General features: G+C 43.1%; 1 long non-coding RNA gene across 1 annotated transcript; it reads left to right on the top strand.

The window, feature by feature from the left end:
- The first annotated feature begins 22,205 nt into the window (after positions 1–22,205).
- On the top strand, positions 22,206–67,206 carry LOC134347465 (uncharacterized). Its single transcript, XR_010018163.1, has 3 exons — positions 22,206–22,340; positions 31,578–31,679; positions 64,784–67,206. It is a non-coding gene; the product is annotated as an uncharacterized LOC134347465 (long non-coding RNA).
- Positions 67,207–72,089: the final 4,883 nt, after the last annotated feature.

Raw genomic sequence — 72,089 nt, 5'->3', positions numbered from 1 at the left:
ATTATGTCCAAACATGCTGCCGTCTTCCACCTATATCAATGTCACAGTGGACAACAACCACCCTACATTCTTTTTCCAGATTAATTGTGGGGAGTTGCAAGGCAACAAAGCAAATGTTGACTTGCATGTTTTTGAATCCTGCAACCAAGCATCTGACAGTTACTGGACAGATAAGGCCGTGTTGCACTTTGTCATCTAACAACATTTTACAGTTTATCTAGGGAAAGAACACCACTGTAGTCTTGGCAACGTGGATCCCAGCAGTAGTATCTTCCAAAACTTTTGTGCAATTTGCGATTATGATATACCTTTGTTAAAAAATTCTCTTTTCCAATTGGTAAAGGACAAGAGAAGAAAAGAAATTCTTCCTTGTGTTTTATATTATAATAAATTTTGACTTTGAACAATTGGGTCAAGCTATACTTGTTTTATATACCTCTACATCATACCTTGTGCAGGATATTTTGGTCTTGGAGGCTGCAAAGTCAATTCATCAGTCTGAGAGCCGCAGAGGATTAGATAATGAAGACATATTGACTAAGTAGGCTTGAATTCCCTGGAGTGTAGAAGATTAGCTGCTAGATTAATTGAGCAGTGCAAGAAGTTTAAGAGGCTACTTCCTCTAAAGTATACAGTTGGGGAGGAATACAGTTAATGAACCCTGAAATGAAATTTAGGCCATTCAAAAGCGATGCTTCGAAACTCTTCTCCACATTGAAGGTCAAGGAAGTTTAGTGCTGCTTTCCCTTAAGCTGAGGAGACATGGAACTGTTACTGCATGAGAGGAAGCCTGTCAATCCAGTGGCTCTTTATTGCCTTTTTGAAGAACAATGTCCTGCTTAAAAAAGGATCAAATGCTTTCCTGAATACTATTTTGGAACCGGAGAATCTCCCCAAGGAGATAGGATAATTGCACACGACGTTCCTGCAGAATGGCTAACATGGTGAAGGAAATCAATTGGGCACTTAAAAGGGCTGACAGAAAAATCAGGAAAATTAACAACGAGGAGGATTCGGTCGTTACCGCCTGTCTTCCCTGTATTTCCACAGTTTCTGGAAAGGTCATCAGGATCCTGAAGAAATACCAGATTAATACCATCCACGAACCCGTAAGGAAGCTCAAATCACAGCTTATGTGGGCCAAAGATGACCTGGGACTCAGGTCACCTTGCGTTTACAGTATTCCCTGTGAATGTGGAGCAGCGTATATCAGCCAGATGGGATGCATAATGGAAACTCTCATCAACGAACACAGGAGGTGTTACCCAGAGTAATCAGCGGTAGTAGAACATTGCATTCATAATGGCCGTTGGATTGAGTTCGACAGCACAAAACCACTGTACCACGTCAATGGCTTTTGGGACCACCTTGTAAAGGAAGCCATTGAAATAAAACTAGAGGAAAAGAATTTTAACAAAGATGAAGGTCTCACTTTAAGTAAGAACTGGAATTTGATTGTAAACAAGGTGGAAAGGCGAAAACCTGATTGGATGAGGATTAACCAATCTGGAGGGACGGAATACAAGGGTATAAATACCACTGAACTAGACATACACAGGCATCATCCCTGAAGAAGATGGAAGAGTCTGACATAGAAACATCACTCGTAATCAATATCTGTAGCTGGCTGCAAGCCCGAGAAGAGTTTATTCATCAATCTGCTTCTTTCTCTTTCTCCACATTCTAACTACTCTTTCCCTGTGCAGCTTACTTTGAAATATGAAGATTCTGTTTTAACTTCCTCCTTACAGCAGTAAATTCCAGTGATGTTACTCCCTACATGAAGATTTTCCCTACAGGAAGATATTCTTCATGTATCCCTACTGCCTTTAGCCCAAAATATTGTTTGTTAAGCTACTAATTAAGCATTTCCCTCTTTACCTTATCTAAGCCGGTGATGTTGTTTTACACCTCAATCAAACTTCCTCTCATGTAACACTCACAAAATGCTGAAGGAACTCAACATGTCAGGTAGCATCTATGAAGAGGAATAAACAGTCGATGTTTCAGGCTGAGACCCTTCATCAGGACTGGAAAGGAAGGGGACAGAAGCCATAATAAGAAGGTAGGGGGAGGTGGAGGAGTTTGAGCTCCAGCATTTTGTGCGTGTTACTCTGGATTTCCAGCATCTACAGAATCCCTGGTGTTTGCAACCTTCCTCGCTCCGTGGAGACCAAGTCCAGCTTCTCCGGTCTAACCTCAGAGCTGAAGTCCCTCACCCCTGGGATCAGTGTAATTGATCATCTTGGCACCATTCTGAGCAGTAGCTTGCTTTGACTGCATTTTATACTATGTGCCTCTATTTATGGGTGACTCTATTTATTTCTGGCTTCCATGTGCTTTATTAGCATCTCTCTATATATATATTTATTTCTTTGTTGAGCCCATGCACCACCCAGAAATCCTTCGATTTAACCCGAGCTTAGTCACCAATTAATCTACCGAGTGGTATGCCTTTGGACAGGGGGAGGAACAGGCAGTGGCAGGAATTGAAGCGGGGTCTCTGGTATTGTAACCCGTTGTGCTAACCACTATGCTACCGTTCCGCCCCATATATGCCCTGCTACTTTCTAGGATTTACGCTCATGTCCGCTCTTCATATTTGCTCTATTCAATACGCTCTCCTTACTCTTTCTGCTAAAGTGTATCGCATCATATTTCTCTGTTCTAAATTTAATCCCACTTTTGTTTTCTCATTCTGCAGATACAATGGTGTAGCAGTTAACACTGTCAAAACATAGCTTCAGAGTCCTGAAAATGGAGACAACATGTGTGGAGATTGCATATCCTCTGGGTTTTTAACTGGTTGCTCTGGTTTCCTTCCATATCCCAAAGATGTGTGGTAAATTAATCGGCTGCTGTAAACTACTTATTGTAGATAAAGCATCTGTTAGTCTTGCGAGACCGTGGATCTGCACCTGGAAAGTCTTCGCTCTCCAGGACGCAGGCCTGGGCAAGGTTGTATGGAAGACCAGCAGTTGCCCATGCTGCAAGTCTCCCCTCTCCACGACACCAATGTTGTCCAAGGGAAGGGCATTAGGACCCATATAGCTTGGCACCAGTGTCGTCGCAGAGCAATGTGTGGTTAAGTGCCTTGCTCAAGGACACAACACGTTGCCTCGACTGGGGCTCGAACTCACGACCTTCAGGTTGCTAGTCTAATGCCTTAACCACTTGGCCACATGCCCACACTATTGAAGATAAGGTTCAAACAAATCAAGGGGGCATTGATGACAGTTGCCCTCACCAATTTTTGCCAATGCACCATAGCAAGCATTCTATCTGAATGCATCACAGATTGGTATGGCAGCTGTCTAGACATATTCACAATAAACTGCGGAGAGTTGTGGACTCAACTCAATATATCACAGAAACCAGCCACCCCTCTAGGGACTCTGTTTATACTTCTCACTGTCTCAGTAAAGCAGCCAGCATAATCAAGGTACCTACACACGCCAGATATTTTCTCTTCTCCCCTTTCCTACTGGGCCAAACTGAAAAAAGGCTGAAAGCACCTGCTATCAGTCTCAAGGACAGCTTCTATCCTGCTATTATCAGACACTCCAAGAGACCTATTGCATGATAAGATGGATTCTTGACCTCACAATCTACATTTGTTATTAGTAAGAGTGTCAAAGGTTACAGGGAGAAGGCAGGAGAATGGGGTAGAGAGGGAAGATAAATCAGCCATGACGGAATGGGCCAAATGGTCTCATTCTGTCCTTATGGTCTTATGGTCGAATAAGACATCTTGAAGGAAATAATGAACATTTCTCATATTGTTCTGGAAGTGAAGCAACTGAGTTACAAGGTAATGCTCAATAACCGAAAGTTCTGTAAAAATCTGAAAAAGGTGATGATTGCTTAACACACACAAAATGCCAGAGGAACTCAGCAGGATAAGCAGCATATATGGAAATGAATGTTTCCGGCCAAGATCCTTCCTCAGGACTGGAAAGGAACGGGGCAGACACCAGAATAAGAAGGTGGGAGGGAGGAGAAGGTGGAGAGATGGACTGGCAGAGGAGACTCAAAGGGTCAAATGGCCTAATTCCGCTTCTGTGTCTTATGATCTTATGGTTATGATCTTCATCTTAATAGTTATACCAGCACTACACTTTCTCTGTAGCTTTTATACTTTATACTGCAGTTTTTGTTTTATATTTTTCTAGCTCAATACATTGTGTAGGGGTTTGATGTATATAAACAGTATACAAGACAAGCTCTTCACTGTGTCTTGATACCTGTGACAATAATAACAATTATGTGAGAAAGAATAAGCAAAATCTGAGGCGCAAAGTAACTCTGGAGTCCTTGTGCGGGATTGCCTAATTGTTAAGTTGCAGGTTGAATCAGTGGTAAGGAAGGCAAATGCAATGTTAGGATTAACTTCGAGAGGATGAGAATCATTTCAAGAGGATTTCAAGAGCAAGGATATAATGCTGAGGCTTTATAAAATAGTGGTCGCCTGCTCGTCGGCCTTTGAGACTTTCCCAGTAGGTCCCGAAAAAAAATCAAAAATAAATACACAAATACTGTTGTAATGTGAGCATTATAAAAATAAGTAACACTAATTAGGATAATGGTAATATAGGAATACTTTCGCTACTGAAAGCTGTTTGTAAAGAGAGATTGTTTCCAGGTTGCGGGGTTTTATTTCCGTTCTTTCTGCCCAGTGCGCATGTGTGCAGCTCCCTCGCCATGCACCCCGTTTTCAGCGTAGCCTGTGCTGCATCAAAGTGACCAATTAGATAAGAGTACAGACTGTCACAAACATCAATATACAGCACTCGCTCATGATATCCTGATAGCATGGCAGAGGCTCCACGAAAGGCGAAAACGTACAAATTCCATCCAGAATGGGAAGAGGAATTTCTATTTACCCTGGTGAAAGACAAGTGTGTATGTATGTTGTGCCACCAAACACAAGCACTGACTAAAAGAGGGAATCTGGAGCGGCACCACAACACCAACCACCAGAAATTTAAAGACACCTCCCCCCCAAAGAGCGCAATTCGTGCCAGGAAAGTTGAAGAGTTGAAATCGGGGTTGAAGGCCCAGCAATCGTTTTTCACAAAACATGCTGCTCAAAATAAGGCTGCTATTGAAGCATCATTTCGTGTAAGTCACCGTTTGGCTAAACACAGAAAGCCTTTTACAGATGTCGATTTATTCAAGGAAGCAATGGTCATTACCGCAGAGACTGTTTTTAATGACTTTAAAAACAAGAACGACATCACAACCGCAATACATAATATACTGCTTGGCCCTGCAACAGTGACAAGGAGGGTAGAGTCACTGTCAGAGGACGAGGATATTTTTCACTACAGTTCGATGAATCCCTGGATGTAATGCTAACAGCTCAGCTTGTTATATTTGTCAGAATGGCTTTCCAGGATTTTACAACAAAGGAGGACTTCTTCACACTTTTGCAATTAAAGGAGAGAACGAGAGGTGAGGATATTTACAATGAGTTTAAAAAATATGTCCGTGAAAATGACATCCCCATTCATAAACTGGTGGCAATTACTACTGATGGGGCCACAGCAATGCGCAGTGTGCGTGTTGGTTTTATAGTACTAAAAGTCAGTACCTACTTCGGGTCAACTTATCTATGTGAAATTGCATTTTCACAGATGAAAATTATCAAATCTAAGTACAGGAGCTGTCTTACTGACAGATACCTCACAGACTGTCTCAGACTGGCTGTCTGTAGTTATGAGCCAAATTTCAGGGAACTAGCAATAAGTATTCAGCCCCAGTCATCACACTGAGTGCAACAGTCCATTTTTATTCATTTATTTTTCATGTTGAAATAAAATTAAATAATGAATCTTAGAATTAAAAGTGTGAAGTATTGTAATATTCTGAAAGAAAGACAGCTATGGCCTGCTTGATATGCTAGTTACAGTGTTTTCTTTTTTGAATTAATTTGAAAGTTTGACAAAAGTATTTTGTGTAGCTCAAATACAATTAGCCCAAATAAAAGGCCTCAAATTGGAAGTACAATCTGAGTTGTTTTTTTTCACTAAACGATTTAGTAGGTAGATCTTGTCTTTCACTGAGGTCGAGGTAGGGGATCTTGTCAGACCACACTTGGAGAATTGCGAACAGTTTTGGGTCCCTTAAAATAGAAATGATGTGCTGGCATCAGAGAAGGTCCAGAGGAGATTCTCAAGAATGATTTCAAAAATGAAAGTGTTACTGTATGAGGAGTGTTTGATGCTCACCGAAGTTTAGAAGAATGAGGGGGCATCTAATTGAAATCTATAGAACATTGAAAGACCTAGATAGAGTGGATGTGGAGAGGATGATTCCGATAGTGGATGAGTTGAAGACCAGAGGGCACAGCCTCAGCATACAAGGACAATTCTTAGGAACAGAGATAAGGAGGACTGGTGGTGAATCTGTGGAATTCATTGTCACTGTTGGCTGTGGAGGCCAAGTCAATGAGTATATTTAAAGTGGAGGTTGATGAGTTCATGATTAATAATGGTGTCTAAGGTTACAGAGAGAGGGCAGGAGAATGGAGTTGAGAGGGATAATCTCAGCAGCGATGGAATGATGGAGCAGACTCCATGGGCTGAATGGCCTAATTTTGCACCTGTGTCTTATGGTCTTATGTGGAGGCACCGGAGTCTTAGGTATTATAGCTTAATTAGTTCAGCACAACGTCATGGAGCCAAGGACCTGTTCCAGTGCTGTACTGTTCTGTGTTCTATTTCTCTGGCTCCTGACAAGTATTGAGAAATTTGGGGTGGTGTGGTAGCTCAGCAGTTGGCATAACGCTATGACACTGCCTGCGACCTGGGATTAATTCTCCCATAACTGCATGGGTTTCCTCTGGCTGCACCGCTTTCTTCCTAAAGAGGAGGGGTTTACTAGGTTAATTCTACTTATAAATTGTCCTGGATTGCTGTGCGGCGTGGCTCGGTGGGCCAGAAAGGCCTGTTCCGTACTGGATCTCTAAATTTAAAAAAATTCAAAACTTTGCGATTGGGAATGCAACACTCCAGTAACAAGCAGTCTTTGTATTTCTCCCCTTCCCTGAAGCCTTTATGTCACAGACGCTAAGGCTCTGTCCCAGTGAAGCATACATTGGTACAGAAGGAGCCCCAGTCTGGTCAAGGGTCGTCTCTGTGCCAACTCTGTCTGGCTTACAACTGGTGACATTTCTACTTTTATGGAACTGATGTGCTTTGGACCATTTCATATATGACCTTGAGTCAGGCCTTAGATTTAATATAAATATATTTAAATAAACATCCCACACAAAGCAGCAATATTTGTGCACTTGAAATGGAGTAGGTGAACCCATTGGGAAATCAGCACTTAAATACATTTAAGCATTTTAACAGAAGGGCTTTCTAGAATGTTTGCAGTACACTTGTAATGTATTTTACTACATGTTAGACCATAAGACCTCAGGACATGGGAGTAGATTTCTTTATTGTGTCTCAAACAGTTCAAGCGGGCATCCAGTCAAGTTCCAGTTTCAAATTAAAAACCTCTCGGCAAAAACATTTGTGGCTGTTTTAAGATTTAAAACTCCACAAGTGCAGTACAACCTTACAAGTAGAGCATAAGATGGCTAACAGAATCAGAGGGATCGTGCCAAGTACTGAACAGACACCCAGCAACGATTCAGGATAAAACTGCAGATTATGAAAGCAAAGATGTAAAGCTGAGGCAATTGATCAGACCACACTTTGAGTATTTTGAGCAGTTGTAGGCCCCATTTCTAAGCAAGGACGTGGTATTGGAGAAGAACCAGAGAATTAGCAAGAACTGACTCTGACCAGTTTCTGCCAGCTCACACGTAGGGTCACAAGTACTAACGTCAGACAGTCCGACTCTGCTCAGTGCATTTGCCAATACCATCTTCTGCCCTTTTTGCAAATGATTTTCAAAGGCAATGATTGTAATCTCAAGAGCCCTTTTTAGTAGCTTGAGAATAATTGTTTCCAAAGGACTTTGATCTATTTCAACATTCACCATGTGACAATATGCAACTCAAAGTTACAGGCTTCAGTTAAAGCTCTTGGTCAATAGGCAACACGCTGTCCATTGTTATTCCAAGTCCAGAATGACATGCACTGTTTTAAGACCACCTCTTCCTTCATATCATAATACCTAAGAGCTGGTATGCCTGTAACAGCTAGAGACTCTGCCTAGAACTAATCTATAGTATGTATCTTCTTGTTCACAAGAGATTCTGCCGATATTGGAAATCCTGAGTAACGTACACAAAATGCTGGAGGAACTCAGCAGGTCAGGCAGCATCTATAGAAAGCAATAAAGAGACAACATTTTGGGATGACACCCTTCATCAGGACTCCTCTTCTTTTTAGAACTTTGGAGATCTCACTCTATCTAAGAGATGAAGAAGAAGCTCACTCAGTTATTAACCAAATTCAGACAATAGAACCCTGCCGCATCTGTCAAAGATAGCGCTAAAGCTGCTGAAATTTGCTTGGATCTTCAGAAAGTCCTTCGCCACGGAAATTCGTCTAATTAAAAATAAAATCTTTCATTTCACTTGGTAGTTTTCCACAGTCACTGCATATTTGAGATGTATCTAATATCACAATCTTGAGGGTTTTTTTCCCCAGCTTGTCTCTATTACCACCACAAAATCATGAGTAATGGTTTCTATTTACAGACATCCTTCTGCCAACTTGCGCATTGTCTTTTGGAAAACCTGGAAAATTTATACCAGGACTCAGCGTACAGTGGTCTACTAAACACATTGCTATCATTATACTTGATATCCACACTCATACTCGTCTTTTAGTCGGTATGAGACCTTATGGCCATACAAGCTTCCGGTCAAACTTACTTTTATAGTTACCACATTGAACCTGTAACTGGTTGGTCTTTCCACAGGAAGACAAGTTCCATCATAATGTAAACAGATTTAATTTATTCCACCTTTGTGAGTTTAAAATCTTCACTTGCACTCTTGAATAGATAAAGCATAATCACAACATTCCAAAGATGTGCAGCTTAAGGTTAGTAAGTTGTGGGCGTGATACGTTGGTGCCAGAATCATGGCAACACTTGCGGGCCTGCCTCCGTCACTATCTGTGGGTTGTGTTGGTCATCGATGCAAAATAACGCATTTCATTGTATCAATGTACATGCAACAAATAAAGCTAATCTTTCAGGCTTTATTGGAATAATTTAGGAAGACATAAATAGAAAGGTCAGGTAGGACTGGGGTCGAGAATTAAATTGCAATGACAAGCTCAGGTTCATCTCAGCTGACTGAATCCTAGTGGTCACCCAATCTGCCATTGGACAAGAAGGTGGTCATACTGCGATCACATGACACTTAACTGAATTGTTGGTTGTCCTGGAAAGAGGGCTTGGCCCTTGGATGGCAGGAAAGGAAATGATAAAAGGGCAGGTGTTGCGTGGAGAAAGTTCTGTGAGAAATGGTGGTTGTTCGAGATGGAATCACAGACCAGGGAATCGGCAAGTGAAATGGTTATTTGAAATAGAAGTCTGGACCAGGGAATTTGCAAGGGAGGAATCCCTTTAGAATGCTGTAAGAGGAAGGAAGTAGAAGATGCTTTTGATAGTTGAAACCTTTGAAGGAGGTGCAAAGTACAGAAGATGCTCTGTTGGATGTGGAGTGTGATGGGATAGAAGCAGAGGACAAGGGAAGTTTATCTTATTCTGACTAGGGGAGAGGAGGTGAGAGCAATTATGCAGGAGATAAAGGAGGTGTGATTGAGAACCCTGGCAACAACTGTACCTTGATGTAGAATACATAGGTTGATAGTCCACTCTAGAATGTATGACAGAGGTTGAGTCTATTTTTACTCTAGAAGCTCAGTTCTCAGAATTTAAAATTTCAGAATCAGGTTTGTTATCACTAACATATGTCAAGAAATGTGTTCTTTTGTAGCAGTAGTGCATACAATACGTAAAATATAATAGGATACAATAAAACGTAAATAAATAATGATGCAAAAGATGAAAAGTGAAGTAGTGTTCATGTGTTCATGGACCAATCGGAAATCGGATGGTAGAGATGTTCCTAAAACACCGAGTGTGTGTCTGCAGACTCCTGATGGTAGTAATGAGAACAGAGTCCTTCATGACGAATGCGGTTTTTTGAGACACCACCTTTTGAAGACGTTCTCAATGACTTGTGCCTGTGGTAGAGCTGGTACAAGAAAGAGACTGGTGGGAACATACTCTTGCTCCAAAATCTGCCAGCTTCAGCTGAGTGGTCAGAAAGCAATCCAAAATCGCTGAAGAAGTTGTTAAGAGGTAAGAGTTTCAAGAATGTTTAAAATTCAGACCGAAGGATCAGTGGTTCAACTTCTTGCTGAAGTACGGTACAGGTTCTCATACAACTATCTGTTATATACCTGTAAAGCTCAAGATGAAGGAAAGACTGAGAAGATGCTTGAGACTTGTTCAAACAAATTTGGCTTGTAGAGTTGAAGACATAGCAGATAAATTGGAAGTGCTACTCATGCATTAATCTTTGGAACGTAGAAGGTTGAGGGGGGACTTTTTAGAGGTATTTAAAATTATGAGAGAGATAGATAGAGTTGATGTGGATAGGCTTTTTCCATTGAGAGTGGGGGAGATTCAGACAAGAGGACATGAGTTGAGAGTTAAAGGGCAAAAGTTTAGGGGTAACATGAGGGGGAACTTCTCTACTCAGAGAGTGGTGTGGAACGAGCTTCCAGCAGAAGTGGTTGAGGCAGGTTTCATGTTGTCGTTTAAAGTTAAACTGGACAGCTATATGAACAGGAAAGGAATGGAGGGTTATGGGCTGAGTGCAGGTCGGTGGGACTAGGATAGGGTAAGAGTTTGGCATGAACTAGAAGGGCCGAGATGGCCTGTTTCCGTGCTGTAATTGTTATATGGTTATATGGTTATATGGTTATTATATAAAGATAGTTTCAGGCCACATGTTCTAACCGTGTCCAGCAAGTTCTAAGTTTAAAATTCAATGTTTAAAATAAATTTATTATTAAAGTACATATATATCACCATACATTACCTTGAGATTTATTTCCTTGCAGATATTCACAGGAAAACAAAGAAATACAATAGCATCAATGAAACCCTACACACAAAGACTGACAAGCCACCAATATACGAAAGAAGACAAACTGTGCAAAATAAATAAATAATACTGGGACCAGGTGTTGTAGAGTCCTTGAAAGTGAGTCAGTTGTTAAACCAGTTCAGAGTTGAGGTGAGTGATGTTATCCATGTTGGTTCAGAACCTTGATGGTTGAGAGGTAATAACTGTTCCTGAGTCGGACAGTGTGGGACCTGAGGCTCCTGTACCTCCTTGCTGGAGTGGCAGCAGCAAGATGAGAGCATTGCCCAGATGGTGGGTGTCTTTGATGATGGATGCTGCTTTCTCGTGGGAATGCTCTTTGTCGATGTGCTCAAAGGTGGAGAGGGCTTTGCCTTGGATGTATTCATCACTTTTATTTATTTCAGGAGTTAACCACTGATTATTGGCTTCAGGAGGAGGAAACTGAAGGTCCATAGGCTATTCCTCACCAGGGAAATCAGAGGTGGAGAGGATCAGCAACATGAAATTCCTCACTGTTATCGTTTCCTGTGACAGTATGAAGAGAGCATGGTAGTGCCTCTACCTTCTTGGAAGTTTGGGAAGATTGGACATGACATCTAACACATTGACAAACTTCTACAGGTGTGTGTTGGAGAATTTATTGACTGGTTGCATCACAGCCTGGTTTGGAAGCACCTATGTCCTTGAACAGAAAATCCTACAAAAAGTAGTGGATGCCACCCAGTCCATCACAAATGAAGCCTACCTCACATTGAGCACATCTATATGGAGCACTGTCGCAGAAAAGCAGCACTCACCACTCAGGCCATGCTCTTTTCTCGCTGCTGTCATCAGGAAGAAGGCACAAGAACATCAGAATTCACACCACCAAGTTCAGGAACCTAAATCATCAGGCTCTTGAAGCAGAGGGGGTAACTTCACTCGCCCCATTACTGAAATGTTCCCACAACCCGTGCACTCACTTTCAAGCACTTTTATTATTATTAATATTTTTTCTCAGCTCAAGCTGGTAAAACCTGAGGTACAGGCATAGCCATTGCTTGGAACTTTCTGACTATTCTAGTGGTACTTAGTAATATGGCTTTCTGAAGATTTACATAGATATTGCTGTGCAACTCTAATTGTTTAAGGCTATTGTGTAGTAACTTTCCGATGGCACCAGTTGTAGATATTACTATCGGGACAATGTATACCCTGTTCATTGTCCAAAGTCTTTGAATTTCCTCTTTTAATTCAGCATATTTCTGGTGATTTTCACTTATTGATTTCTGTAAGTTATTATTATTAATATTATTATTATTATTATCATTACTACTGCTGTGCATGCTTGCAAGAAAATGAATCTCAGGGTTGTATATGGTGATATATATGTTCTCAGACGCAGAGCCGGGGTGACTGCCAAGGACACTTGCAGAGTGACTCCTGGACTGGACGAGGGATTCCTGGACTGGATGAAAACACGAAGCCTTGACTTGGACAGGACTGGAACACGGCGCCTGGAACTTGGAACACTGGAACACAGGAACACAAAACACAGAGTCAGGACCCCTCCTAGGGAACAGGACCTAGGGCCGGGACTCTTCTTTGACACGGACACTAAACATGGGGATACAAAGAGATAGTTCCAAACTCAACAATAGATAGTTCCTTATCTTGGTGTGGCAAGGCTCCTGTCTCACTCCGGTGGTTGAACTTGACGGGGATGCAGGCGAGGCTTCAGAAGAAAGAGGAAGGGAACAATCCAGCAGGGAATCCCTTGTTTGCAGAGGTATTTATGTGCCAGCCCAAAACGAGAATCCGGTGCCTCAATTAAGGCACCCAATGGAACAAGGGAAAACAGGAAAACCTGGAATAAGGATCGATGAACCGGATCGTGAACCGGAATGCGGATTTCACGGACCAGACCATGACATAGAATTTGCCATGTGTTCACATCCAGAACAAAGCTATCTAAAAGCCTGTTCAAATTCTACAAACCACTTATGGACTAAATTTATGGATGATCATTTACTCTGCACACTATATCATTATTTGAAATTGCTGTTAAAAAAACGGAAGCTGAATATATCTGCAAGCATGGAAGATGCTGTTTTCCTTCTGAAAAGTCAATGACTTTAAACCAGAGGTTCTCAATCCTTATTTATGCCATGGACCAATACCATTAAGCAAGGGGTCTGTGGACCTCAGCTTGGGAACCCCTGGTTTAAATATAGATTCTTTTCCTCTCTCTATCGGTTCTGTCCATCCTGCTGAGTGTTTCCAGTTTCCATTTTTGCTTCCGTTTTCTACTATAATGGTGTGGGTGTCTATACAATGATCCTATTGGACAACACTGCCACGTGATTGCCTCCTTCTCAAATTAAGCTTCATGAACAGTCAGGTCTGCAACATGTAAACGGTTTCTGTGCTGTCTTGCGAATGAACATGACCTTATTTGGATATATATGTATATTTGCTTTCCTCAGCGCACTCTGAAGACATTAGTCAAGTTAAAGTTGAGGTAAATTTATTATCAAAGTACATTTATGTCATACACTACCATGAGATTCATTTTCATGCAGGCATTTACAGAAAATTTAAGAAACAGAACAGAATTTATGAAAAACCACACACAATGTCCGAAAACCACCATTGTGCGAAAGAAGACAAATAGTGCAAATTATAAAAAAGTAAATAAGAGTTGTAGAGACCTTGAAAGTGAGTCCATAGGCTGTGGAGTCATTTCAGTGTTGAAGTGAGTGAAGTTATCCACGCTGGTTCGGGAGCCTGATGGCTGTAGGATGCTTCAAATACTTTCACCCATATCCATAAAAAGGTAAGGCATAGGAACAGAAACAGGCTATACTGTCCCTTAAACTTGGTTTGCCTTCCACTAAGAATGTGGCTGATCGGATTATGGCATTTCCTATCTGATCTCTTTCATCCTTCATTCACTTGCAATCCATATTTTCAATCACTTGGTCTCACAGGTCTGTAGAAGAGAGCACTCTATGTAATCATGAACCTGTGAGGGAATCAGTACACAGTCGAACACTTTTCTGAGAATGTCACTTTTATTTCTGCAATCTTCACAAGAGGAAATATCCCCTCAAAATCCAACTTATATTAATCAGCTTAGAGTCCTAATTGTTTCAAGAAGATAGAACATAGGACATTACCGCACAGTACGACCACTTTGGCCCACAATGTTGTGCTGACCTTTTAACCTTCTCTTAGATCAATCTATTATCTATGTGCCTATCTAAGAGTCTCCTAAATGCACCTGCCTCAACTACTACCTCCGCATTCCACACACCCATCACTTTCTGTAAAAGACCTACCTGTGATACCTCCCCTATACTTTCCTCCAGTTACCTTAAAATTATGCCCCCTCACACTATCTGGGAAAAATTCTCAGGCTGTCCACTCGATCTATGCTTCTTATCATTTTGTACCCCTCTATCAAGTCAGCTCTCATCCTCCTTTGCTCCAAAGAGAAGAGCCCTAGCTTACTCAGCCTATCCTTGCTTTCCAATCCAGGGAGCAATCTGGTAAATCTGCTCTGCACCCTCTCTAAAACTTCCACATCCTTCCTATAATGACCAGAACTGAACACAATACTCCAAGGTGGTCTAACCAGAGTTTTAAAGAGCTGTAAAATTACCTCATGGCTCTTGAACTCAAAGATTACATGGAGTCAGAGTCCTAGTGATATACAGCAGGGAAACAGCCAGCTTGGCTCCACACCAACCATCAACCACCCATTTTTACTAATCCTACATTAATCCCATTTCATCTACAGTCTAGCGGTCCCCGAGATCCTACCACTCACCTGTACACTAGGGGCAATTTGCATAAGCTACTTAACCTTGAATCCCACACTTCTTTGGGATGTGTGAGGAAACCAGAAAACCTGAAGAAAGGAAACACAAACTCGCTTTGGGTTTGGGGTCTGTTGGTATATGGGCAGAGGGGAAATCCCTCGTAAGTTTATTGATCTTGTTACAAGGGTGAACTGGTGCGTATCTACCTAAAAGTTGAAACTTTGCAATTTCTCAATGTCATTGGACACTGCCAGTTTGATCTGGTCCACACCTCGTTTTTTGGGGGAGGGAGCTACGTTTAATTATCATCTATCTTATTAATAGTGGGATGATTAGGGTTAGGGTGATGTGAGGTAATTTCTCAGAATTTCAGAATGCTCTGTGAGAAATAGTGAAGTAGTGTTTGTAGACTGTTCTGAAATCTGATAGCAGAGAGGAAGAAGTTGTTCCTAAAACACAGACTCTACCTAGGCAGCACCCAAGGTCAGGATTGAGGCTGTGTCTCTGGTACTGTCAGGTAGCTGTGCTATCACATTCTTCTACACTCAAGGCCCAACTAGCTAGACCATTCTCCAACAGATGGTCCCTACATTCAGGGGTTACATTTGGTACCAGTCCAGAGACTTTGAGCAGACCCAGCCTCACTGATGATTATTTTGTCAAGTGGTCTACAATAAAGATGCAACCCCTATTTAAGGTTCCCTGTGCAGATCACCCAGGGAAAAGGGGCCCCAATGTTAATTAATGCAAATGTAAACCTGCTACAGTATTATGTTTTATTTCGTTTTATGCTCAGAAAACTGGTGCATTTAAACCTAACAGTTGTACTTTCTCAGCTTGAAAATATTACCCCGGTCTTCCTCTACAAAGAGGATTCCGTGAAAAGTTACGGGTCTTTATCTTCTGTTTTCTTCCCTCTCCATGCTTTTTATATATAGCTTTCAGCCTGAAATACTATGCTAATACTCCCTGGATTCTTGCCAGGGTTTTGGCAAAAATTCTGGAGAAATGACTGTCACGTGACCAGCAACAATGAATATAGAATTGAGTCAGGTTTTATAAAAACAATCGAACATTTAAAAAACATTGCTCAATATATAAAAAAATAAACAAACGAATATCTTAACCGGAAATAAACTGCTATGCGGCCATTTAACAAACTGCCTCTCGGTACTAGTTCTTAAAGCGGTAAATGCGAAAACAGTTCTTAAAGTGGTAAATTCAAACACAGTTCTTAGAATGGTAAATTCAAAAGTGCAAGAGATTTATACAGTCAATTAGGAGAGACTTTCCAAAGAAAAGAATTCCTTGAAGACATGAGGTCACTGCCAATCCCAGCCGGATCCTGCCTTGTTCGCAGGATTCACGCCGATGGAAATAAAACGGTTTAAAGGCACTGACCTTTCCCTCTGGATACTAGATACTGCACAGCCTTTTCTGCTGCTTTTAGCAGAGGCTATCTCATGTAGATGACTCTTTCTTGAACGAATTTAATAATGGTCGACCCTATCCAAAACTGTCGAACTCCTTCAGCTTCCCGTCTTCACTCCCCAATATTGCTGAAAAGGTACATCAACAAACCTGGCAGCTATTGGTTAAACTGCCAGCCCAACACTTTCGTACCTTACAATAGAACATAAAACTCCGTTTTAAATCAAACCTGCATCATAAGGCAAATGCGCAGCGGAGCGGAATATCTGGCTGACATTCTAACTGGAAAACCTAAAATTAACTGCGTCACCAGGGGTCTACACTTATATACCTGGTGAGAACAGGTCATCACATGACCTCCCATCGGTGGGGAAATTACATCATGTGACCTCTGCAAGACCATTACATCATCCTCACAAGACAGTCACAAGATATCCATGAAGTATGTAACATGACGTAAACATGACCATTACTGTAATTTCTGCAAACATTCACTAAAATTAAGGCAAGATATGAGAAGAAAAACATTTCCATGCCATTGTAATGTACCTTTTTTTTGATGGTACTACTTCTAAGTTGAACATTGTCCAATATTACTAATGAATAAATTATTAATAAAAATGCCTAATGTGTTTCTTAGCTGCTAAGTTTCCATTCCCTCCAGTCCTGTTACAACAGGGGAACATGATTAATCATTTTGGGAATTTTATCTTGTTGATAATAATTTGATTCTCAGTTAGCTACAACATTTGGCAGCGATGGGATTAGTGAGTGATTAGGAATGAAGCTTTCTGTGGAGGCTTCTTATTTTTGGTAGGGTATAATTCATGAGTTTTAGATCAGATTTCTTGTCATAGGCATACCTACCCAGGGTATAGAGGTCATGAAAGTTAGCCTTTTTCAGCAGCAGCACAAGTATAACATAAACAAACTTAAAATAGCATAACTTACACAAAAATGTAGGAAAATAGAAACACAACAAAATTGGCATAAATTGAGGGAAAAATAGTTCAAGGTGGTGTCTAGATTTTTCAAGTTGGTTCAAGAACCTGATTGCAGTGAAAGCTCTTGTTGAACCTTCAGGTGCGAGTCTTCAGGCTCCCGTACCTCCTGCCCGATGGCAGCAAGGAAAAGGTGACATGGTCCAGATGGTGGGGGTTCTTAATGACAGATGTCAGCTTCTTGTAGATGTCCTTAATGCTGTGGAGAACTGTACCCGTGATGGAACAGGCTGAGTCCATGCTCTCTGTGGCCTCTTGTGTCCCTGTGCATAGGACCTTCCATACCAGCCTGTGATGCAACCAGTCAGAATTCCACCGCACACCTGTAAAAGTTTCTTAGAGATTTTAATGACATGTCAAATGTCCTTAACATTTCTAGGTAAGCAGAGATGCTGAATTGCCTTCTTCATGGTTGTACCTACAGTACTGAACACCAGTCTTAAGCATATAGCTAGGGTGCCTAAGACTTTTGCACAGTACTGTATTTGTCAAAGTGGAACGGAGAGCAAATTTGTAAATCTGGCAGGAGCAAGGGATGTTTGGAATGGTGAAGATGAAGTACTGTGCAAGGGATGTGGGACAAGTGGCAGAGGAGTGCCAGGGGTGAGAGATGGCAAAGGTGCAGATACGCCCAGCCCAGAGACACCAGGCAAGATAATTTGATTACAAACGATTGATTTATTGATGATTACAGAATATCTCTCTGGTGCTGTCTGCTCACTCCCTTCTCCCTGCCCCTTTTCCACTCTCAGTCCATAATAGAGACCCACATCAGAATCAGATTTATCATCACTCCCATATGTCATGAATTTTTATTTTTGCAGCAACAAAAAAATAGTACAGTCCTGTGCAAAATGCTGAGGCACCCTAGCTACATGTGTGTGTATATATATATACAGATACCCAAGATTTTTGCCCAGTGCTGTATGTACTGGGACCAGGATAAATCCTCCAAGCTGTTGGCACCCAGGAACATGGAGCTACTAAAAACAAGAGAAAATCTGCAGGTGCTGGAAATTCAAGCAACACTCACAAATTATGGAGGATCCCAGCAAGCCGGGCGGCCTCCATGGAAAAGAGTACAGTCGACGTTTCGGACCGAGACCCTTCAGCAGAACTGCTCACCCTTTTCTCTGCAACACTTCAATGAGGACTAGTGATAGTTTGCCTGGCTTCCCCTTCCTAAAGTCCACAATTAGTTAATCACAGAGTTATAAATCACTGCAGCTCCCCCTCAGAAGTTCCCTCTCATGTTCCATTTCAATAGTTCACCTTTCACCCTTAACCCATTGTCAGAAAAATCACCCCTTGTAACAGGGATCAGTGAGGCACAGAGATGGGCCTGAAGACAGATAAGTCCCCTGGTCCTGATGGAATGCATCCCAGGGTACTGAAAGAAGTGGCAGAAGTTATATTAGAGGCTTTAGTGATAATTTACCAAAATTCTCTGGACTCTGGGCAGGTCCAAGCAGACCGGAGGACAGTGAATCTCACGCTAATGTTCAAAAAAGGATGTAGGCAAAAAGCAGGTAACTATAGGCCTGTTAGTTTAACATCTGTAGTTGGGAAAATGCTTGAAGCTCTCATTAAATAAGAAATAATGAGGCATCTGGAAAGAAATGGATCCATCAGGCAGACGCAGCATGGATTCAGCGAAGGTAGGTCCTGTTTGCCAAACTTACTGGAGTTCTTTGAGGATATAATGAGCTCAGTGGATAGAGGGAAACAGATAAACCTTATTTACTTGGATTTCCAGAAAGCGTTCGATAAGATGCCGCATAAAAGACTTACCCATAAGATAAGGATGCATAGAGTTGGGAGTGATATATTACAAAAGAATGGATCGGTTAACTAATAGAAAGCAGAGAGTTGGGATACATCGGTGTTACTCTGGTTGGCCATCAGTAGTGAGCAGTGTGCCACAGGGGTCGATGCTGGTCTCACAACTGTTCACGGTATACATTAACGACCTGGAAGAGGAGTCCGAGTGTAGTGTATCTAAGTTTGCTGATGCTACTAAATTGAGAGGAAAAGCAAATTGTGCAGAAGATATGGAGAGTCTGCAGAGAGACAGAGATAGGTTAAGTGACTGGATAGATGGAGCACAATGTTGGTAAATGTGAGGTCATCCACTTTGGAAGGAAAAATGGAAGAGCAGATTATCATTTAAATGGTAAAATATTGCAGCATGCTGCTGTGCAGAAGGACCTGGGAGTGCTTGTGCAAGAATCACAAAAAGTTGGTTCGCAGGTGGAACAGGCTATCAAGAAGGCAAATGGAATGTTGGCCTTCATTGCTAGGAGGATTGAATTTAAGAGCAAGGAGGTTATGCTGCAACTGTACAGGGTACTGGTGAGGCCACATCTGGAGTACTGCGTGCAGGTCTGGTCTCGTTACTTGAAGAAGGATATATTGGCTTTGGAGGCGGTGCAGAGAATGTTCACCAGGTTGATTCCAGAGATGAGGAGAGATTGAGCCAGCTGGGACTGTACTTGCTGGAATTCAGAAGAATGAGAGGAGATGTTATGGAAACATATAAAATTATGAAAGGAATAAATAAGATAGAGGCAGAAAAGTTTTTTCCACTGGTAGGTGAGACTAGAACTAGGGGACATAGGCTCAAGATTCAGAGGAGTAGATTTAGGATGGAGATGAAGAGGAATTGCTTTTCCTAGCGAGTGGTTAATCTGAAATTCTCTGCACAATGAAGCAGTAGAGGCTACCTCAGTCAGTATATTTAAGACAAGGTTAGAAAGATTTTTGCATAGTAGGAGAATTAAGGGTTATGGGGGGAAAAGGCAGGTAGGTGAAGTTGAGTCCATGGCCAGATCAGCCATGATCTTACTGAATGACGGAGCAGGCTTGACGGGCTAGATTGCCTACCCCTGCTCCTATTTCTTATGTTCTCATGAGAGAATCTGTATTTACCAACAAGTACCTTTATTGTCTCAACAGAAGAACACGTGAACTTACATGAACAAATATCAGTGTACACACTTACTAAGTTTTCCTGACCTTCTATGAATAGTTAAAGAACAGAAGATATAATACCAGTTAAGAAAAGAGTTTCTGCTGCTGGCCATATGTTCCTCATAGACCCATTTCAAATTTCCAGGTCCATAGGGTCCTCATCAATGATGGTTGTTCTCCTACAGAGTTACACTGTCAGCGCACTTGAAATGTCTGCTTTTATATTCATTCCTTACCAATTCAATTGTCACATTCCTGTGTCATCAGTTGTAGGTTATAACCATATAACAATTACAGCACGGAAACAGGCCATCTCGGCCTCTTACCCTATCCTATTCCAGGTGACCTGCACTCAGCCTGTAACTCTCCATACCTTTCCTGTCCATATATCTATCCAATTTAACTTTAAATGACAACATCGAACCTGCCTCAACCACTTCTGCTGGAAGCTTGTTCCACACAGCTACCACTCTCTGAGTAGAAAATGTGTTATGTTATGTGCCTGATCCTTAACATCTTTTTATTGGCTCTGCTCCAGGCCGGCATCCATATACTACCCTGTTCCCAGCAAGTGACAGTCAGTAATTTATGGCACTTGAATTTACTCTAGCCACACCCCTCTTAATTATGTATACCTGTATCAAATCTCCCCTCATTCTCCTATGCTCCAGGGAATAAAGTTCTAACCTAGTCAACCTTTCCCTATAACTCAAGTCCTCAAGTGGTGGCAACATCCTTGCACAATTTTTCAATCTTATTTATTCCTATCTTGTGGATAGGTGACCAAAACTGCACAAAATACTCCAAATTCAGCCTCGGAAACGTTTATACAACTTGAACATAACATCATTACTCCTGTACTCAATACCTTCATTTATGAAGGCAATATACCAAAATCTCTCTTCAAAACCCTATTTACTCGTGATGCCCCTTTTGAGGAATTATGATTCTGCATTCCCAGATCCTTTTGTTCTACTGCACTCCTGAGAGACCTATCACTCTCCATGGCTTTGCTGATGCTGAGCACAAGGTTTCCGACATCATTCAACCATATGACCATATCACTCCTGGACAACCTCCTCATCACTGTTCATGCATCTAACAACACCTGTATCACCAGTGAGTTTGTAGCAGGCATTGGAGCTATGCTTAGCCACACAGTTGTACATATAGAGAACAGCAGGGAACTAAGAATACAGGTCTGAGGGGTCGGGGGGTGGGGGGGCGGGGTGGAGAGGATGCCTGGGTTGCAGGTCAGTAAAGAGGAGATGAGGTTCTCAAACATTTCCTAAAGGCTAGTGGATTCATCAATGTTTTTCCAAAGTACCTGAAGAGTGACAACATTGTTGAGTAACCTGCAACTGGTAAATAAAATTACCCTAAAGGATCCTTTGGCAGACATGGACTTGGCCTCTCCCTGTGCTATAAATTTCTCTGATTCCATGATTCGAAGATTTTACTTTAGTTTTTCATTTTAGCGATACAGCGTAGAGTAGACCTTTCTGGCCGTTCGAGTGGCACTACTCAGCAACCCCTGACAACCCAATTTAACCCTAATCTAAGCACGGGACAATTTACAATGACCGATTAACCTACCCCCCGTGTCTTTAGAATGTGGGAGGAATCGAGGAACCAGAGAAAACCCGCACATTCCATAGAGGGGATGTACAATCTCCTTACAGAGGAAGCTGCGACTGAACTCCAAACTCGGATACATCAGGGTATATAAGTGTTACCCTAACCGCTATGTTACCATGGCGCCCAAGATTCTGTGCTTTTGGTTACCCTGTATTACATAAACTATCTAGCAATTATTTGTCAGCATTGTGACAGTGAACATTCAGTAATTGTTCAACTGTGCTGTCATCATCGGCGAGACTGGAGTTCGGATCCTCACCCAGGGATCTCATTCATTGTCATCAGCAAGTGCTGGGTCGGTGCCAAAGATTGAAGCTCAAAGGTTGATTGCAAGTTCAGAATCTTCTGGGGAAGTCGAAGGCCCAGCGTCTGCAAATCCACGAGTCCACTGGAGGCTGGAGCCTGGGGGCGGCCTCTCCTGGGGTGAGAAGACTGTGTATGTGCGTGGGTGGGTGAGTGGCTGGAAGAGAGGAACAGGACTTGTTGTTGTTTCATATAGAGTATATTCAGTCATGTTGTGTTCTGCGTTGTTCTGCCAAACATTGTGGGCATGCTACTGTATATTGGTGCTAAGATTCTGCAGAACGTGCAAATTCAGAGAAACACACATAGAACTGAAGGACCTCATCAGGCCTGGCAGCATCTATGGAAAAGAGTACAGGTGACATTTCGGGCCAAAACCCTTCGGCAGGACTGGAGAAAAAAAGCTGAGGAGTAGATTTAAAAGGTCGGGGGGCAGGAGGGAAACACCAAGTGATAATTTGAGCATAGGTGCTGCCTGGCCTGCTGAGTTCCTCCAGCATTTTGTGTATGTTGCTTGAATTTCCAGCATCAGCAGATTTTCTCTTGTTTGTGGTTTGATAGAACATCACAGTGCAGTACAGATGCTTTAGCCTGTGATATATGGAGGTTTCTCCCCTACTCAGAAGTTTGCTAAGATCTGCAATTCATCATTTGACAAGGTAGTAGAATCATATCCCATCCAAACATTCAAATAGAATTGGAAATGCAGTTGAAGAAAATTCATTCACAGGCTTACAGAAGCAACTCTTTCACAGAATCAGTGGCAAAGCCGTGAGTAGGTTTCTTGATTTTATATTATTCAATGGTTGCCACGGGCATTGAGTATGATGGATCAAACTTTTACATGAGACCTTTCGTCGCTTAGATTCAGATTTACTTATCACATGTACATTGAAACATACAGTGAAGTGTGTCATTTGCATTAACCCAAGGATATCCTGGAGGCAGCCAAAAGTGTTGTCGCACATTTTAGCACCAACATATCATCGATCTTTGGTACCGACCCAGCACTCGCTGATGACAATGAATGAGATCCCTTGGTGAGAATCCAAACTTCAGACTCGCCGATGATAGAAACACAACACAGTTGAACAATTACTGAATATTCACTGTTACAGTGCTGACAAATAATTGCCGGATAGTTAGGGTTAAATCTTGCATCTTGAAGACTCTTCGAGATATGCCTACCCTGAAGGAGTTTAAATCTGCTCTTCGTTTGGAGTGCGGTAAGACCCTCTCTCACTTCTCCCACTCTGACCTCTGCTGCCTTCCGACTTTTTGACGATGTTTTCACACAGGCTCACCACCACAGCCACGTGTCCTTCCTGGGAACTTGTCTCCTCTGCCATTTCTCCTTCCAAATTCTACACACCACATCTCTGTCATGCAGAGATATCTGCAGGTCCTGTGCCAAACTCTGCCACAGCTCCAGGCTTCACTCTCCACTGCCTGCCATGACATTTCATCCTTCGCAGGATCCACACCTTCAACAGCCATTTTACTCTCCTTCCTCACGTCCAGGAAGGATCGGAAGATCGCCCATCTCAAGACCATGGCCTCTGCTGTCTGCGGCTCGAACCTTGTCTCAATTGGACACCTTCAGACCACTGTCTCCAACTCTGGTTCAGATTACTCTGGGTACCCTCAGACTGCAAATTATGTGGCTTCTAGCTCCTGATCCAGTCCCGACCTCGGCCACCACCACTCCCAGTCCGAGAGCTTTATCACTGCTGCTGAACCCATGGGGTCCTCTTCCTGGACCCTTACTCCCCAACAATCCCAGCTCTCTCAGGTTCCCCTGTCATCTCTTCATTCCTTGGAGCCTCTATTTTCCTCAAACCACACTGTCCTTGAACACCCAAACCCTCTCCTCTCCTCTGTTGCCTCCAACTCTCTTCCCCTCCCTCTAATCCCTGCTATCTCTTCACCATCCCCTCCAACCTTCCCCTCTCAGAATTGAAATGTTCTGTCCTCCCCAGCAAGGACCTTACCTTTCTTCCACTGCTCCCGCACCTCAATGAGTTCCACATCTGTCATGCTGCCTAGCTCTTCTTCTGTCACCTTCGTCTCTGAGAACATTTCTTTGGCAAGGATTCCCAACCTCATACCAAGGATTCCAAACCTCATACCAATGACCCATTCTCCCATCTCAACCCTCTTCCTCTTCTAGGACACCCCACTCTAGTCCTCTGCCTGTTCTGAATTTTTTCAGCTCTAATTGCCAACATGACATCAGCTGTATCAACTTCAGCCCTCCTCTCTCCTATTCAAATCTAAAAACCTTCTGAACACATTGCCCTTCATACTCTCCACACCAATCCCATCCTCACCATCAAACCCGCGAAGAAAGGGGGGTGCTGTTGTAGTCTGCCGGACTGACCTTTACCTTGCTGAGGCCAAGCGGCAACTCTCAGAGCCATCCTCTTACTTACCCCTTGAAAAGGACCTCACTCTCTGACCATCAGGCCATTGTCACCCACACCAGCACCAACCTTATCAACTCTGGAGATCTCCCATCCACTATCACCGATCTCCTAGTTCCCTTACCTTGCACTGGTTGCTTTTATCTCCAGTATCTACAAAACTGACAGTCTGGGTAGGCCCATTGTTTCTGCCCTACTGAACTTGTGTGTGCATACTTAACTCCATTTTATCCCTCTTAATTCAGTTCCTCCCCACCTACATCTGCAACACTTCACATGCTCTCAACCCCTTCAGCAATTTTCAATTCCCTGGTCCTGATTGCCTCATTTTAACCATAGATGTTCAGTCCCTATACACTTCTAACCCCATTAAGAAGACCTTAAAACTTTCTGCTTCTTTCTTGACAATTGACCTAACCAGTTTTCCTCCACCATGACCCTCATCCATCTGGCAGAACTGATCCTCACACTCAACAATTTCTCTTTCAGCTTCAAGCCCAAGGTGCAACAGTGGGCCCCAGCTATGTCTGCCTTTTCATTGGCTACGTGGGACTGTCCACGTTCCAAGTCTTCACTGGTAATGCTCCCCAACTCTTTCTGTGCTATATTAATGACTATATCGGTGCTGCCTCATGCAGTCATGCTGCGCTCATCAATTTCATCAACTTAGCCTCCAGCTTCCACCCTCCTCTTAATTTCACTCAGTCCACTTCTGACACCTCCCTCCCTCCCTCCCTTTTCTCCATCTCTTTGTCTCCAACAAACTGTCTACTGATATCTTTTATAAACCTACTGACTCTTACAATTATCTTTTCTATTCTTCTTTCCAACCTGTCAAATGTAAAATTACCAATTCTTTTTCTCAGCTCCTTTAACTTCACCAGATCTGTTCCCAGGACAAGGCTTTGCTTTCAAGAACATCTTCCTTTTTTAAATAACAGGGTTTCCCTTCCTCCATCATTAATGCTGCCCTCACCTGCATCTCCTCCATTTCGCAACATCCACTCTCACTCCATTGTGATAGAATTCCTCTTGTCCTCACCTACCACCCCATGAGTCTTTGCATCATTCTCTGCAACTCCCGTCATTTTCAATGGGACCATACCATCAAGCACATCTCCACCTCGACTCCTCTCTCTGCTTTCTGCAAGGATCACTCGCTTTGTGATTCCCCTGTCCATTCACACGTCCCCGCTAATCTCGCTCTGGGCGCTTAAACCTACAAGCAGCCAAAGTACTGCACCTGCCCATTCATCTCCTCCCTCACCATCATTCAGAGCCCAAAACAGTCCTTCCAGGTAAGCTTACAAGTCTGAGCCAGTGCTCCTGATGCAGTGTCCTCTACATCGGTGAGACCCGACATAAATTGGGGAATCGCTTCATCGATTACCTTTGCTTCCTTCGCAGCAAACAGGACTTCCCTGTAGCTAACCATTTTATTGCTATTGCCCATTCCCATTCCAATACATCAGCCTCCTCTAATGCCACACTGATGACACCATATTGGAGATTGGAGAAGCAGCATCATATATTCCGTCTGGGTCACCGCCAAACGATGGCATGAACCGATTTTTATAACTTTTGGTAATTTCTCTGCCTCCCCCCATCCAGTTCCCTCTTCTTCCATTCCCCACTCTGGCTCCCCTCTTAACTTTTCTCTTCCTCTCACCTGCCCTCATCATCTCTCTGGATGCACTCCTCCTTTCCGCTCTCCTGTGGTCCACTCTCTTCTCCTATCAGATTCCTCCTTCTTCAGCCCTTAACCTTTTCTACCAATTACCTCCCAGCTTCTCACTTCATCAGCCCCCCCCACCCACCCACTTGGCTTCACCTATCACCTTCTAGCTTGTACTCTGTTGTGTCCGTGCAACCACATATCAATTAAATAAAAGCACGCATGCGGAGTGGAAGGTGTTGATTGTGAGGAATGTCCTGCTTGATTCCTCAACCTACGTTTGCAGATAAGATTGTGACAAGTCAATCTTTGAAAGCCTCTCCCCACCTTCCAAAGGTGCAAAAATGGCTTCTAGTCATGGCAGAAGATACTGCACAGAACACGGCACAGGGTTGGTGCTCACTTTGAAATCCACACACATGCAAACAGCTCTGGCCTCCCCTCTCTTGATCACTGTGACAAAGGGCATGGCCCAGTCACTCCACTCACCTTTGGTGAGAATTCCAGACACCAGCAAGCTCTGAAGTTCAGCATCTACTTTAGGACATAGAATCCTAGCGCAGCTGCTTCATCTGGTTCAATTCTGCCTTTCGTGCCTTTGAGTTTACCAATAACCTTCCCAAACACCTTCTTGTTAGCATTAAGCAACTGTGACAGTCTCTGGCTAGTGCAACCATTTAGGCTGCAATTGCCTGTTGTTGACACGTTAAGAGCTTTGACTGAGTGCCAGTCTAGTTGGGTTTTTCTCAATCATTCACGTCTGAAATGTGCTGACCCTCCATTTTTCAACACATAAAGCTCTAACTGCTGCGTTTTGCCTCCGTACATTACATTTACTTGCAGTTTGCCTTTGGGAAACACTTTCTCACTGTGTAAGTCTTTAGCATCATCGAGGTCTTTTCTAAAGATAGCTTAGAAAACAGTCTGTTGTACTCAATCTCTGAAATTATAGACAAAGCTGACCATGTAGCCAGCTCCATTTTCAGTTTTACACCGAACACATCCATTGTGGTCCGGATGCTTCAGTTATGCTATGCAGTTCTAGGCATTTGCTGACGATACAGCCATTGCTGGTAGAATCTCAGGTGGTGATGAGAGGGCATACAGGAGTGAGACATGCCAACTAGTGGAGTGGTGCCGCAGCAACAACCTGGCACTCAATGTCAGTAAGACGAAAGAGCTGATTGTGGACTTCAGGAAGAGTAAGGCGAAGGAACACATACCAATCCTCATAGAGGGATCAGAAGTAGAGAGAGTGAGCAGCTTCAAGTTCCTGGGTGTCAAGATCTCTGAGGATCTAACCTGGTCCCAGCATATTGATGTAGTCATAAAGAAGGCAAGACAGCAGCTATACTTTATTAGGAGTTTAAAGCAATTTGGCATATCAACAAATATGCTCAAAAACTTCTATAGTTGCACCATAGGGAGCATTCTGATAGGCTGCATCACTGTCTGGTATGGAGGGGCTACTGCACAAGACCGAAAGAAGCTGCAGAAGGTTGTAAATCTAGTCAGCTCCATCTTGGGTACTAGCCTACAAAGTACCCAGGACATCATTAGGGAGCGGTGTCTCAGAAAGGCAGCGTCCATTATTAAATACGTCCAGCACCCAGGGCACGCTCTTTTCTCACTGTTACCATCAGGTAGGAGGTACAAAAGCCTGAAGGCACACACTCAGCGATTCAGGAACAGCTTCTTCCCCTCTGCCATTCAATTCCTAAATAGACTTTGAAGCTTTGGACACTACCTCACTTTTTTTAATATACAGGTATTTCTGTTTCTGCACATTTTTAAAAATAACCTATTCAATATACATAATTGATTTATTTGTTTATTTATTATGTTTTATTTTATTTATTTATATTCTCTCTCTCTCTCTCTCTCTCTCTCTCTCTCTCTCTCTCTCTCTCTCTCTCTCTGCTAGATTATGTATTGCATTGAATTGCTGCTGCTAAGTTAACAAATTTCACGTCACATGCCGGTGATAATAAACCTGATTCTGATTCTGATTCTGACAGTTCACCTTTGTCAGACTCTGTGCTGTCTGATTCAGTTGTACATTGAGTCACTTTCTGCATTTGTTTGGTTTTGTGTTTGAAACTTTTCACTCTGTGTGGTTTTTCCTTTCAGTTGTGCTTTTTGTCTGACTTGCACACTCTCTCTATGTGACGTCTGTGATAGTTTCAGCAAACCTTTTATTTGAACCAACAGTCATTTGCATCATGGGAGGATTTACCAGATCAATAACATTTTTGGCTTTTGTTGTACCATTCAGGAACACATTGTGCATTTCACATTCTACACTAGGGTTTTGCAGTCTGGGAGAATGGGCTTGAGAGTGGCAAATGAATTACAATGTTGGAAAATGTATTTTCATGCATTTTGGTAGTAGAAATAAATGTGCAGACTAAACAGGGAGAAAATTCAAATATCTGAACTGCAACTATACTTGGGAGTCCTTGTGCAGAACACCTTAAAGGTTAACTTGAAGGTAAAGTTGGTGGTGAGGAAGGCAAATGCATTCATTTTAAGAGGTCCAGAATTCAAGAGCAGGAATGTGATGCTGAGGCTTTATAAGGCACTGGTGAGGCCTCTTCTTATTGTGAACAGTTTTGGGCTCCTCATCTAAGAAAAGATGCGCTGGTATTGGAGGATTCAGAGGAGGTTCGCAAGGATGAGGAGGGTTGAGTGAAAGGGTTGTCATATGAGGAACATTTGATAGCTCTGGGTCTGTACTCACTAGAATCTAGAAGGTTGAGGGGGATCTCACTGAAACCTTTTGAATATTGAAAGGCCTAGACAGAGTAAATGTGGAAAGGGTCTGGCTTCCCATGTTGGGGGTCTATAGTGCAAGAGGGCACAGCCTCTGGATAGAGAGGCATCCATTTAAAACAGAAATGCGGAGAAATTTCTTTATCCAGAGAGTGGTGAATTTATGGAAGTTATTGACACAGGCAGCTGTGGAGGCCAGATCATTTGGTGTATTTAAGGCAGAACTTGATAGGTTCTTGATTGGACACAACATCAAAGGTTACAGGGAGAAGGTCAGGGAGTGGGGCTGAGGAGGAGAAAAAAGGATCAGCCATGATTGAATGGTGGAGCAGACTCAATGGGCCAAATAGCCTAATTCTGCTCCTATGCCTTATGGTCTCATGGTCTAAGCTCTTGTTCTATAGTACTGACGCAACCTTTACTACAGTCTCTAATGACGTTGCAATGGTCAATGCCCATTTTAAGGTTAGGTCTCTTTCTGACAGTCCCCTCTTTTGAGTGCTTTATCTATGCATGCCACATACAAGTTTGCCCCTCAATGCATCAGAAAGTCCATCTCCAGAGTCACAGTACTGGGAAAATTTGCGCAGTTCTGCAATGTATTCAGAAATGCTTTCATCCTTTGACTAGTTCCTTTTGTGGAATCTAAATCTCTCAGCTATTACTAGTGGTTTAGGGCTCAAGTGATTTTGTAAAATTGTAACAATTTTGATGAATGTCTTGCTTGCTAGCTTTTCATGAGTTACTATGTTGCATAAGAGCCTGTAAGTTTTAGGACCCATTGAGTTAAGAAGCCTGGCAGCTTTGTTTTCCTCATCCACATCATTCACATTACAATACAGTTCAACCCTCTTGATATACGATTCCCAGTCCTTATTAGTGGTATCAAATCAATCAACTTTCTTAGTTAGGGCCATGGTCACATTATTTTCATTTTAGCTTTGCTAGTTGTGCATCTTTCGCCGTGTACCGTGCACTACTACTCACCCATCCCTTTGCTAGAGTCTGTGACCGCCTTCTCCATACTGGTTCACTCTTTCCTCTCACTGTTTCTCTCCCTTCCTCCAAATTCTGTCGAGTTGTATCTTCGGTGATATTTGCTAACATTTAAGTTTCTAATGATCGCCAATTTGTTTTGTCTGTACAACTACAAATCAATTAAATCAATGCATGCATGCGGAGATGAAGGTTAACTGGTATGCTCACTTTGCAGAGAGAGAGGGAGTGCAACAGATAAATGCAGATGGGTAAGTTATCAGTCAATAAGTAGTGCTAAGGGGAGTCATTGTACTCCCACCTTCTTATTCTGCCTTCTTTCCCCCTCCTTTCCTGTCTTTATGAAGGATCTCAGTCCAAAATCGTCTATTTATTCCCTTCCATAGATGCTGCCCAACCTGTTGAGGTCCTCCAGCATTTTGTATGTGTTACTTAGTTACCCATTCCTAAATGCCCTTGAGAAAGTGGTGTGAGCGGTTATCTTGAAGCACATAGCTACTGACCAAAATGGAATATCTCTAAGTTGCCCTGCTGTTACTGAATTTGACTCAAGACCCCTTCATGAACACGAGTATAATGTTTACAGTTCTCTAGTTTTGGCCATCAATTCCATCTCTGGGTCCATGAAACGTTGGAGTCATTTTTCTGTCTACCAAGCCAACTTTCCTCAATATTCCATTTGATCTGACTGACTTGAATTGTATTGGATAATTACTGTCGCATGTAACATGACACAGTGAAAACCATTGATTTGCATACAAATCATTTCAAAACATGTACAAAGGGGAGAAGTAATAATAGCCTGCACACTATAGTGTCACAGTTACAATTACAGGGAAAATACAGTGTAGACATTAGGGCGCAAGGGCTACAACGAGGTAGATTGTGAGATTAAGAACCCAACTTTATTGATTGAGCGGGATGCTCAAGAGTCTTTAATACAGCGAGATAGAAGCTGTTTTTGAGCCTGGAGGTGTATGTTTTCAAGTGTTTCTATCTTCTGTCCGACGGGGAGAAGAGAGGATGACTAGGGTAGAAGGTGCCTTGATTATGTTGCCGCTTTCTTGAGGAATTGGGAAGTGTAGGCTGAGCCCATGGAGGGGAAACTGGATTCCATGATGATCTGAGCAGTAGCCACAACACCCTGTCGTTTTTTGTGGTCTTAGGCTGAGTATTCCCCACCTTACAACTGTGCATTCGGATAGGATGCTTTCTATGGCGCATCTATAAAACATGGTGAGGATCAATAGGTAAACATTGAGAGAGATAACCATATCAACACCTCTGTGATACAATTTTTCTCGACTACTATCTTCATATGAATAGTTACTACTTCTCTACCATCAGGCTCTTGAACCAAAGGGGATAACTTCATTTAACATCACTAGCCCCATCATTGAAATGTTCCCACAACCTGTTGTCTCACTTTCTAAGACTCTTCATCTCATGTTCTCGATATTTATTATTATCTCTTTCTCTTTGTATTTGCAGACTTCTTGAATGCCCAAGCTGGTGTGGTCGTTCATTGATTCTATTATGGTTATTACTCTATAATGGATTTATTGAGTATGCCTGCAAGAAAATGAATCTCAGGTTTGTATATGGTGACATATATGTACTTTGATAATAAATTTACTTTAGACATGGAACTTTGAATATACAGTCTCATCTCTGACATCGATGTTATCCTCATGAAAAAGCAGATGCAAGTTATCTTTTAGTCACTTAAACATGCCATGTATCGTCACAAGGGATGTTTGGGATGATTAGTCTGGATGGCTTTTCACTGTAGCTTGGTGCAAGTAACAATGGTAATTAACACCAAAACCTTAAATGCTACACTATCCCTCTAATTATCCACTGAAATTCTCTATATTTATTAAAGACTTTTGGGATTACTTTTATATCATTATTCTTTTCCATGCTCATTTGCTTTTTTCAATTTCCCCCAAGCTTTGAGATTGAATGAAGGGTCATTGACCTGAAAGATGAACTATGTCTCCCTCTCCAGAGGTGCTGCCTAACCTCCTGAGTAGCCCAGTTTCTGTATTTATTTCAAACTTTGAGCAACTTCTCCAATTTTCTTTTTCTTAACATTTTACGAAAGTTTTTCCTGATTATGTCTGAGGAATTCTGTAGACCTCTTACTTTTTTTCTTTTTTTGTTTCTGCTGTCCACATTAGGAGATTGAAGTTTCCTATTATTACACTATTTTGTTAAAATTTCTCTGAATCAAAATCAGAATCAGAATTTAGTGTGCCACAGTAGTATAGCAATTAGCATGCGCTATTGCAGCTCGGGGCATTCTGGAGTTCCAGGCCCATTCTTTAAGGAGACTCTGTACATCCTCCCTGTAGAATGCATAGGTTTTCCCCAGGTTATCCAGTTTCCTCCCATAGTCCAAAGACTGACTGGGTAGGTTAATTGGTCACTGTAGATTGTACCATGATTAGGTTAGGGTTACAAACATGAGAAAATCTGCAGATGCTAGAGATCAAAGTTATACACATAAAATGCTGGAGAAACTCAGAAGGCCTGGCACCTTCCATGGAAAAGAGTAAACAGTCACCGTTTCAGGCTGAGATCCTTCATCTGGACTGGAGAAAAGAGATGAGAAGTCAGAGTAAGAAGGTGGGAGGAAGGAGAGGAAGAAGTATAAATTAGTAGACAGCATCTATACTTCATTAGGAGTTTGAAGAGATTTGGCATGTCAACAAATACACTCAAAAACTTCTATAGATGTACTGTGGAAAGCATTCTGACAGACTGCATCACTGTCTTGTATGGGGGGTGGGGCCACTGCACAGGACCGAAAGAAGCTACAGAGGGTTGTAAATTTAGTTGGCGTCATCTTGGGTACTAGTCTCTGTAGTATCCAGGACATCTTCAAGCAGCAGTGTCTCAGAAAGGCAGTGTCCATTATTAAGGACCTCCAGCACCCAGGATATGCTCTTTTCTCATTGTTACCATCAGGAAGGAGGTACAGAAGCCTGAAGGTACACACTCAGTGATTCAGGAACAGCTTCTTCCCCTCTGCCATCTGATTCCTAAATGGACATTGAACCCATGAACACTATCTCACTTTTTTTAATATTCAGTATGTCTGCTTTTTGCACATTTTTAATCTATTCAATATATGTATAATGTAATTGATTTACTTAGTCATTTATTATCATTATTATTATTCTTTTTCTTCTATGTTATGTATTACATTGAACTGCTGCTGCTAAGTTAACAAATTTCACGACACATGCCGGTGATAATAAACCTGATTCTGATTCTGACAATAGGTGAACCCGGGAGAGGGGGTTGGGTGAAGTAAAGAGCTGGGAAGAGGTGGAGAAAGGGAACTCTGATAGGAGAGGACATGAGGCCATGCAAAAATGGGGAGAGAGAGCTGATGGGTAGGTAAGTAGATAAGATGAGAGAGGGAAATGGGAATGGGGAATGTTGAAGGAGGGGATGAGCTATTACCGGAAGTTTGAGACCCAGAGGAGAGACACTGAAGCGACTTGCACCTTAGTCGTCTCTGAGGCTGTAGTACGCTGGTGTTTCCAACGAGTGGACAGTCACAAGGCTGTGGGACTGGATGGCATCCCAGGCCAGGTATGCTGGATGTGCATGGCACAACTGGCACAAATGTATTTACAGACACTTTTAATCTCTCCCTCTCCCAGTGTAGAGTGCCCTCCTGCTTCAAAACATCCACCATTGTCCCTGTAACTAAAAAGACCAAGGTAACATGTCTGAACGACTGGCATCCTGTCGCACTCACCTCAATAATAAGCAAATGCTTTGAGACGCTGGTCAAGGATTACATCTGCAGCGTGTTGCCACCCAGACTGGACCCCTACAATTTGCCTATCGACAGAACCGATCAACAGATGACACAATAGCCATGGCTCTACACACCATCCTTACACATCTGGAGAAGAAGAATGCTTATGTGAGGATGCTGTTCTTGGGCTACAGATCAGCATTCAACACCGTTATTCCATCCAGGCTTGACAGGAGGCTCAGAGACCTCGGCCTTCAGCCTGCCTTGTACAGCTGGATCCTGGACTTCCTGTCAGATCACCGGCAGGTGGTAAGAATGGGTTCCCTCACCTCTGCCCCTCTGACCCTCAACACAGGAGTCTCTCAGGTCTGTGTACTAAGTCCCCTCCTTTACTACCTGTATACCCATGACTGTGTCGCCACCCACAGCACCCATCTGCTAATTAACTTTGCTGACGACACTACATTCATTGGCCTAATCTCAAACAATAATGAGGTAGCCGACAGAGAAGAAGTCATCGCCCCGACACAGTGGTGTCAAGGAAACAACCTCTCCCTCAATGTTGCAAAAACAAAGGAGCTGGTTGTGAGCTATAGGAGGAATGGAGACAGGCTAAGCCCTATTGACATCAATGGATCTGGGGTTGAGAGGGTGAACAGCTTTAAGATCCTTGGGATACACAGCACCTTAGATCTCATGTGGTCTGTATTTACTGGCTGTGTGGTGAAAAAGGCACAAATGCACTTCTTTCACCCCAGACAGTTGAAGAAGTTTGGTATCAGCCCCCAAATCCTAAGAACTTTCTACAGGGACACAATTGAGAACATCCTGACAGGCTGCATCACTGCCTGGTATGGGAACTGTACTTCTCTCAATCGCAGGACTCTGCAGAGAGTGGTGCGGACAGCCCTGCGCATCTGTAGATGTGAACTTCCCACTATTCTGGACACTTACAAAGACAGGTATGTAAAAAGGGCCCGAAGGATCATTGGGGACCCAAGTCACCCCAACCACAAACTGTTCCAGATGCTACCATCCGGGAAACGGTTCCGTAGCATAAAAGCCAGGACCAGCAGGCTCCAGGACAGCTTCTTCCACCAGGCCACCAGGCTGATTAATTCATGCTGACACAACTGTATTTCTATGTTATATTGACTGTCCTATTGTACATACTATTTATTATAAATTACTATAAATTGCACATTGCACATTTAGATGGAGACATAGCGTAAAGATTTTTACTCCTCATGAACGTGAAGGATGTAAGTAATAAAGTCAATTCAATTTAAATCTGGTTAATGGGGTTTAACTATCACTGACATTTACTGTATCATGAAGTTTGTTGTTTTGCAGCAGCGGTACAGTGTAACATAGAAAATACACTATAAATTATTTATTTATATACGTATTAAGTTAAATAAGTGGTGCAAAAATATAGATTCAGTGGCTACTTTATTGGGTACACCAGTATATCTGCTTGCGAATGCAAATATCTAATGAGCCAATCACATAACAGCAACTCAATGCAAAAAAAAACATGAGGTTCTGTCGTTGTTGAGACCAAACATTATAACGGGAGAAGAAATGTGATCTAAGTGACTTTGACCGTGTTATGGTTGTTGGCTTGAGTATCTCAGAAGCTGCTGATCTCCTGAGAGGCACACACAACAGTGTCTAGAGTTCACAGAGAATGGTGCAAAAGAACAAAAAGCACCCAGTGAGCAGTGAGTTCTACGGCTGAAAATGCCTTGTTAATGAGAGAGGTCAGAGGAGAATGGCCAGACTAGTTCAAGCTGATAGGAAGGTGACAGTAACTCAAATAACCACATCGCGGACAGGTAAATGGAGCTCAGAAAAATAGAGGGCTATGGGTAACCGTAGGTAATTTCTAAGGTTCAGCACAGCTTTGTGGGCCGAAGGGCCTGTATTGTGCTGTAGGTTTTCTATGTTTCTATTACGACAGTGGTGGGTGGAAGAGCATCTCTGAACACATAGCACATTGAACCTTGAAGTGGATGGGCTACAGCAGCAGAAGATCATGAACATAGACTCAGTGGCTACTTTATTAGGTACAGGAGGTACTTAAAAACTGATTGTAGATTAAAAAAAGCTAAATAAGTAGCTCAAAAATGAAAGAAAAATTAGTGAGGTAGTGTTCATGGGTTAAACATAGAAACATAGAAAATAGGTGGAGGAGTAGGCCATTCGGCCCTTTGAGCCTGCACCGCCATTTATTATGATCATGGCTGATCATCCAACTCAGAACCCAGCCTTCCCTCCATACCCCCTGACCCCTGTAGCCACAAGGGCCATATCTAACTCCCTCTTAAACATAGCCAATGAACTGGTCTCAACAGTTTGCTGTGGCAGAGAATTCCACAGATTCACCACTCTCTGTGTGAAGAAGTTTTTCCTAATCTCGGTCCTAAAAGGCTTCCCCTCTATCCTCAAACTGTGACCCCTCGCTCTGGACCTCCCCAACATCGGGAACAATCTTCCTGCATCTAGCCTGTCCAATCCCTTTAGGATCTTATACGTTTCAATCAGATCCCCCCTCAATCTTCTAAATTCCAACGAGTACAAGCCCAGTTCATCCAGTCTTTCTTCATATGAAAGACCTGCCATCCCAGGAATCAATCTGGTGAACCTTCTTTGTACTCCCTCTATGGCAAAGATGTCTTTCCTCAGATTAGGGGACCAAAACTGCACACAATACTCCAGGTGTGGTCTCACCAAGGCCTTGTACAACTGCAGTAGTACCTCCCTGCTCCTGTACTCGAATCCTCTCGCTATAAATGCCAGCATACCATTCGCCTTTTTCACCGCCTGCTGTACCTGCATGCCCACTTTCAATGACTGGTGTATAATGACACCCAGGTCTCGTTGCACCTCCCCTTTTCCTAATCGGCCACCATTCAGAAAATAATCTGTTTTCCTATTTTTGCCACCAAAGTGGATAACTTCACATTTATCCACATTAAATTGCATCTGCCATGAGTTTGCCCACTCACCCAACCTATCCAAGTCACCCTGCATCCTCTTAGCATCCTCCTCACTGCTAACACTGCCACCCAGCTTTGTGTCATCCGCAAACTTGGAGATGCTGCATTTAATTCCCTCATCCAAGTCATTAATATATATTGTAAACAACTGGGGTCCCAGCACTGAGCCTTGCGGTACCCCACTAGTCACCGCCTGCCATTCTGAAAAGGTCCCGTTTATTCCCACTCTTTGCTTCCTGTCTGCTAACCAATTCTCCACCCACACCAATACCTTACCCCCAATACCGTGTGCTTTAAGTTTGCACACTAATCTCCTGTGTGGGACCTTGTCAAAAGCCTTTTGAAAATCCAAATATACCACATCCACTGGTTCTCCCCTATCCACTCTACTAGTTACATCCTCAAAAAATTCTATGAGATTCGTCAGACATGATTTTCCTTTCACAAATCCATGCTGACTTTGTCCGATCATTTCACCGCTTTCCAAATGTGCTGTTATCACATCCTTGATATCTGACTCCAGCAGTTTCCCCACCACCGACGTTAGGCTAACTGGCCTATAATTCCCCGGTTTCTCTCTCCCTCCTTTTTTAAAAAGTGGGGTTACATTAGCCACCCTCCAATCCTCAGGAACTAGTCCAGAATCTAACGAGTTTTGAAAAATTATCACTAATGCATCCACTATTTCTTGGGCTACCTCCTTAAGCACTCTAGGATGCAGACCATCTGGCCCTGGGGATTTATCTGCCTTCAATCCCTTCAATTTACCTAACACCACTTCCCTACTAACATGTATTTCACTCAGTTCCTCCATCTCACTGGACCCTCTGTCCCTTACTATTTCTGGAAGATTATTTATGTCCTCCTTAGTGAAGACAGAACCAAAGTAATTATTCAATTGGTCTGCCATGTCCTTGCTCCCCATAATCAATTCACCTGTTTCTGTCTGCAGGGGACCTACATTTGTCTTTACCAGTTCATTGACTCTTGAAAAATCTGATGACAGAGGCTTCTTTCCAACTGTGATAAGACTGCTGAACGAATCCTGACCCGGATTTGGGCCGTACCCTCAAAATATCCAGACCTGCCTCTCGGGTTTTTTTTGCACTACCTTACTTTCCCTTTTCTATTTTCTATTTATAACTTATAATTTAAATTTTTAACATTTACTATCGATTTGTAATCCAGGGAGCGCGAAGCGCAGAATCAAATATCGCTGTGATGATTGCACGCTCTAGTATCAATTGTTTGGCGACAATAAAGTAAAGTAAGGTAAGGGTCTCGGCCCAAAACTTCGACTGTACCTCTTCCTAGAGATGCTGCCTGGCCTGCTGCGTTCACCAGCAACTTTGCTGTATGTTTCTAAAATTTACTAATAGATTTGCCTCTAACTTTTGGTGTTGGAAATTAGAGGGAGGCTGGAATGAAAATCTTGCAATGCAACGGAAACATCTCTGCTGCTCATCTCATTGGTGGTGGGGTGGAGATATGTCTCTACCAAAGGAGGTGTAAGGCACTCCACCAGTCTTCAGATCATCCTTAGTCAAGGTGTAGTACCTGCTTAGTCCACCCCTCGCTGACCAGGGTGATGTGAAGCCACGGCAGCAGGTGATGGATGGTCGTATGAGCAGCTGATGCATTTGTCGTAGCGCCCATTGTCTGAGTGGACAGAGTCAGTGTGGTGATCTTGAGGCTTTAGCTCTTCAATGTTTCTGCAAAACGAGGATTCAATCAGAGAAGGCAAAGAAAAGGCAAACTCTAGCTTAGGTTTCTTTTTTTCCTTCCCTTCTTTACAACTGCTCAGCTAGGACAGTAGAGATGCCAGGCAGGATACCTGTACGCTCCTCTTGCAGGACGTGGGAAGGCAGGCAGACCTCCAGTGTCCCTGACGACTACAACTGCGAGAAGTGCATTCAGCTGCAGCTTCTGACAATCCGCATTAAGGAGTTGGAGCTGGATCTGGATGAACTCTGGATCAATCAGGAGGCTGAGGGGCTGATAGATGGGACACATAGAGAGGTAGTTACACCCAAGGTGCAGGACACAGGAAACTGGTTGACAGCCAGGAAGGAGAAAGAGGTTAAGGAGCCAGAGCAGAGCACCCCCGTGGCCATCCCTCTCAGCAACAGGTATATCACTAGATACTGTCGGGGGTGGGGGGAATGATATAACAGAGGCAAGTCACAGTGGCTGGGTGTCTGGCAGAGTCTGTTTCTGTTACTCAGACAATAGGGATAGGGGAAGAAGAGGCACATTGTTGTGATAGGGGATTTGTTAGTTAGGGGAACAGACAGGAGGTTTTGTGGGCGAGAACAAGATTTCCGGATGGTATTTTGTCTCCCAGGTGCCAGAGTCTTGGGATATCTCGAATTGAGTCCTCAGCATTGAAGTGGGAGCGTGAACAGCCAGAAATTGTGTTCCAAGTAGATACCAATGACATTGCTAGGACAAGTGCCAAAATTCTACATAGGGAGCTCAGGGAGGTAAGTGCTAAGTTAAAAGGCAGGATTGCTACCCGTGCCACATGCTCGTGAGGCCAGACTAAGAAGATTATACAGTTTAATATATGGCTAAGGAGTTGGTGTGGGGGGGCATAAGATTTTTGGATCATTGGGCTCTCTTCCAGGGAAGTTGGGAACTGTACAGAAGGAACACACATCAAAGTTGCTGATGAACGCAGCAGGCCAGGCAGCATCTCTAGGAAGAGGTACAGTCGACGTTTCGGGCCGAGACCCTTCGTCAGAGATGCTGCCTGGCCTGTTGCGTTCACCAGCAACTTTGATGTGTGTTGCTTGAACTTCCAGCATCTGCAGAATTCCTCATGTTTGCGTGAAACTGTACAGAAGGGGTGGTTTGCACCTGAACTGGAGGGGGACAAATATCATAGTGGGAAGGTTTGTTACTGCTGCACAGTGGGGTTTAAACTAGAGTTTCAGGGGGATGGGAACCAAAGTGCCAGAACAGTTAATAGAGAGGTTGAGGAAGCAGATGTTAGCAAGACCTCAGACAAAGTTAGGAATCAAAAAGTTGAGCATGGTGCAACTAGTGTCCTGAGCTGCCTATATTTCAATGCAAGAAGTATCATAGGGTAAGCAGTTAATTGTGCTGAAGATGAAGTAGCTGGTTTACAAACAGAGGCAATGTGTAGTAGGGAGAGGTTGCTGTTAGGGCAAAATTGCAATCAACAAGACAATTTGTAACATAAAAGGAGACAAAATCAAAAAGGGTGAATATAGGACTGAAGGTGTTACTGTTAGTATTTGGTTAGGCAGGGAATGATTAGGGATAGTCAACATGGTTTTATGCATGGTAAATCATGTCTAACCAATCTAAGAGAGTTTTTTTAAGGAAGTTACCAGAGAAGTTAATGAAGACAAGGTAGCGAATGTTGTCTAAATGGACTTTAGCAAGGCCTCTGACAAGGTCACGCATGGGAGTTTGGTCAAAAAGGTTCAGTCACTTGGCATTCAAGATGAGGTAGTAAATTGGATTAGACATTGGGTTCACAGAAGAAGTCAAAGAGTAGTTGCAGATGGTTGCCTCTGTTACTGGAAGCCTGAGATTAGTGACATGCCAGAGGGATCAATGCTGTGTCTGCTGTTGTTTGTAATCTATAGCAACGATCTGGATGATAATGTAGTAAACTAGATCAGCAAATTTACAGTTGACACCAAGATTGCGGATGTAGTGGATGGCAAGGAAGACTATCAAAGCTTGTAGTATGGACCAGCTAGTGAAATAGCCTGACAAATGGTAGATGGAATTTAATTCAGACAAGTGTGAGGTGTTGTACTTTGAGAGGAACAACCAGGGTAAGTCTTACACAGGGAGCCTTAAGGCACTGACAATGCAGTAGAACAGAGGGATTTACGAATACATGTCCATAATTCATTGAAAGTGGCGTCTCAGTTAGATAGGGTCATAAAGAAAGTGCTTGGCACATTGGCCTTCATAAATCAGTGTACTGAGTACAGAAGATGGGATGTTATGTTGAAGATGTACAAGTCATTTCTGAGGCCTAATTTGGAGTATTGTGTGCAGTTTTGATCACTACCTACAGGAAAAATGTAAATCAGTTTGAAATAGTGCAGAACAAATTTACAAGGATGTTGCCAGGTCCAGAGGACCTGTGTTATAAGGAAGGTTAGGACTGTATTCTTAGAATGTAAAAGATTGAGAGGAGGTATACAAAATTGTGAGGGGTATAGATAAGGTAAATGCAAGCAGGCTCTTTACACTGAGGTTGGGTGGAGCTACAACTAGATGTCATGGGTTAAGGGTGAAAGGTAAGAAGTTCAAGGGGAGCATGAGGGGAAACTTCTTCATCTAGAGGGTCATGAGAGTGAGGAATGAGCTGCCAGCACAAGTGGTGCACGTGAGCTCGATTTCGACATTTAAGAGAAGTTTGGTTAGGTACATTGATAGTAGGGATTTGGAGAGCTATGGTCCTGCTGTAGGTCGATGGGAGTAGGCAGTTTACATGGTTTCAGTATGGACTAGATGGGCTGAAGGACCTATTTTGTGTTGTACTTCTCTGTGACTATTAGACTTGAAGACATGAGTTATGGTTGAATGCATCAGGAATTTATCCCCTGAATGTTGAAGATTGCGGGAAGATTTGAGAGATGTATACAAAATTCTGAGGGGTATACAGTAGATAGGGTAAATGCTAGCAGGCTTTTTTTTCACTGAAATTGGGTGAGACTTGAACCAGAGGTCATGAGTGGAAGCTGAAGTGTCTAAAAGGAACACAAGGGGAACTTCTTCACTTCAATGGTGGTGAGAGTGTGGAATGAGCTGCCAGCACGTGGAGGATGTAGCGTATATTTCAACATTTAAGAGAAATTTAGATAGATACAAGGACGGAAGTGGTATGGAGAGTTATGGTCCATTTGAAGGTCAATGGGTCTGGACAGCCAAATGGCTCAGCAGAAAGTAAATAAGACAAAGGGTCGGTTTCTGTGCTGTAGTGTTCTAAGACTCTATGTCTCTATAAAACTCCGATTAGACAACAATTGGAGTATTGTGTTCAGTCCTGGTCACCTCAATTTCAGAAGAAATGGCAAAGATGTAATTGGTAGGTGGGAAGCCTTCAAAGGGGAAATTTTGAGAGTGCAGAGTTTGTATGTTCCTGTCAGGATTAAAGGCAAACTGAATAGGAATAAGGAACCTTGGTTCTCAAGGGGTATTGCAACTCTGATAAAGAAGAAGAGGGAGTTGTATGAAATGTATAGGAAACAGGGAGTAAATCAGGTGCTTGAGGAGTATAAGAAGTGCAAGAAAATACTTAAGAAAGAAATCAGGAGGGCTAAAAGAAGAGATGAGGTTGCCTTGGCAGTCAAAGTGAAGGATAATCCAAAGAGCTTTTGCAAGTATATTAAGAGCAAAAGGATTGTAAGGGATAAAATTGGTCCTCTTGAAGATCAGAGTGGTCAGCTTTGTGCGGAACCAAAGGAAATGGGGGAGATCTTAAATAGGTTTTATTGCGTCTGTATTTACTAAGGAAGCTGGCATGAAATCTATGGAATTGAGGGAATCAAGTAGTGAGACCATGGAAACTGTATAGATTGAAAAGGAGGAGGTGCTTGCCGTCTTGAGGAAAATTAAAGTGGATAAATCCCCGGGACCTGACAGAGTGTTCCCTCGGACCTTGAAGGAGACTAATGTTGAAATTGCGGGGGCCCTGGCAGAAATATTTAAAATGTCGCTGTCTACGGGTGAAGTGCCAGAGGATTGGAGAGTGGCTCATGTTGTTCCATTGTTTAAAAAAGGATTGAAAAGTAACCCGGGAAATTATAGGCCGGTGAGTTTAACGTCAGTAGTAGGTAAGTTATTGGAGGGAGTACTAGGAGACAGAATCTACAAGTATTTGGATAGACAGGGGCTTATTAGGGAGAGTCAACATGGCTTTGTGCGTGGAAGGTCATGTTTGACCAATCTGTTGGAGTTTTTTGAGGAGGTTACCAGGCAAGTGGATGAAGGGAAGGCAGTGGATATTGTCTACATGGACTTCAGTAAGGCCTTTGACAAGGTCCCGCATGGGAGGTTAGTTAGGAAAATTCAGTCACTAGGTATACATGGAGAGGTGGTAAATTGGATTGGACATTAGCTCGATGGAAGAAGCCAGAGAGTGGTGGTAGAGAATTGCTTCTCTGAATGGAGGCCTGTGACTAGTGGTGTGCCACAGGGATCAGTGCTGGGTCCATTGTTATTTGTCATCTATATCAATGATCTGGATGATAATGTGGTAAATTGGATCAGCAAGTTTGCTGATGATACAAAGATTGGAGGTGTAGTAGACAGTGAGGAAGGTTTTCAGAGCCTGCAGAGGGACTTGGACCAGCTGGAAAAATGGGCTGAAAAATGGCAGATGGAGTTTAATACTGACAAGTGTGAGGTATTGCACGTTGGAAGGACAAACCAACGTAGAACATACAGGGTTAATGGTAGGGCACTGAGGAGTGCAGTGGAACAGAGGGATCTGGGAATACAGATACAAAATTCCCTAAAAGTGTCGTCACAGGTAGATAGGGTGGTAAAGAGAGCTTTTGGTACATTGGCCTTTATTAATCCAAGTATTGAGTATAAGAGCTGGAATGTTATGATGAGGTTGTATAAGGCATTGGTGAGGCCAAATCTGGAGTATTGTGTTCAGTTTTGGTCACCAAATTACAGGAAGGATATAAATAAGGTTGAAAGAGTGCAGAGAAGGTTTACAAGGATGTTGCCGGGACTTGAGAAACCCAGTTACAGAGAAAGGTTGAATAGGTTAGGACTTTATTCCCTGGAGCGTAGAAGAATGAGGGGAGATTTGCTAGAGGTATATAAAATTATAATGGGTATAGATAGAGTGAATGCAAGCAGGCATTTTCCACTGAGGCAAGGGGAGAAAAAAACCAGAGGACATGGGTTAAGGGTGAGGGGGGAAAAGTTTAAAGGGAACATTGCGGGGGGCTTCTTCACACAGAGAGTGGTGGGAGTATGGAATGAGCTGCCAGACGAGGTGGTAAATGCGGGTTCTTTTTTAACATTTAAGAATAAATTGGACAGATACATGGATGGGAGGTGTATGGAGGGATATGGTCCGTGTGCAGGTCAGTGGGACTAGGCAGAAAATGGTTCGGCACAGCCAAGAAGGGCCAAAGGGCCTGTTTCTGTTCTGTAGTTTCTATGGTTTCTATGGTTCTAAGAATGTGGAAAGTTTGTGAGGGTGAAAGGTGATTTACCGGAATGATGTCTTATGACTAGACAGAAGAGAGTATGCCTTCTGAAGAAAGACTGAATGAGCTAGGGCTTTTCTCTTTGGAGAAGGCTGAGAGGTGACTTGATAGAGGTGTATAAGATGATAAGAGGCATTGAGAGAATGGATGGACAGGGCCTTTTTACCAGAGTGGAATTGGCCTATAGAGAGAGCCTAATTTTAAGGTGGTTAGAGGAAACTATTTACAGTTTGGAGATCGAATGAGAGATCTAATGCTTTGCTGTCTCCAAGAGGATCCCAGGAAGCAAGTGCGAGTGTGAGCTCGAGCAGCCTTGAGGCGAAGAAGCTGAGAGATGGGGTGTGAGCCGGTGTTTGGCGCCATTTTGCCGATTAAGGCGTTCATTAATCACTGATTAAAGCAATTAAGGAAGATTGAAACATCGAGATGAACATGAAAGGCGAGCTAGGGTTTGACACCGACTGACCGCCTTTTGAATTGCTGATGGGACAGATCCCTCTGCTGCCAGAGAAGGAGTCTGTGTGGCGGCCTATCACTCGCAGTTTCTGAAGGGTAGGTCTCTGCATTTGAGCGGTGCATCTCTCTCTCCGCGGTGTTTATCGATTGGACTATGGATTGTGGACTTTTTCAGACTCATGACTTTTGTATTCTGTGCTTTCACCTGTTCTTTCCATGTGGCACGATTTGTTAGTTGTTTTTGTGTGAGAAGGGGGTTTGGGGTCGATTTTCTTGTTGAATTTTGTGCGGGGGAGGGCCTTTGGGGGGGATTAATGTTCTCGTTGCATTTTGTTAGCTTTGCTGTGCGGTGGAGAGGAGTTTGGGACTTGATGATCGTGTTGCCGTTCCTTTTCGTGCGGGAGAATGGGTTTGAGGTTTTTCTTTGAACGACTTCTATGATTTTCTTGGTTTCACGGCTATCTGGAGAAGATGAATCTCAGAGTTGTATACTGAATACACACTTCTATGAACCCTTGATTCCAGCGCAGGTTGTAACTTCCCTCCTGCATCAATATTACCACTCTCATGATAGACCAGCATCTTAGCAAGCCACTGGCAGATACAGACTGCAAGGTTTCCTGCACATGTTCACCAATTAACTTAATATAGAAATACTCTTATTTACATTCTTCATCATCATTATGTGCCGTGTCATATGACGTGGGCGATCATGTCTTCCAGCTGTCCATGACCATGATTGTTCTTGGCAAATTTTTCTACAGAAGTGGTTTGCCATTGCCTTCTTCTGGGCCGTGGCTTTACAAGATGGGTGACCCCAGCCTTTATCAATACTCTTCAGAGATTGATTGCCTGGCGTCAGTGGTTGCATACCCAGGACTTCTGTATGCACCGGCTGCTCATATGACCATCCACCACTTGCTCCCATGGGTTCACATGAACCTGATCACGGTGGGGACAGGGCACGAAGTAGGTGCTACGCCTTGCTCAAGTGTGACCTGCAGGCTAGTGGAGGGAAGGAATGCCTTACACCTCCTTTGGTAGAGACGTGTCTCCACCCCACTACCTACTTATTTACATTATTGGTGCTATTAAGGAAATGGAGCAGTTCACTAACAAAATATTTCTATTTTCAACAAGAATTCTGGGGTACTAAGTTAAGACAACAGACAATAGGTGCAGGAGTAGGCCATTCAGTCCTTCGAGCCAGCACCACCATTCACTGTGATCATGGCTGATCATCCACAATCAGTACCCCGTTCCTGCCTTCTCTCCATATCCCTTCACTCCGCTATCTTTAAGAGCACTACCTAACTCTTTTTTGAAAGAATCCAGAGAATTGGCCTCCACTACCTTCTGAGGCAGAGCATTCTACAGAACCGCAACACTCTGTGTGGAAAAGTTTTTCCTCAACTCCGTTCTAAATTGTCTACCCCTTATTCTTAAACTGTGGCCTCTGGTGCTGGAGTCCCTCGACATCGGGAACATGTTTCCTGCCTCTAGCGTGTCCAATCCCTTAATAATCTTATATGTTTCAATTAGATCCCCTCTCATCCTTCTAAATTCCAGTGTATATAACCCCAGTCGCTCCAATCTTTCAAAATATGACATTCCCTCCATCCTGGGAATTAACCTCGTGAACCTACGCTGCACTCCCTCAATAGCTCGAATGTCCTTCCTCAGATTTGGAGACCAAAACTGTACACAATATTCCAGGTGTGGTCTCACCAGGGCCCTGTACAACTGCAGAAGGACCTCTTTGCTCCTATACTCAATTCCCCTTGTTATGAAGGCCAGCATGCCATTAGCTTTCTTCACTGCCTGCTGTACTTGCATGCTTACTTTCAGTGACTGATGTACAAGGACACCTAGATCTCGTTGTACTTCCCCTTTTCCTAACTTGACACCATTCAGATAGTAATCTGCCTTCCTGTTCTTGCTAGCAAAGATCATGATTTGCTTTCAATATGAATTCATAAAGTTGGCTCATAAAAAGAAGTCAGTAAATTGTAACATAGTTAAGATCATCTCAAGAGTTTTGGCACATAGCTGTGTGGAACTCCTCCTCTGACCAAGCTACAGCAGTATTAGGGGACAAGATTACTCAGATAAATGCACCAGCACATAATTAAGTGTGCTCTTGTTAACCTCTCCTTCAAAATAGGAGGGGTTCAAAGGTGCTTCAATAAGGGAAGTCTAGCAGAGTTAATTCAAAACACATTAAAAACTTTTTACAATGTAAAAACGAGGTTGACATATCTATGTCAATTTACCCATGTCAAAATGAGGCTGCAGAATTCCATGAGATTTCTGGAAACTTTCGGTGAATTCCAATGAGGTATAATAGTCACAATTAAAGGAACTCCCTATGGTTTCTGGGGAAAAACTGCATGAGGAGAAAGATCCCACAGATCTACTCCAAAAAGCTGGGGAATTCTTACTGCCGTTGTGGCTGGGATTTAACATCAGAAACAGAAAAAACAGGTTATGTGCACAATATCACACTGAAGATTGTGAGACTATTGTCCTTCCATACATCCAGCATTTACTGCAATGCCTATATTATGCTTCAGTATTCATTGGCCTTAGAGGACTGGAATGATCAGAAATTGTGATCATCTCTATCCAACTACTTACTACCTTCACTCACCCTACTTGCCTTTGCCCTCAGCCAATCACTGACCTTCATCCCTTAGTCAAATACCGTTCCTTTTTCCTACTGATCACCTCAAACTTTTCCAGTGCCTTGTAATGTTGAGGCTTGGAGTATTGTGAGCAGTTTTGGACCTCTTATCTAAGAAAGGATGTGATGGCATTAGAGGGAGTCCTGAGGAGGTTCACAAGAGTGATTCTGGGAATGAAAGGGCTAACGTATGAGGACCATTTGATGCCTCTGGGTTTCTATTCACTGGAGTTCAGAAGAATGAGGATGGTTGGGGGGGGTGCGGTCTCAAGATAGAGTGGACTTGGAAATGATAGTGGGGGAGGCAAAGACCAGAGGGCACGATCTCCAAATTTACAAGGATGTTGCCTGGATTAGGGAGCATACCTTATGATAATAGGTTGAGTGAACTCGGCCTTTTCTCCTTGGAACAACGGAGGATGACCTGATAGAGGTGTGTAAGATGATGAGAGGCATTGATCTTGTGGATAGTCAGAGGCTTTTTCCCAGGGCTGAAATGGCTAGCACGAGAGGGCACAGTTTTATCGTGTTTGGAAGTAGGTACAGAGGAGATGTAAGGGCTAAGTTTTTTTTTTTACGCACAGAGTGATGAGTGCGTGGAATGAGCTGCCGGCAAAGGTGGTGGAGGCGGATACGATAGGGTCTTTTAAGAGACTCCTGGATAGGTACATGGAGCTTAGAAAAATAGAGGGCTATCGGTAACCCTAGGTAATTTCTAAAGTGAGTACCTGTTCAGCACAGCACTGTGGGCCAAGGGCTTGTATTGTGCTGTAGGCTTTCTATGTTTCTATGTTTCTATGAATACAAGGATATTTCTTTAGAACTGAGATGGGAAGGAATTTATTTAGCCAGAAGGTAACGAATCTGTGGAGTCCAAGTTATTAGATATATTTAAAGTGGAGGCTGTTAGGTTTTTGATTAGTATAGGCATTACAGGGAGTAGGTAGGAGAATACAGTTGAGAGCAATAAAAAAACAGTCATGATGGAATGGTGGAGCAGACTGAATGGGTGGAATAGCCTAATTCTGCTCTATGTTTTATGGTCTTATGGTCTTCCCTGTATTCTGATCATCTCCGCTTCCTCCCACGGTCCAACTCAGGGCCAGGAATAGAAACAGAATGGGCCTAATATTTAAGTGCCGGGCTCTATCTGCAATATATTCCAGCTCCTGTTTCCTGGTCCAATCTACAAACCCCAGCATCTACTTTGGCTCTGGAATTCTCTACCTCCATGGGTGTAGGAGGTCAGTTCAACGGATATATTTTAGGTACAGATAGATAAATATTCAAAACATCAAGGAATTGAGAGTTACAGAAAAATGATACAGAAGAGGCAACACACACAAAAATACTGGAGGAAATCAGCAGGCCAGGAAGCATCTATAGAAAAGGTAAACCATCGACATTTCAGGCCGAGACCTTTCAGCAGTTTCTGATGAAGTATCTCAGCCTGAAACATCAATGGTTTGCTCTTATCCATAGAGGCCACCTGGCCTGCTGAGCTCCTCCAGTATTTTGTGTGTGCTGCTTGGATTTCCAGCATCTGCAGATTTTCTCTTGTTTGTGGTACAGAAGAGATGTTGAGGTCACTAAAGAAGGCAGACTTCAGGGACCTGCTACTGCTAATATTCTCTTCTCTTCTCATCCTCATTGAACACACTGATACCCAGCTTTGCATTATTAACAGCATTATCGTCCCCAGCATCCAGGACATCTTCAAGGAGCAATGACTCAAAAAGGCAACATCCATCATTAAGGGCCTCTATCACCTAGGGCATGCCTTCTTCTCATTGCTACCATCAGGGAAGAGGTATAGAAGGCTGAAGGCACACACTCAATGATTCAGGAACAACTTCTTCCCCTCTACCATCTGATTTCTGAATGGAGATTGAACACATGAACACTACCTCTCTACTTTTTTTCTCACATATTTTGCTCCACTTATTTATTTTAACTTCTTACTGTAACGCTAGACAACTTTTTTCAAAAGTGTTGCTTTCTCTGAAATTTTATTTTGTTTATGATAGACTGCTTGAAGCTGAACACAAATATAATTTCAGACTACTTGTATCACACAGGAATTTGGAGAAACAAGGAACGAACTTTTATTGAACATAATACATTTAATTGCGTAACAGTGCTGACACTTTGCAATAGTTCAACTAAGCAGAAGATCGTGAACACGGCACAGGACATCACACAAACCAATCTTCCGTCTGTGGACTCCCTTTATACCGCATGCTGTCGGAGCAGTGCTGCCAGGATAATCAAGGACACAACCCACCCAGCCAACACACTTTTCGTCCCTCTTCCCTCCGAGAGAAGGCTCAGGAGCTTGAAGACTTGTACGGCCAGATTTGGGAACAGCTTCTTTCCAACTGTGATAAGACCACTGAACGGATCCTGACCCGGATCTGGGTCGTACCCTCCAAATATCCAGACCTGCCTCTCAGTTTTTATGCACTGCCTTACTTTCCATTTTTCTATTTTCTATTTATGATTTATAATTTAAATTTTTAATATTTACTATCAATTTGTAATCCAGGGAGCAGGAAGCGCAGAATCAAATATTGATGTGATGATTGTACATTCTAGTATCAATTGTTTGGTGACAATAAAGCATAAGGTATCAGTATAAGTATAAGCTAAAAATGTTGTGCTGATGATTTTCATTTGTACTCAGTATTACGCCCTCGCTCAAGAGTTTTCCCCGTTCTCTTAAGCTAGACAAATAGACAACTTCAGTCCCGGCGTAGCTGTAGTTGAAGGCAGGTTTATTATTCAGTAATGTGTTACAGTATCCAAGGAGCTGGTGTAAAAAGACAGTACTTCTCAGCATTCTAACACAAGGCAGATTCAAATATTGATTGAAATTCTTTCAGCTTCTAACTACTAAATGAAATGTACCAACAGAAAATAGCCAAGCTGATGACGAAAGCTAATTGCTTAACAATGTGATAATTAATAATCAAAACCAGCTGTGAAACCACAAGTAAGTAGTGAGAGCTAGTAATTAGAATTACATCAGGAAAGACACAATACTCCTCACCTGGGATCTGTAAAAGACACCACCAACTGAACTCATGATTTCCACAAACAAAACATTCAACATAGTAGAGTCAATGCTCCTGATCCCCTCATAAGACCATCAATTTGAAAGACAGGATTAAAATTCTGACCTTCAAGTGGGATCAGTATCCAAACTTCGGAATAAGCCAATTAGATTGTATCAAATATACAACAGAGAATCCCAACTAATCCGTACAAACTTAAGATATTTTTTTTTATACAGATTTGTAACCAGAGTTTACATTTCAATCATTTTCCAACAGTCCATTCATACTGTTTGTTTTCTTTGTAAGTAATTTCAGGACATTTTCTGAGCATGCCCGTAAGTGAGGGGAAGCAGCTGCTTGCTTGCTCACAGTTGTTAGGGAGGCGTTGTCAGGGGCTACAGAGGGGAAACGGTACCACCCGACTGTATGAGCTGTCTTGATGGAACCCTTTATCCATCACCCTCAGGAAAATAAGGTCACCCTTTGAAGGAGCTGGTTTGGTGTCGCCCTTTATATAGACAAAGATAGTTTCATCCATGCTCACTGTGTTGCTTCTGAAACCCCTTTGCTGCGAGGTCAAGGCGGGAGAGACGGGAGGCTGGCAGGACTGGCTAAAGCTTTCCTTGAGACGAACGCTGCTAAGGCAGGAAGTAATGGGAAGTAATAACGTTGCTCAAGCAGAAGCGGGATCTCAGCCTTTGGGTCAAGTGATGGCATCTTGAGGTGAGGGTGGTGAGTCACTGCTTCTGGAGTGGGGATTTCCTTCCTGTTGTCCGAAAGTTCATCACACTCAATGGGCATGAGAAGAGCTAAACGAGTCTCTTCATCAACAGATTCAATAATAAAGCCTCTTGCCCTTCTCCCAACCATCTGTGACATAACTGCACATGTCTTAATTGTCTAAGGTGAGGCACCATCAGTTATGGTGAAGACGTTGAAAAAAGATGATTTAGCTAGAGACTCGTTGCTCTGATCATCCAAGACACAACACATCCTCATCCTCTTCTCACAGTGGTCTTTCGGATAAACATTGACGAGGCAGATCTTTGAACATGATTTACTTGCAGAGTTTTCCCCCAGACCTTAGTACAGGAAGAGGTGGCAACTAGAGAGAAAAGAGATTCATCTCCTCCTCACAATACTGTGAGGAGGTACTTGTGTTGTTCTTCACAGACCAGGGAGGTTGGCCAACATGAAGAACTGCAATGTGTTTGTCGCTGTCACATCCATACCACTGGATAACAGCATTACAGTCCCTCGCCTACAGCTACTTGAAGAACTGCAGTGGAAACATACGGCGTGCTCTTCAAGGAAAGCCCTTAGCTCCTCTGGAGGTTTCTCCCTGAAGCCTCTACATTTCCAGAGAGGATATGGTTTCCAATGTGAGGGCACTGTTTGTTAGGATCTTCTGACATTTTAGAAACATAGAAACATAGAAAACCTACAGCACAATACTGGCTCTTCAGCCCACAATGCTGTGCCGAACATGTACTTACTTTAGAAGTAACCTAAGGTTACCCATAGCCCTCTATTTTTCTAAGCTCCATGTACCTATCCAGGAGTCTCTTAAAAGACCCTATCGTATCCATCTCCACCACCATCACCGGCAGCCCATTCCACGCACTCTCCACTCTCTGCGTAAAAAAACTGACCCCGACATCTCCTCTGTACGTACTTCCAGGCACTTTATAACTGTGCCCTCTCATGCTAGCCATTTCAGCCCTGGGAAAAAGCCTCTGACTATCTACACGATCAATGCCTCTCATCATCTTATACGCCTCTAAAAGGATTTAGAATCGTCCTTTTGGAGAGCGTTTTCCATTTCAGTTTTGTGCACCATGACAGGGGCTCTATCAGGTTTCTCTGATTTGGGTGGTGCTGAGCTAGAGGTGGTCTGTACAAAGCTGGGGCCGTTCCATATTTTGGCTTCATCCTGGATGAAACTAGAAAAGAGGGAGAAGGGTGGGAAGCTGACTCCATGTTCCATTTTGTGTCTGGTTCCCTGTGACATCCATTTCTCACATAGACTAAAAGGGAGTTTCTCCAAGATGGGACTAATTCCTCATGCAGTGTCAAGTTAAGACAAGCCAAGTAAGTAGCCTTCAGCTTTGACTACCTCCAATTCCAAAAACAGGTCTCTCCTAGCTCTCAGTCATTAGGACTCCTGCTAGAAATCATGGGGAAGGCCTCAAGTTTGTTGAAGAGAGCAGTTTCCATTGTCCCGGCGGATCCATAGCACTCTTTCAGTCTTTGCCAGACTAAAGTGAGAGCTGCACTGAGGAGCTTGATGTGAACTGACCTCAATCTTCTTGCATGCTCAGCAGACTAGAATCCAAGCCACTTCACTAGCACATCACTAGGCTTGAGTTTGAGGCCTTTTCTGGTGTTGGAGAAGGTGGACTTCCAAGCCTTTCTGGCTTATCATCGAATTTCGGAGTCCGGCTGTCAGCAGGTCACGATGAATTAGGAATCTCACAAGGTCTGACATATCGTGATTAGGTTCATTGAGGGTGTTGTGCACCTTCCTAGGAGGCTGAGCAGTGTCACCACCTGTGTTATTCCATGGTACATAGGAGCCCCTAGAGTCTACTACTACATGGCTGCATGCCTCCTTCATATCTGTGGGCGAGTGGGTGGCCGTTCATTGGATGTTTTGAGATAGCTGCCTGCTCAGGGTGAGTACAAGCATGCGAGGGATGCAGTCTCTGTTCTGCCCCGTTTGAGTAAACCGTGTTGAGATGTGGGGTGTTATCCTGAGGGAGAGAACCCCCCTTTCAGTCTTGATTGGCTAGCTTGAGCCTTCAGCGTCTGCTGGTGGGTGGGTATAAGCATAAACTGACTGGTTTTGAACATACTTTATCGTCCTCTCAGCAGAATGACATGGTGAGTTTGATCTAACATTGTCATTGTCAGCTAGCTGTTCCATGCCCACCTCAAACACTTTGGCCTCTGGTTAAACTTCCTCTGCCTCCTTTTTATGCTGCAGTGCCTCAAATGTGGCTTCCAGGCGGGCCTTTATATCAATTTCTCTTTTCACAAGTGACACCCTGACTAGCACTGCTTCAGGCCTTGCACGGACTTCCAGCATTGCCATGCTTGTTGCGGATCTGATAGACTGTCTCAATGATCTAGATGAACGTAATGAACACACTGACCTGGTTTCAAAGGCTTCTCTTCTCTGCTGCCCACATTTTAACTTGATGTCATGCGGGAACTTGAGGACCAATATCTTATCCAGTGCAGATGGAATCACCGTTGGGAGTGTCTTTGTACTATTCTGCCCTCGCTCAAGAGTTTCCCAGTTTCTTAAGCTAGACAATCCCAGCGTAGTTGTCTTTAAAGTGGTTATATTATTCACCAACGTGTTAGAGTACACAAGGAGCCAGTGTAAAAAGACAGTGCTTCTTTGCATTCTAACAAAAGGAAGATACAAATATTGATTGAAATTCCTTTAACTTCTAACAAGTGCTTCTAACCACTGAATGAAATGTACATATGATATAAAATGGCCGCCCTGATGATGAAAGCTGATGGTTTAACAATGCAATGATGAGTAATTGACAACAGCTATCAACCCACAAGTAAGCAATGAGATCTAGAAATTAGAACTATTTCAGGAAAGACATGACACTCAGTGTGCAAGGCTTCTCACTTAAGTGTCCAACAATAATCAGCCAGCATTGATGGATTCCAGTTGCCTTGATACCGTTTCTCCATATGCAATATCCTGGTGAAACCTTTCACCATGCTCTTCACTGACTGTGCCAGGATTTGCAGGGAAGAAGTCTAAATGGGAATGCAGGAAATGAACCTTTTTGGTGACATGTTGCACTTCATGGTTTTGTATGCTTGAAGCATGTTGTCAACCAACTGCATGTAGTTTGGTGCTCTGTAGTTGCCAAGAAAATTTTCAACAACATCCTTGCATTTCCATGCTATTTTCTATGGTCCCACTAGAAATACTTCAAATTACCTGTCATTGATGGCCTGTTTGATATGTGGACCAACAAAAATGCCTTCCTTAATCTTGGCATCAGTTACTCAGTAACTCTGGGAAACTTCTATCACAATTATCAAAATCCTTCATGGAAATTTATAGCCTTTCTAAAACCTGTTCTGCCATGCAGCATTTTCCCAGCCTAAGCATACCCAGGCATGCCTGGATAAGATAGAAAACTTTTCAGCTTACATTGTGGGCAACATTTGAATTATGAATTGAAATAACAAATATGAACGATTTTTTTAAATGGTGTGTGGTAGCGAAACTTCGTGGTTATTTGCTTGGTCAGCAGCCGAAAGTCTATAAAATACACTCAGCAGTGTTCAGAAAGTAAAGTCTTTGTTATCCAGTGAAATTTCACAGTTTTATTATTATGTATTGTGATGTACAGCTGCCACAAAACAACAAATTTCATGACATATGCCAGTGATATTAAACCTGATTCTGGATACATTACACAATCTCCTTATCCAGATCACTGGCATACACTGTAAAGAATGGCAGCCCAACACCCTATCAATCACAGACTCGCATCTGAAAATGATCTGTTCAGTCCCACTTCCTGTTTTACGTCCATGAACCAAACCACAATCTACTTTTCATGTTTCCAAACTACAGTGTATTTTGTTTAACAATCTCTACCAGTGTATCTTATGAAAAGCCATATCAATGCTCAAATACATTATATCCAATCGAGACACAAGACAATGCAGATGACTGGCATCTGAAGCAACAAAAAAACTATCTGCATCAATGTTCTGGTAGAAACCCTGCATCGGGGCTGAGAGTGGGGAGACAAGATGGTCGTATAGAGAGGAGAAAAGGAGTGGTGAGAGCAAGGTCCGAGGTGAATGGTGGACTGAGGAGGGGCAGGTGATGCTATATAGGAGAGGGGAGCAGGCTGGAGTGGAGAGCAGGTAGCCACTGTCAACAATTCGCTGACAATTCCTTGCCTTCCAAAGCTGCTGCTCCAGCAGATTGTTACACCACACTAATGTTCACCCTTATCTTCTCTACTGGTTTCAATCTCAAAAAAAACTCTTAATAAATTAGTCAAGTGTACTTACCCTTTCATAAATTCATTTCAACTATGCCTAATCCTATCTTTATTTTATCTTGGTCACTTCCTTGATAAAGATGGCAACATTTTCTTCACAGTTCCCTGATTTCAATTTCCCTCTCATTGAACAGTAAGGTTACATTTGCTCCCTTCTGATCTGTGTGAACCATTATTCAATCTATGAAATTTTAAAAGATGACTACCATGCATTGATTATCAACTTAAGTTTGATCTCCAAAGCTACGTTCTTCAGAATTCTAGAATGTTGGTTATCAGGTCTTGGGAGTTTGGAGCTTTTCAGTCCAAATAATTTCTCCGCACTCTGAAAGCTTTGTCAGCTAAAGAAATAAAAAATATAAAAAATAAAAAAGTCATGCAAATAGAGGGCAAAATAGTAATGTAGTCCATGGACTGTTCAGAAATCTGATAGCAGAGTGGAAGAAGCTGTTCCTAAAATGTTGACTGTATGTCTTTAGGCTCCTGTATCTCCTCCCTGATGGTAATAATGAGAAGAGGTTCATGTCCTGGGTGTTGCCAGGATCTGAGAGCTGAGAATTAGAAGACTACGTTCTCAATGATGCTTCTGTGCTCAAGGAATAAAAGGTTCAAAGGTTCATTTATTATCAAAGTATACAACTCTGCAATTCATCATTTCCAGGTAGTCATGAAACCAAGAAAGAAATGAAAGGCAGCATGGTCAACAACCCTCAAATCTCCCCTCCCAGTACAAAAAAATGAACAAAATGGAACAAGTACATGAACCCCAATTCCCCTTCTCCATACAAAAAAAAACAAGAAAAACACACAATATAAAAACTATAAGACTGAAAAGAAGTCTATAGTCCAAGTCCATATCCAAAACGCAGAAAACCTGAGTAACATTCTCGGGCTCTGCCCTCTCCAGTAGAACAGTGATCCCCAGTGATCAAAAGGCAGACGGCCAACACTCAGTTTCCGCATTCGCCTCAATGTTTCAGTCGCCCTCATCACTTTAATTGGCGCACAATTGAAGCTTTAATTGGCAAAATGGAGTCAAAAGATTAGCCTCTTCAAATCCTGGAACAACATTTCAGTAGTCTGGTAAATTGCATTGAAATCAAGTTTAAAGGGTGAGAAGTGTTGAGAATAGACATTACAATATTGGAGAAAACTGATAAAATGGGTTGAAAATTAGATATTAGCTGTAAAAATGTTGAAGCTGATAGAGCAGAATAAGATTTGGGAATTGGGACAGAAAGAGGCTCTTTGGCCTAATGAGTTTATGCAACTGCCTGGAGTAACTCAGACAGTCCCATTCTCTAACTGTTTCGCACTCACTAATCAAGAACCTAGCAGCTTCCACTTTAAATCTACCCTGTGACTTGACCCTCACAGCTGCCTTTGGCAATGAATTCCTCTGAAAGTGCCTCTATTACAAGCATCTCTAGTAAGCACAGCATCTCTCCACAGATTAGATTAGATTCAACTTTATTGTCATTGTGCCGAGTACAGATACAAAGCCAATGAAATGCAATTAGCATCTAACCAGAAGTGCAAAAGAATATTATTTACAAAATAACTGTGAATAAAAAGTAAGTGCTACAGCACACAAATATAAAAGTACCGAGACAGTACAATATGAGTGCAATACTGCTCAGCGCTGTGATGTGAGGTTCAGCAGGGTCACAGCCTCAGGGAAGAAGCTCTTCCTGTGCCTGTTGGTGCGGGAGCGGAGGCTCCTGTATCACCTACCAGATGGGAGGAGAGTAAAAAGTCCATGGTTAGGGGGAGATGCATCATTGATAATGCTTTTCGCCCTGCCCAGGCAGCGTTTAATACTTATACTTTATACTTTATTGTTGCCAAACAATTGATACTAGAACATACAATCATCACAGCGATATTTGATTCTGCGCTTCCTGCTCCCTGGAGTACAAATCGATAGTAAATATTAAAAATTTAAATTATAAATCATAAATAGAAAATAGAAAAGGGAAAGTAAGGTAGTGCAAAAATAACCGAGAGGCAGGTCCGGATATTTGGAGAGTACAGCCCAGATCCGGGTCAGGATCCGTTCAGCAGTCTTATCACAGTTGGAAAGAAGCTGTTCCCAAATCTGGCTGTACGAGTCTTCAAGCTCCTGAACCTTCTCCCAGAGAGAAGAGGGACAAAAAGTGTGTTGGCTGGGTGGGTCGTGTCCTTGATTATCCTGGCAGCACTGCTCCGACAGCGTGCGGTGTAAAGTGAGTCCAAGGACGTAAGATTGGTTTGTGTGATGGGCTGGGCTGTGTTCATGATCTTCTGCAGCTTCTTCTGGTCTTGGACAGGACAACTTCCATACCAGGTTGTGATGCACCTGAGAAGAATGCTTTCTACGGTGCATCTATAAAAATTAGTAAGAGTTTTAGGGGACGGGCCAAATTTCTTTAGATTTCTCAGGAAGTAAAGGTGCTGGTGGGCCTTCTTGGCAGTAGACTCTGCTTGGTTGGACCAAGTCAGGTCATTTGTGATATTGACCTGAGGAACTTAAAGCTTTTGACCTGTTCCACTTGTGCACCACTGATGTAAATGGGGTCGTGCGGTCCGCTACTCCTTCTGAAGTCAACAACCAATTCCTTCGTTTATGGTAGATGTTCTCAATGGTGGGCAATTGGGTGCCGATGATCGTGCTGGGCAGTTTTCACCACCCGCTGGAGTGCTTTGCGGTCCAATACGGGACAATTGCCACATCACACTGAGATGCAGTTGGTGAGTATGCTCTCAGTGGTACAGTGGTAAAAGTCTATCAGTATCCTGGGACAGCAGTGAGCTTTCCTGATGCTCCACAGGAAATAAAGACGCTGTTGCACCCTTTTGATCAGGATGGATCAGGGACCAGGTGAGATCATCGGAAATGTGGAAACCAAGGAATTTAAAGCTTGATACACGCTCCACTACAACTCCGTTGATGTAGATGGGGACATGAGTGTGGCTCCTGGCATACCTGAAGTCCACAATGATCTCCTTGGTCTTCTGGGTGTTAAGGGTCAGGTTGTTATCGGCACACCACACGGCCAGGTCCTGGACCTCGTTCCTGTAGGCCGTCTCATCATCCCCTCTGATCAGGCCAACCACTGTGGTGTCGTCTGCGAACTTGATTATGGAGTTAGAACCGTGTACAGGAATGCAGTCATAGGTGAAAAGGGAGTACAGAAGAGGGCTCAGCACACAGCCTTGAGGTACGCTGGTGTTCAGGGTGAGAATGGAGGAGGAGAGGTTGTCTAACTTAACAGATTGGGGTCTGCTGGTCAGAAAGTCCGAGGAAATCCTAACTGCGCTGGAAAAGAAAGTGGTGAGTACCTTCTTGAATCATTGCTGCTTCTGGTGAAGGTTCTTCCATGGTAGAATCCAAAAATCAGACTTGATCACTGCAAAAAATGTATTAATGTTGATAAAAAGGGGAGAGCAGGAACGTGCTCCTGAAGTTACAGACCACATTCATTTTCTTGCTGCAATGCTTCTGAGTTTAACGAACCGGAATAACTATTGTGCAATCCTTGCCTTGTTGGCTGTTACAATCACTTACAGTTTGGCAGAGAATATGATTCATGAGATAAACCAACACATTCACAACTCAAAGCAACACATGCAAAATGTTGGAGGAGCTCAGCAGGTCAGACAGCATCTATGGGAAAGAGTAAAACGGTCAACGTTTTGGGGCCGAGACCCTTCTTCAGAACTGAGAAGAAAGGGGAAGATGCCAGAATAAAAAGGTGGAGGGAGAGGAAGGTGGTAGGTGAAGCCAGGTGGGTGGAAAGGTCAAGGGCAGGAGAAGAGAATGGACCATAGCAGCAGAGAAACATAGAAAACCTACAGCACAATACAGGCCCTTTGGCCCACAAAGCTGTGCCGAACACGTCCTTACCTTAGAGAAAGGGGGCCCAGGGGGAAGTAATGGGCATGTGAGAGGAAGTGGAAGGTCAGGGTGGGGAATAGAGGAAGGTGGGGGGCCTGGAAGGAGAAATCAATATTCATGCCATCAGGTTGGAGGATACCCACAGAATATAAGGTGTTGCAACACACACAAAATTCTGGAGGAACTCTGCAGACCAGGCACCTTTGGGTCTCGGCCTAAAACATCCATTGTACTTTTTCCCATAAATGCAGCCTGGCCTGCTGAGTTCCTCCAGCATCTTGTGTGTGTTGCTTGGATTTCCAGCATCTGCAGATTTTTTCTTGGTTGTGAATATAAGGTGTTGCTCCTCCACCCTGAGGGTGGCCTTATCTTGGCACTGGAGGAGGCCATTGATGGAGAAACAGTCAAGTGACTGTGAGTACCTAAGATGCTTGGTGGGTCCAAAATGAGAGGCCTGAAAATGGATCTGGAAGCCGTGTGGCACAAGATGGCAGCGAAAACACGTTCCTAGGAAGGATATATGGCTGTAGTAGCAGATCTGGGTGAGAACATGGTCAAAGTCGGTGGGCAGCAGAGATCACAGAGGGGAAGCAGTGAGAGAGGGTATCACTGAACTCCCATCAAAGGGAAGATTTAAATTTCTTCTGGGTAGGCATCCCTCGAAGTGGTTGGAGGAGCAACATCTTATATTCCATCTGGTTAGCCTCCAACCTGATGGCATGAACATCAATTTCTCAAACTTCTGGTAATTGCCCCCTCTTCACCATCACTCCATTCTTGTTTCCCTCTCTCACCTTATCTCCTTTACCCGCCCATCTCCTCCCTCTGGTGCTCCTTGTCCTTCCCTTTTTCTATGGTCTTCTACCCTCTCCTATCAGATTCCCTCTTCTCCAGCCTTTTACCTCTTTCACCAATCAACGTCCCAGCTCTTTACTTAATCCTTCCCCCTTCCCAGTTTCACCCATCACCTACCACCCTGTAGCTCTTCCTCCCCTCCCCCACTTTCTTGCTCTGACATTTCATCTTTTTTTCCAGTCCTGATGAAGGGTCTCAGCCCAAAACGTCAACTGTTTGCTCCTTTCTACAAATGCTGCCTGGCCTGCTGATTTCGTCCAGTATTTTGTGTGTGTTGCCTGAATTTCCAGCATCTACAGGTTTCCTTGTCTTTGTGCTTCACAGTGGAGTAGTCAATCATAAACACGAGAGATTCTCCAGATGCTGGAAATCCAAAGCAACACACACAAAATGCTAGAGGAACTTAGCAGATCAGGCAGAAGTCATAATACAATAGTTCCTGGATTAACCTAACCGTGGTCAATTGTATTATTCAGAAAATTCAATACTTGTGGGTATGCTAAAGTAATGTATTGCATGGGGTTACACTGAATGGCTCCAATAAGCAGAGTTAAATAATACTTTTAATACTTTACTGAAGAGTTTCTTGGCCCAAAAAATCAACTCTTTATTCTCCTCCATGGATAATGTGTGACCTGCTGAGTTCCTCCAGCATTTTGTGTGTTTTGCTCTGGATTCCCAGCATCAGCAGAATCTCTTCTGTTTATTAATACTTCTGTAACTAATTCTTCTGTTATATTTATTAATTTTACTGTTATATCCTTTTGCACGGGAAAGGTAACTCGGCAAATATTGCACACTGTTTTACAGAATCATATTAGTCTTTTCTTTGGATTGTGGAATCTAGGAGTAATAATAATCTTAAAAATTTAATGAGACCTGAGTTGGAGTTCTGTGGGCATTCTGCAATTAGATGATTGTTTTCAAGGGGGTACAACGTAAATTCAAGTGGATGATAGTGTGTGCATACAAAGAGAAAGAAAGAATAATGATGAAGAATGGAGTAGAAAGCCAACTTGCAGAGGATATGGAAAGATCACAGAGAGGTATACATTCAGTGACCACTTTGCTGGATACCTCATGTACCTAATAAAGTGGCCACTGAGTGTATCTTTGTGGTCTTCTGCTACTATCACCCATCTCCTCAAACTCATAATGAAATATGCCCGCTGTCTTGCCTTCTTTATAGCTTTATCAATATGTTGTATCCAGGTTAAGTCCTCAGAGAGATTGACACCCAGGAACTTGAAATTACTCTTCTCTCCACTTCTGATCCCTCTATGAGGATTGGTTTACCTTCCCTCGTCTCACCCTTTCTGAAGTCCACAACCAGCTCTTTGGTCTTGATCACTTTGAGTGCTGCGACACCACTCAACTAACTGGCATACCTTGCTTTCATCACCATCTGAAACTCTGCCAACAATGGTTGTATCATCAGCCAATTTATAGATGACATTTGAGCTGTGCCTAGCCACACAGTCGTGGGTGTAGAGAGAATAGAATTGAATTGGATTTAATTCACCTACATCCTTCATATGCATGAGGAGTAAAAATTTTTACATTACGTCTCTGTCTAAATGTGCAATGTGCAATCTACAGTAATTTATAATAAATAATATGTACAACAGGACAGTCAATATAACATACAAATACAATTGTGTCAACGTGAATTGATCAGTCTGATGGCCTGGTGGAAGAACCTGTCCCGGAGCCTGTTGGTCCTGGCTTTTATGCTGCGGTACTGTTTCCCAGATGGCAGCAGCTGGAACAGTTTGTGGTTGGGATGACTCAGGACCCCAATGATCCTTTTGGCCCTTCTTACACACCTGTCTTTGTAAATGTCCTGAACAGTGGGAAATTCACACCTACAGATGCACTGGGCTGTCTGCACCACTCCTTGCAGTGTTCTGCGATTGAGGGAAGTACAGTTCCCATACCGGGCAGTGATTCAGCCAGTCAGGATGCTCTCAATTGTGCCCCTGTAGAAAGCTCTTCGGATTTGGGGGCCCATATCAAACTCTAACTGTCTGAGGTGAAAGAGGTGCTGTTATGCCTTTTTCACCACACAGCCGGTATGTACAGACCACGTGAGATCCTCAGTGATGTTTATGCCGAGGAACTTAAAGCTGTTCACCCTCTCAACCCCAGATCCATTGATGTCAATAGGGGTTAGCCTGTCTCTATTCCTCCCGCAATTTACAACCAGCTCCTTTGTTTTTGCAACGTTGAGGGAGAGGTTATTTCCTTGATACCACTGTGTCAGGGTGATGACTTCTTCTCTGTAAGCTGCCTCATTATTATTTGAAATTAGACCAATCAATGTAGTCTCGTCAGTAAATATAATTAGCAGATTGGAGCTGTGGGTGGCAACACAGTCGTGGGTATACAGAGAGTAAATGAGGGGGCTTAGGACACAGCCCTGAGGGGCACCAGTGTTAAGGGTCAAAGGGGCAGAGGTGAGGGAGCCCCTCAGTGAGCTAAGCACACATCCCTGTGGTGCTCCAGTGTTGATTGTCAGTGAGGTGGAGATGTTACTTTCAATCCGCACAGGTTGCGGTCTTCCAGTTGGGTAGTTGAGGATCCAATCTGCAGAGGGAGGTGCAGAAACCTAAGTTCTGGAAATTATGGAGTTAAATGCTGAAGAGTAGTCAATAAACAGCATCCTGACATAGGTATTTACATTGTCCAGGTGATCCAAGCCAACGTGGAGAGCATTTGAAATCGCATCCATTGACCTATTGTGGCAATAGGCAACTTGCAGTGAATCCAGGTCCTTTCTGAGACAGATGGTGATTCTTGCCATAACCAATCTCACAAAACATTTCATCACTGTAGATGAGAGTGCGTAGATGAAAGGGTTGGCCTATGAGGAGAGATTGAGATACCTGGGTCTATACTCACTGGGATTCTGAAAAGTGAGGGGGGATCTTATAAAAAAAAACAGAAAATTATGAAAGGGATAGATAAGGTAGAGATAGGAAAGTTGTTTTCACTGATAGGTAAGACTAGAACTAGGGAACATAGCCAAAGATTGAGGGGAATAGATTTAGGATGGAGATGAGGAGCAACTGCTTTTCCAAGAGAGTAAAAAATCTGTGGAATTCTCTCCCCAAAGAAGGAGTAGAGGTTACCTCATTAAATACATTTGTGATTAATAATTGCATAGTTGGAGAATTAAGAGTTATGGAGAAAGGGCATATAGGTGGAGCTGAGGCCATGTCTAGATCTGTCACATCTTTATCGAATAGTGCAGCTTGATGGACCAGATGGCTTAATCCTGCTCCTGTATCTTATATTCTTAGGTGACACACACAAAATGCTGGAGGGCTCAACAGGCCAGGCAACATATATGGAAAATAGTAAACAGTCACCATTTCGGGCTGAGACCCTCCATCATGGCTGGAAAGAAAGAAGAGAAGTCAGAGCAAGAAGGTGGGGGGAGGGGAGAAGAAGTACAAGGCCCCCCCAACCGCTGGCTATAACAACCTTACAGAACCACCTCCAAATCAAATAAAATAAACAGTACACAAGGCAAGATTTTTACTGTACTTCAGGACAAATGACAATAATAAGCAATTTAATTTTCAAATTTCCAATAGCAGGAAGGCCAAGGAGCAGAGACACGTGGTAACACCACCACCTACAGGATCCCCTCCAAGCAGCTCACCATCCTGATCCTGATTTGGAAATGAGCTGCCATTTCCTCAGTACCTGAATCTCAGAAGCCCAGGCTCAACAGCAATGTGGGAATCCCTTCACCAGAAGGACTAAACTCTTTTAAGAAGTCAGCACACCACCATTTTCTTGAGGAGAGTAAGGGGTGATCAATAAATGTGGCAATGCCTGTAATACGCTGGGTTGATCAAACCCAAAAGACCCAAACCAAAATCTGAGTGTCCAGGAAATGTGGTAATAAGAGTACAAGCACAACAGAGTAACTTAAGATAAATTTACTATCATAAAATAGAAAGCAGATTTCCACAATGATTTCAAGACTCATGGTTCTTGGTCTGCACTTGATTGTTGCTGTCATTGGGGAACTTCATTGTCACTGTTGTCAGGGGAATTCCAAATTCTGACTCGTGAAATCGCCCTGGGCCCATCCTAGGCACTGATGAGCATGATCCTCGGCCTGGGTGAGGTCCTAGCAACTGAGCAAAAGGTGCCTCAGTAAATACGGGCTCAATCCACAGTCATAGTGAGACGCACAAAGGCAGGCAAACTATATGATTTATTTTGTTCTCGTGCCGCTAACTCAGCACAGTTTCTTCCGGAGTTCCACAAGCATTGAGAGACACCCAGACACAGAGAAACTCTTTGGTCTTTTGTTCTCATGCCACTGGTGCCTTGAGGCCAAGAAAGAATCCAGCCGCTATCAGCAAAAATCTACAGTACAGTATTTAACTTGTACAGACATCTTACATGCTGTGAGCTCATAGAGAGTTAAAATGTCAATTGGAATTGTTCAGACTTTCAATACACCACAACAACACTCACATCCTTAAAAAAAAGAATAATTTTTGAGTACTGTTATGGGAGTACTGAAAATGAATATGAAACTCAGCAGAGATTAGAGATAGTCCTGGCCCTTTCTATACTGTATCTGCTAACTTCGTAAATGTTCTGTGTTCTCAGAAAAGAGCAAAGAAATATTTTGGTGGAAGTTTACTTTAAGTTATTACTTTCTTTCTTTATTTTTATTTATTTATTTAGCAATGCAGCACAGTACCAGCCAACTACACCTACATGATCTACTAACCCGTACGTCTTTGGAAGTGAGAGAGGAAACTGGAGCACCCAGAGGAAACCCACGCAGTCACAGAGAGAACAAAAAACAATTTACAGAGAGCGGTGGGGACTGAACCTGGATAGCTGGAGATGTCATAGCATTATGCTGACCGTGGCAGTACTGGGCTGCCCTCATATAACCCCTTTCTCCCTGATCCCTTCCCATTCAACAGTCCTCTCCTTCCAGGATCAATACGATGAATCATTGTTGTACGTTCTCAAATTTAATATTTATCCAACAACATTGCCTCTGTACTGTTTCAGCATAAAAGTCTGACAGATTGCCTGTTGTAAATATCTTTTCCACTGGATACTGGGATTGAAAAAGCCCCAGCAACAAGAACTTTCTATTGTATCACATTAGCTTCTTTGTGTACTGGAATGTTGGGAAACATAACATTTAACATTTGGAAGTGATGGTGTTTTTCCAGAAGGAACTGCCCACAACAACCAGATTGTTGGAAAACAGTCACCTCACGAGACATCTTTGGAGCTATTAACAAATCATTCCTTCTCGTAACCTTGTTGGTCCTTTCCTCGCCTTGTGGCGCATTGGGAGGCAGTTTTGTCATTTCCGGAGCATTTGACTGTTTTTTCCCCAGGCTAAGTTGCCAGCTCGACACTCATCCCAGCTCGGATGGAAAGCAGGCAAGCAGCCGGCTAGATTCAAACTCGGGACCATTCAGCTCGAAGTCTGGTGCTGGTGCCACTGCACCACTGGCCAGCATATTCTAGTAACCTGGCCCACATAGACTGAAAACAACATTGAAAGTTGTGAGAATCGTGAGACTGTGGGACGAACTGCCAGTGCTAGTGGTGCATGTGAGCTCGATTTTGACATTTAAGAGAAGTTTGAATAGGTATATGAATGGGAGGAGTATGGAGGGCTATAGTCCCAGTACAGGTTGATGGGACTAGGCAGTTTAGATGGTTTGGCACAGACTAGATGGGCCAAAGGGCCTGTTTCTGTGCTGCAGTTTTCTATGACTCTACGACTCACCAATCTATGTGTGGGAGGAGCATCTGCCCATGCTGGCTTTGGCAGACAAGACCACCGTCTCGCCCTTTGGGTGGCAAAGTCCTCTGATCACACAGCGGCCATCCTCCATCACGACGGGTAGAATATACTAAATAGGATAAACAGTCAACTCTTCGGGTTGAGACCCTTCATCAGTCCCTGCTTGCAGGCTCGCCTCCAAGTCCAACAGCATCCTCACTTGGAAATATACAGCACTCCCTTTTCTTCATCGTCACCGGGATCCAAACCCTGGAACTCCCTTCCCAATAACATTGGACAGCACCTTCACCAGGAAGACTCAAAAGGGTGGCACAGTAGCGTCGGGGTTAGCTCAACGCTTTAGAGTACCGGTGACCCAGGTTCAATTCCTGCCCCTGTCTGATAGGTATTTGTATGTTCTCCCCATAAGCCATGTGGGTGTCATCTGGGTGCTCTGGTTTCCTCCCACAGTCCAAAGACACACTAGTTTGTAGGTTAACTTGAGGAAGGACATTCCTGCTATTGAGGGAGTGCAGCGTAGGTTCACAAGGTTAATTCCCGGGATGGCGAGACTGTCATATGTCAAAAGATTGGAGCAACTGGGCTTGTATACTCTGGAATTTAGAAGGTTGAGAGGGGATCTTATTGAAACATATATAAGGTTATTAAAGGATTGGACACGCTGGAGGCAGAAAGCATGTTCCCGCTGATGGGTGAGTCCAGAACCAGAGGCCACAGTTTAAGAATTAGGGGTAGGCCATTTAGAACGGAGTTGAGGAAAAACTTTTTCACCCAGAGAGTGATGGATATATGGAATTCTCTGCCCCAGAAGGCTGTGGAGGCTAAGTCTCTGGATGCTTTCAAGAAAGAGATGGATAGAGCTCTTAAAGATAGCAAAATCAAAGGTTATGGGGATAAAGCAGGAGCTGGATACTGATTGTGGATGATCAGCCATGATCACAGTGAATGGCGGTGCTGGCTCGAAGGGCCGAATGGCCTACTGCTGCACCTATTGTCTATTGTCTATTAATTGGTCCTTGTCAGTTGTCCCCTAATTAGGCTTGGCTTAAATCAGAGGTTGCTGGGCAACGTGGCTCGAAGGGCTGGAAGGACCCATTCTGCCCTGTATTTCTAAATTAAATAAATAAATAAATGTGTTGGCGACGAATGTTCCAGCCACCAAAGCAAGATCCTCAAAATTAACACACCCAAAATTGTGTGTGCGTTGCTTTGGATTTCCAGCATCACCAGATCTTCTCGTGTTTGGTGTCCTAAAAATTAATTTTAAAAAATAAAGAAAGTTTTCCACCATGTTCCAACCCTGAACACTCTTTTTCTTTCTCTGACAACCGTGGGATAGTGAGAAGATCTCTTCTCTTCTCGCTATCAATGGAAAGGCCATTGCAGCAACCCACATCCACCTCTCTGCCTTCCCCCCCCCCCACCACCATCTCTTTCGACTCAGCATGCTCCCAGTAGTTATTTGACACAGTTCTGATATTTATGCTCTCTTAACAGGCCACAGACCGTAAGACATCGGAGCAGAATTAGGCCATTCAGCCCATTAAGTCTGCTCCACCATTCCATCATGGCTCATTTATATTTTCCCTGCCTTCTCCGGGTAAACTTTAACACCCTTACTAAAGTGATTAGCTTTATTTGTCACACATAGCGTATGTGGAAAGAAGGGAAACAAGTAGCAGTGTCATGGAACATATAGAGATTAAAAAGGAGGAGGTGCTTGCTGCCTTACAGCGAATAAAGGTAGATAAATCCCTCGGGCCTGACATGATATTTCCTCGGACCTTGAGAGAGACTAGTGTAGGAATTGCAGGGGTCCTGGCAGAAATATTTAAAATGTTCTTAGCCACGGGTATGGTGCCGGAAGATTGGAGAGTAGCTCATGTTGTCCTGTTGTTTAAAAACAGGCTCCAAAAGTAAACCAGATAATTACAAACCAGTGAGCCTGCCGTCAATGGTAGGTAAATTATTGGAAGGTGTTCTGAGAGATCAGATATACAAGTATTTGGACAGCCAAGGGCTGATTAAGGATAGTCAGCATGGCTTTGTGTGTGGTAGATCATGATTAACGAATCTTGTAGAGTTTTTCAAGGAGGTTACCAAGAAAGCAGACAAAGGAAAGGCTGTGGATGTTGTCTACATGGACTTTAGTAAGGTCTTTGACAAGATCCCACATGGGAGGTTAGTTCAGAAGGTTCAGACACTAGGTATCCATGGAGAGGTTGTAAACTGGATTTGAAATTGGCTGTGTGGGAGAAGACAGAGAGTGGTAGTGGATGATTGCTTCTCAGACTGGAGGCCTGTGACTAGTGGTGTGCCTCAAGGATCTGTGCTGGGACCATTGCTGTTTGTTGTCTATATCAATGATCTAGATAATTATGTGGTAAATTGGATCAACAAGTTTGCTGATGACACTAAGATTAGAGGCATTGTGGATAGCGAGGAAGGCTTTCAAAGCTTGCAGTGGGATCTGGACCAACTGGGAAAATGGGCCAGAAAATGGCAGATGGAATTCAATGCAGACAAGTGTGAGGTGTTGCATTTTGGAAGGACAAATCAAGGTAGGACATACACAGTAAATGGTAGGGCACTGAGGAGTGCAGAGGAACAAAGGGATCTGGGAGTTCAGGTACACAATTCCCTGAAAGTGGCGTCACAGGTAGACAGGGTTATAAAGAAGGCTTTTGGCATCCTGGCATTCATAAATCAAAGTACTGTGTATAGGAGTTGGGATGTTATGGGGAGGTTGTATAAGACATTGGTGAGGCCAAATTTGGAGTATTGTGTACAGTCTGGTCACCTAACTATTGGAAGGATATCAGTAAGATTGAAAGAGTGCAAAGAAGATTTACTAGGATGTTGCCAGGTCTTCAGGAGTTGAGTTACAGGGAAAGATTGAACAGGTTAGGATTTTATTCCTTGGAGCGTAGAAGAATGAGGGGAGATTTGATAGAGGTTTACAAAATTATGAGGGGTATAGACTGAGTAAATTTGAATAGGCTCTTTCCACTGAGATTAGGAGAGATAAATACGAGAGGACATGGCTTTAGGGTGAAAGGGGAAAGGTTTAGGGGGAACATTAGGGGGAACTTCTTCATCAGAGAGTGGTGGGAGTGTGAAACGAGCTGCCACCTGACGTGGTAAATGTGGGCTCACTCTTAAGTTTTAAGAATAAATTGGATAGGTACATGGATGGGAGAGGTCTGGAGAGTTATGGACTGGTTGCAGGTCAATGGGACTAGCGGAATAATGTTTCGGCACAGACTAGAAGAGCCAAATGGCCTGTTTTCTGTGCTGTAGTGTTCTATGATTCTATACATCAAAACATCGAAATGTACAGAGAAATGCATCATTTTTGCATCAATGACCAACACAGTCTGAGGATGTGCTGGACACAGGCCGCAAGTGGCGCCATGCTTCCAACACCAGCATAGCATGCTCACAACTTACTAACCCTAACCAGTAAACCTTTGGAAACCAGAGCACCCGGAGGAAACCCGCATGGTCACAGAGAGAACGTACATACAGACACCAGCAAGAGTTGAACACAGGTCATTGGTGCTGTAAAACACTGGATCAGCCACTAAGCTACAGTTCTGCCCTTGGCAATCAAGAGCCCATCAACACCCACTTTAAATATACCCAATGACTTGGCCTCCACAGCCAACTGTGGCAATGAATTCCACAGATTCACCACCCACTTGCTAAAGAAATTCTGTTTGTAAAGGGATGTCTTTCTCGCTGAAAGGAGCACACAAACTGGTCTGTAATAAGAAACAGACATGAAGTGCCAGAGAAACTCAACAAATCATGCACCATCTGCGGAGAGGAATAAACAGTTGACGTTTCAGACTGACACCTTTCATCAGGACTGGGAAGGAAAGGGGAGGAAGGCAGAAGGAGAAAGTTGAGGGAGGAGGGGAAGGAGTACACGTTAGAAGGTGAGGGTAATTGGGTGGGGGAGGGGGGAATGGAGTAAGAAGCTGGAAATTGATAGGTGGATAAGGCAAAGGGCTGAAGATAAAGGAATCTGATTTGAGAGGACAGTCGACATGGAAGCAGGAGGGGAAACCAGAGGGAGGAGATGGGCAAGAGAGAAGAAGAGTGAGGGGAGCCAGAATGGAGAATGAATAAAGAGAGGGGGGAGTGAGGAGAGAAATTACCACAAGATAGAGAAATCAATGTTCATGTCATATATACATTAATGTACAAATTCCCTACACACTCTTCTTTTTTTTAATCCTCTTTCAAAAAAGGATTTAGGCGGGAGGAGAGAGAGCAGCGCGCCACACGTGCGCAGCCTTCCGGTGAAAATGATATCGTATCCATTAAATAGGGGCCGTGGACAATTCTGATTTGATGGAGACAGACGTGAAAGCACAGAGGAACATCTCGAGAAATTTCTGAAATGCCAGTTCGCTGCTGTTGTTACTGAGCGATCGAGAATCTTCCGGAGGGAAGGCCTCAAAATCCCCGGCTTTGCCTGCCGCTGGCGACTGAGGCTGAGGTCGAATCGTTCGGATAGAGATGGTGCTCGGTACTCGGTGTCGGAGGGCTGATCGGAGGCTCGAAGTTTTCGGACGACTCAGAGTCGGACTGTGGTCGGGCATGGCAGGGAGAGTTTTCTTCCTTCTCCCGTCTGCGTGAGATGTGGGACACTTGAGAGACTTTGAACTTTTTACTGTGCTCATAGACTGTTCTTCATCAAGTTATGGTATTGTTGCACTGTTGTAACTATATGTTATAATTATGTGGTTTTGTTAGTTTTTTCAGTCTCGGTCCGTCCTGTGTTTTGTGATATCACACCGGAGGAAATATTGTATCATTTCTTAATGCATGCATTACTAAATGACAATAAAAGAGGACTGCGTGTCTTCATAATCTAAAAAATGCATAGAAAGTCTACTTGTCACCAGTTTTACAGTAAATTTGCCATTGATTAAACAAATATTACACAACATTACTACCATTTATTAACAGGATGTACTGGCAGTGTTTAACCTTACTTCATTAATGCAAAACAAGATTAAGTAGCCTAATTAGCAGCATTCATCATTGGTGGTATTCATTATGTGTTACTGCATGTGATTTATTAGCTTTTCATTAATTATAGCAGAGCTAGATTAATTAGGGAAAAAAACATATCACTGTGAGCACTGAATTTTAGGAAGAATAATTAGTTACTCTGGTTGAGATTTATCCAGAATGGAAACTCACCATCAACTCATACACAGGGGTGCAACAGTAGTGTAGCAGTTAGCGTAATGTTATTATAGTGCCAGCAACCCAGGTTCAATTCCTGCTGCTGGGTGCAATTGGCAGTGGGGGCTTTTTGAGTCGGAAGGGCCTATCCTTGGGTTGTATCTCTGAAAAATAAATTAAAACAAATCACCCTTCAAGTATTTAAAGGGATGTGTTTCCTTTGTGATGAACAGATGAAATCTGTTTTGCCAAATCTTTTTTCTTGCCTTGTTGACTGCATTGTTAATCAAATGTACAAAGGGAAAGGTGATGCTTTTGGACAGGGAAGGCCTGTTCTTGATTCTCCAATTACGTGGACCTTCAAGGTATCATATAATCAGAGAGAGCAAAGGCATGGACGCATGAGTGTCACGTAACGTCAAAAATAACCATTGTGTAGACAGGAGCCATTAGCCATGGAGGATGTGGGGAAGATTCGAGCTTCCCATCCCTCTCATCACCAATAGGTTGGTTGCGGTAGGTGGACACACAGTAATTGTGGGACTGACTGAGTGACAGATGTCAGCACAACTATCATTGTTGGACTATTCACCTTCTCCAATCCACCCACACAACCCAGGTCCCTCATCTCTGGAATCATTTTGGTGAACCTCTTTTGCATCTTCTATACAGCCTTCACATCTTTCACAGAACTGGACATAATCCAGGAGCTATGGCCACAGAAATGTTTTATAAATGCTCATTATGACTTCCTAGCTTTTTAAGGCTATTATAAAGCACATTACCTATGTTTGGATATAGTCACTTACTGAACTTGCTCTATATCTTTCAGTGAACTATTCACAAATATCTCCAATCTCTCAATTTGTTTAGAATCATACTCTGTATTTGTGTTGCCTCTTCATATTCTGTCTACTGAAATATAACATTTCACATTCCTCAGTATTACATTTCATCTGCCACCAATCCATCCAGTCTACAGGCCGATCTATATTTTCCTGAAGTCTATTA

Source organism: Mobula hypostoma, chromosome 6 (genome assembly GCF_963921235.1).
Source record: "Mobula hypostoma chromosome 6, sMobHyp1.1, whole genome shotgun sequence".
Lineage (NCBI taxonomy): Eukaryota > Metazoa > Chordata > Chondrichthyes > Myliobatiformes > Myliobatidae > Mobula > Mobula hypostoma.
Note: the sequence above shows the minus strand (reverse complement) of the source record. Positions and strands in the feature narration are given on the sequence as shown.